The sequence below is a fragment of the Jaculus jaculus genome, chromosome 18 (assembly GCF_020740685.1).
Source record: "Jaculus jaculus isolate mJacJac1 chromosome 18, mJacJac1.mat.Y.cur, whole genome shotgun sequence".
NCBI lineage: Eukaryota > Metazoa > Chordata > Mammalia > Rodentia > Dipodidae > Jaculus > Jaculus jaculus.
In genome coordinates, this window is record NC_059119.1 from 38,357,231 (window position 1) to 38,429,319 (window position 72,089).

Below are 72,089 nucleotides of genomic sequence, written 5' to 3' on the forward strand. Positions count from 1 at the left end.
GAGGCACAGTAACTCTAAGAATTTATTATTCAATGATTAAAGTCCTACTTGATCTGAGTTCAGACTGGAGTAATCCAGGTCGGCTTCTTTTACTAACAATTTTTCCTGCCATGATGAAGCTTCCTAGCACTTTCAAGCCTATGAGTATAAGCCAAAAGTAGTATTTTCCTCCTGTTGCAGTCCAGTTTACATTGCTGGTAGAAATCACCCAACCAAAAGCAGCTTGTGGGAAAAAGAGATTTATTTTAGCTTACAGGCTCGAGGGGAAGCTCCACAATGGCAGGGGAAAATGATGGCATGAGCAGAGGGTGGACATCACCCCCTGGCCAACATAAGGTGGACCACAGGAGGGTGTGCCAAACACTGGCAAGGGGAAACTTGCTATAATACCCATAAGCCCGCCCCCAGCAATACTCTCCCTCCAGGAGGCATTAATTCCCACATCTCCATCATCTGAGAACCTAGAATTCAGATCACCTAAGTTTATGGGGGACTCCTGAATCAAACCACCACATTCTGCCCATGGCCCCCATAAACTGATAACCATACATGATGTAAAATGCAATGCATTCTTCTAACTTTAAAATTCCCCATAGTTTTTATCAATTCCAATGATGTTCATACATCTCCATAGTCCAAGATCTTTTAACTGAGCCATAATACCAAAAAATAATCTCAAAAAACCCATAATGGCACAGAATAAAAATTCACACTGCAAAAGATGGCATTGGGCATAGCAAAGAAACATTCAACCAATATAAGATTTAAAACAACCAGGGAAAATATCAAACTGTAGCTTCAAGTCCAGCAACTCTAGCCAGTGACAAATCTTCAAGTCTGATAATTCTAACCAGCAACAAGTCTCTGGCATTCCAATTCCACCCCTCCAACTAGGCTACTCACAGTCCTGAAAACTTCGTCAGGGCCAGCAGCTCCTTGGCAGCCATTTCATGGTCCTGGCATCTCCACTGGGTCTCCACTGCAAGCCACGGTTCATCCTCATGGCCCCATGGGGTCTCCATGCAGGCAACCAGCAAACCCACTTCACACTGCCCATGGCCATTTCCAAAACACAAGACCATGTTGCAAACTCAGTGACCCTCTTTCCAGCATTTCTTATACTCCACGATACCAGGTAGGGTGCCAATTTGTTAATCCAGGGGGAAATAAAGCAGACTTTGAAGAACAGGACACTCCTTGAGCACTCAGGCCCCTTTAAAAGAGTCTACATTCTTCTTGCCCCAGCGCAGGTCAGCTAGCCCAGTCTCAAAGGTTGTAATCTCTCAGTTGCAGCTGAACGGGCAACAGTTCACCCAAAGATTTTTCTTTCTGTGCCATATCCCTCTGCACACACCAGTTCATTTCTATGCAAAGCAACCCTGCACAACTTCTCAGGACATGGGTACAAGAGCAAGCTTCTCACACAAACTGCTAGCCCAGTCCAAGCAAAGCTCTTTCTCACTCTCATAAGCCAAACCTCACAGTCCATAGTTTTTATTGCATTCAGGTCTTGCAGCTCAGACTAGAATAGTCCATCAAGCTGTACTTATAGCATTGCAAGGCATCTCTAAGGCCAAGGTTTCAAATCCTCCCACATTCCTCTTGAAAATCAGCTTCAAAGGCCAAAGCCACACAGTCAGGTGTCTAGCAGCAATCCCACTCCTTGGTACCACTTTACTGTTGCAGTCTGGTTCGCATTGCTGGTAGAAATCACCCAACCAAGAGCAGCTTGTGGGAAAAAGAGATTTATTTTGGCTTACAGGCTCGAGGGGAAGCTCCACGATGGCAGGGGCAAAAGATGGCATGAGCAGAGGGTGGACATCACCCCCTGGCCAACATAAGGTGGACCACAGCAACAGGAGGGTGTGCCAAACACTGGCAAGGAGAAACTGGCTATAATACCCATAAGCCCGCCTCCAACAATACACTCCCTCCAGGAGGCATTAATTCCCAAATCTCCATCAGCTGGGAACCTAGAATTCAGAACACCTAAGTTTATGGGGGCACCTGAATCAAACCACCACACCTCCCATCAGCTGCTTGTGGTCAGGTGCTTTACCTGGCATTTACCTTTCCCCGAAGTTTTCCTAGTCTGCCTTCTCTTTGCCTCACTTCCCTTCCCCTGCCTAGGCTAGCCTTCTTCCTTGACTTCTCCCTGGCTTTCCCCCCTTCCCATGACTTCCTTCAATCCTGCCATCACTCTGTCTTGTTCCCTTTCACATGACTTTGACTTCTCTCTTAACTTCACACTTGCCCATATTCCCTGGCCATTCACCCTTTGTTTGTCTTGAGCTTGACAAGGTCTTGTCTTATCTTAGGCTTCAATAGTCATTGCCTCCTCCTTGGTCATATTCTACCATGCCTAGCCTTGCCATTTCCCAGGTCTTCCTTACCATTGACTGCCCTAACCTTCTACCTGGGCTTCCCCATGCTTTCCTCCATCTTACCTGGCTTTTCCTGCCTCAGGCCTAGACCTTTCTTGTTTCCCCACTTGCTTTGCATTCCACCTTGCTTGAAATTGCCTTTCTATCCTATCGACTGGCCTGCATTTCCTCTTGCTTATTGTTGCCCTTCCCTCTTGCCTGTCCCCAACCCCAGGGCTTGCTTGACAATGTCTCTCGCTGGCCTTCCTGACCTTTCCTTCCCTTAAGAAGTGTTGTCTCACTACTTCCCATCACTGGCCTTTTCCAGCCCCTTGCCTTCTTCCTGGTCTGACTTGGCATGACCTTCTTTTCCCCTGTCAGTGGCCTGCTCTTGCTTTCTCCTAGCCTGGCCTCAATTTGTCTTCCATTTTTTCTTGCCTGATCTTGAATTTGGCGTGTCTTCTGTCTCCTTCCCCCTTACTTGGCTTGCCTGTTGCCATGCCTTACCTTATACCTGGCCCAGCCTTATTTTCCACCTTGACTGGATTAGGCCTCCAGCTTGCCTTGCCTTCCTTTTCCAATTGCTTGATCTGGCCTCATTTCTCATTTTACTTTTTTTTTTCTGTTCATTTTTTATTTATTTATTTGAGAGTGACATAGAAAGACAGATAGAGGGAGAGAGAGAGAATGGGTGTGCCAAGGCTTCCAGCCACTGCAAACGAACTCCAGATGTGTGTGCCCCCTGGTGCATCTGGCTAACGTGGGACCTGGGGAACCGAGCCTTGAACCGGGGTCCTTAGGCTTCACAGGCAAGTGCTTAACTGCTAAGCCATCTCTCCAGCCCTCATTTTACTTTTCTAACCTGCCTTCAGCCATGACTGGTGTGTCTTCTCTTTTGCCTGGCTCTATCTTCTCTCTGACCTCGCACTCTTGTTCTTCCCATGCTTGCTATGGCCTTTGACTCCCATTATCTAGTTGTGCCTTCACACTTCTCTGCTCCTGTTCTGCCTTGTCTTCTTCTTTGCCTTCCCATATCTGTGTCCTGGTCTGGCCTTGCCGCTCTAGAAAAGCTTTACCTTATGCATCTTGCCTCCTTTCACCTGGCTTTGCCTTCTACCTGTTTTTGCCTGCCCTTGCTTTCCCATGGCCTTGACTTCTTACCCCTGTCTAATGATTTTGCATCTTACTACATGGTATAATTCTCTTAAGTATTTTTTGAGATAGGGTGTCACTATAGCCCAGGCTGTCCTAAAACTCACTCTATCACCCAGGATGGGCTCATTGATTCTCTTGCCTCAGCCTCCATAGTACTGAGTTTAAAGATGTGAGCCTACTTCCTGGCTAATAGCTGACACTATCCCCTTCTTTCTAGGGTATGAGTTACTGCAACTGTTTAAAGCTGCAGAACACTCTGCACCTGACATTTCAGAGGCTGTCTTTGCAAGTGGATGTAATGATTGGGAACAGAGAGGGGACTGGCTGAGGGTCATTTCCACATGAGATTTCTATGGGCACAGTGAAGAAAATAGGGGGCTCCTTACACTCTGCACTTCAGAAGATCCTGTCACCAGAAAAGGAAGCAGCATCTCTTATGCTTCATAACTCTTGAGGACATTGGACAGTCTGGGTAGGGAGACAACCCTTTCCTAGATAAGGAGGCTGAGATAGCCAGGGACCTAGCATCATCCCTCAAGAGAAGCTACACTTCAGAATGTGGTGTAAAGATAATTTAGTTGCATCTTACAGGTAACTTCTCTGGATGAATATGATGTCCTCTGCTGGTGAGGCCACCTTCCAACCCTATTATCTGTCTTCCAGCACCTTACCCCTGTATATAATGGTGAATATATGGGTTTTCTTTTGGGTTTTTGAGAGAGTGTTTTGAGATTTATCAGGCCATTGTTACCTTTATATTCTTGATCAAAGAATGGTCATACTCTCTTGGAGAAGGAAGGTCCTCCTGCAAGAGGAAGACCATACTGCAGCTTATGGCTTCAGGAAAGCTCATTTTCTTAGGCAAGAGGACAGTGAGACATCTGTTTATCCTGCCAGTTTAGCCAAAACACCTTGTCAATTAATGGGGTGATAAATGTCTCAGCTCATTTTATGTTGATATTTTGTTTTTATCAACCCAGCCTCATTGTGTCATTTTTCTTTATTGCTGTGTAGAATTCCATAGTGTAGATATATCATATCTTAGTTATCCATTCATGTAATGATTGACATCTGGGTTGATTCTAGCTCTTAGCTATTATGAATTGTGCAGCTATAAACATGCTTGAGCAAATGTCTCTGAGCTGAGGTTTGGAGCTTTTAGGGTAAATGTCCCATTACGGAATAACTGGGTCTTTTGGTACCTCTATAATCATCATTTTCAGGGGTCCCCATATTGCTTCCCATAGGGGTTGTACAAGTTTACATTCCCACCAACAGTGAATGAGGGTTACTATTTCTCCACAACCTCACCAGCATTTGTTGTCATTAGATTTTTAATGTCTTGCTATCCTTACTAGGCTAAGGTGGAATCTTATACTTGTTTTAATTTGCATCTCCCTGATGATTAGGGATGTTGAACTTTTTCTTAAATGTGTGGTTGCCATTTGTATTTCTTCCTCTGAGAACTCCCCATGTAGTTCTCTGCCCCGTTTTGTGAGTGGGTTGTTTGACTCTTTATTGTTTAGGTTTTTGAGTTCATTGTAGATTCTAGAAATTAGACCTCTGTTTGATGTGTATCCAACATAGATTTTCTCCCATTCTGTGTGAAATCTACTGGCTCTGCTTATTGTTTCTGTGTGTGCAAAAAAAGCTTTTCAGCTTCCTGAGATTCAAATGGTTTAGTGATTATATAATTTCCTGAGCTACTGGGGTTTTGTTAAGGAAGCCTTTTCCTATTCCTATATCATGGAAAGTTCCTCCTATTTTTTTCTTCGAGTATCAGCAGAATTTATGACCTTATATTGAGGTCTTTGATTCATGTGGACTTGAATTTTGTGCATGGTGAAATGTAAAGGTGAAGTTTCATTTTAGTACATATGGTTATCCAGTTTGCCCAACACCATTTGTTGAAGATGCTATCTTTTTTTCCAGTCTACACTGTTAGGGCCTTTGTCAAAAATCAAATAGCTATAGTTACTTGACCCAAAGTCTGCAACCTCAATTCTGTTCCATTGGTCTATGTTCCTGTTTTTATGCCAGTACCTCGTTGTTTTTATTACTATGGCTTGGTAGTATAGCTTTAGATCAGGTATGGTGATGCCTCCAGAAGTGTTTATTTTGCTGAGGATATGTTTGGACATCCAAGACCTTCTGCCTTTCCATATGAATTCTGAGATGTCTTTTTTCTATCTCTGTGAAGAAAGATGTTGGGATTTTAATTAGTATTACATTGAATCTATATATTCCTTTGGTAAGATTGCCATTTTCACAATGCTAATTCTGCCTATCTAGGAGTATGGGAGGTCCTTCCATTTTCTCAAGTCCTCCTCAATTTTGGTAGGTGGTATGTGTCCAGAAATTCATACATTTCATCATTATTATCCAATTTTGTGGAGTAAGGTTTTTAAGTAAGTTCAGATGACACTCCCAATTTCACGTATGACGTTGTGATCTCTCATTTTTCATTTCTAATTTTCTTAATTTGAAGCGTTGTTTTTTTGCTTGATCCAATTGTCGAGTTTATTAATCTTGTTTACTTTTTAAAGAACCAGCTCTTTGTTTCAAAAATTTTCTTAATTGTTTTCTTAGCTTCCAATTCATTAATGTCTGCTCTGATCTTAATTCTTTCTTTCCATCCGGAGCTTGTTGGGTTGGGTACTTCTTGTTTTTCCAGTGTATTTAGGAGGATGGTTAGGTTACAGATTTAGGATCTCTGTCTTTGTTACAAAGGCATTTAGCACATCAAATTTCTACTGAGGACTGCCTTCATTGTGTTGCATGAGATTTCATATATTGTGTTTTCATTGCATTCATTTCTATAAGTTTTGCAATTACATTTTTATTACTTCCACTACCCACTTATTGTTTAAGAGTGTGTGTTCAATTTCCAGGAGTTTGTTGGGTTCCTGATGAATCTTTTGTTGTTAGTTTCCAACAACACAGCATTGTTATTTGATATCAAGCAGGAAATCATGTTTTTCCTCCTAAATATATGGAGGTAGGCTTTATGACCCAGTATATGATCTATTTTAGAGAAAGTTCCACGGGCTGATAAGAAGAATGTGTAATCTTGTTGATTTGGGGTAGAATGTTCTGTACATGTGTGTTAGGTCAAATTGATCTATGGTGGTGGTGAGTTCCCTTACTTCCCTGTTAATTTTCTGTTTGGATAATCTTTCTATTGCTGATAGTGGAGTATTGAAATCCCCAACTATAATGGTGTTGGTGGTTATTTCTGTTTTATTGTCAAGTAGGTTTTGTTTTGTGAATTGTGGTGCACCTGTATTTGGTACATGGAGATGTGTGTGCTGTGTGTGTGCACCTTTCACTGGGCCAATCTTACAGCCACAAAATGGTTTAACAAAGGGTCTTAGCTTTTTGTCATCCTGAGAGAGCTGTGTTTAGTTCCTTGGGGGATGGGACTGCCTCATTCCTCCATTTATTTTTCTGACTCTTGCCTCACCAAAACAACTCAATCCAGAACAATTTGGACAGCCCCAGGAGAGTGTCACCTTGAGCCAAAAGGGTCAGAGGGCAGAGGCAGCTCTGATGCAGGAAACAGGAGTGGTGGATGCATGTGGCTGGGCTAGATGGGCAATGGGCCTAGATTTTCACATTGTGGGTGAGTGGGCATTTTCAAATGTTGTCTAATAAAGAGCATCTTTAAGTACTTGGACCTGAAATGCAGTCTGAAATTCTGGCAAGTTTATCTCATTTTTCCAACTTAGAGGCAAAGCAACAAATCAGAGCCACTGTCAGATGGAGTCTTGATGATGGAAGTCATGCTACTGGGTGGAGCTACAGATCCAGAACTACTCAGGACAATGTGAGTCCTGAACAATGAATGACAAATGTTAAGTGCACATTTGGGGACTGTATGGGAACTGTTGAAACACCTACCAGCCACAGGGATTTGGAAAGAATGCTTGTCATAAGGCCCTAGGAGAATCAAACTGTCCTTGAGAAGTGAGTTAGACATGTCACTACAGAGGGCAGACACTGGGCGATTAAGAGCTGACACGTAAGTAGTAAGCTGGTGGAAAGGGCTTGACATCTGTAGTTGAGAGGCATGGCTTCTGTTCTAGAAGGCATTGCTAATTAACATACTACAGAGCTACTTGTCCACCAATGTTCATGACAGCACTATTGCCAATGCTAAGTTATGGTGGCCAAAATTATAGGAGTGAATAAATGGAACAAAAATGAGTATACATACATACATAGATAAAATACAATATATAAGGGAATATTTTTTAGTCATAAAGAAGAACAAAATTAGGTCATTTCCAGAAAAATGGATGGAAGCGGAGATAATTAAATTCAGTGAATTAAGCCAGTCTGAGAAAGACAAATATTGTACTGGGGAGATGGTTCAATGATTAAAGACAGTTGCTCGCAATGTTTGCTGCCCAGAGGTTCAATTCCACACTACCCATGCAAAGCCAGATACACAAAGTGGCACACCTATTTGGAGTTCATTCGCAGCATCAAGAGGCCCTGACATGCTCATACTCTCTCCCAATTAAATAAAAATATTTAAAAAGGGAAAGACATGTATATCTTTTCTCTCATATGTGGTCCTAGAGTGTGTATAGAAACATAAAAAATCATGGATGTAGATATGACATGAAAAGTCAAAATGAAACTTCTACAGAAACACAGGGAGCTAACCTGAGGGGAGGAGGGAAGGCAGGGGTGCAAGGAGGAGCACACTTAGCATACGTGTACACTCACATCGAAAAGGCTTATGGAATGCAGCACTCTGCACAATAAACATATACAGTGAACAAAGTTCAAAAGTGTTGCTAATTGGCTATGTGACATTGGGCTGGCAGAGACCTTTTCCATATTAAAAAAAAAAAAATGTGGCAAAGTGGCTGGTTCTATAAGACACATTCCAAATCCAACACTGCTCTGTGTTCCCACCTACTATAAGGGATAGAAGGGTGAAGAAATTGTTCTAGTTGGGAAAAAATCCAGGATTCCTGGAGACCTTCCCCCTGTCAGTTCCATAATCTCTGTCAAGACATTTTCATGGAGGAAGCTGAGGCCCATAGATGTTCCTTGCCACTTCCTGTCATCAACCATTGTTACCTCAGAGAAGGCAGACAGGTGTTGTAGATTGGTTTGCTTCTGGGCTTCACATTTAATTTCATGAAACCAGAACCCCATTTCTAGAAGCCTAGTGTCCTGCACCTCCACAAATTATAAAGCTACTTGACAGGTCATTCAGATGAGGACCAGAGCTCTCTCCACTTGTGCTGGGTGATGTGGGGTCCAGTGACCATGACAGAAACTGGGATGGAGCTGAAGAAGGAATGTCTGACTGAAGTGGGTTTAGGGGAGCTAGGAGGAGAGAAATTGTCAACCATGGGAACAAGCAGGTCTTTCTTACAATTTTAGATAAGTTTTGCTGTGAAAGGAAAGAGGCAACCACAATGGAGTCAGGAGGGTTTTTCTTTTTTTAACCAATGGAACCCTAGCACATGCATATGTACTAAGAATTATCCAGTAGAGAAGGAACACTGACCATCAGACATAGCTGAAATTTGGCTAAGCCTTTGGTGTAGCGAAGCCAGTGGGAGAGAAAAGGGGGGTTGGAGATGGGCCAAGGTGACACTTCAGGAAATGGTTACAAAGACAGGACAAAAGATGCAAACGTGCTCTCTGAGCACTTGGGAACTTCCACCTGTGGGTGAGTTTTCCCTTTGGCTGGGTCTATCCCAGGCTCAGCAGGGTTGACCTGAGGAAAGGGACCCCCTAGTCCTTACTCTCCACATGGGTTCTTTATCCCCTCCAGTTCCTCATATGGCAAGAATTCCTTGAAATTTCTTTTTTCTCTTTTTTGCCTCCATGGTTCTCCTAAGACCTCCACGTGGGATCTCTAGCCACATGGGCGCCTTTCCCTGGATCTGTACTTTCCTCAATAAATATAATAATTTAATAGAGCTAGAAAGACAGCTTAGTAGTTAAGATGCTTCCCTGTGAAGCCCAACCACCCATGTTAAACACTATAGATCCCACAAGCCAGATGCACAAATGTTAGGAAAGCACAAGGTAGCATGTGCTCACTAGGAGGCACAAGTGTCTGGAGTTTGATTGTAGCAGCTAAAACCTGGGTGTACTAATTCCCTCTCTCTCTCTCTCTCCCTCTCTCTCTCTCTCTCTTGCTCCCTCTCTCTCTCTCTTTCTCTCCCTCCCTCCCTCCCTCCCTCCCTCTCTCTTTCTCTCTAAAAAAAATAATTTAATAATTAAAAACAAGATGTAAAGCTAGGCGTGGTAGCACACACCTTCAATCCCAGCACTCAGGAGGCAGAAGTAGGAGGATCATGTGAGTTCAAGGCCACCCTCAAAATACAGAGTGAATTCCAAGTAAGCTTGGGATAGAGTGAGACCCTACTTCAAAAAGCCAAAACAAAAAAAGATGTAAATCTGTAACCTATATAAAAATTTAAAATAGTGGCTACAGCCAGGCATGGTGGCACACACTTTTAATCCCAGCCCTCTGGAGGCAGAGGTAGGAGTATTACCATGAGTTCCAGGCCACCCTGAGACTAAATAGTGAATTCTAGGTCAGCCTAGGCTAGAGTGAGAACTTACCTTGAAAACACAAAAAAGGGGGGGGGGGGGTGGAGGGGAGGAGAGATAATCTGAATAAGACATATTAAACCCTACTTTTTTTGTATAATGGCACATCCAGAAGCCATAGATTGCTAGTAGAAAATTTTCAATGCCAGGGATGGGATACCTTCCAGTGATTTGTTGGCTAGGGAGGTCCCTATTACCTCAAAAACATTACAGGCTATTGCCAGGGGCCTTGGTTTCCCATGAGTAACAGAAGGCAAGGTCCTGTTTCTGAAGACTGCACATGCCTGAGCAGCAGTGTCACTGAGAAATCAGGCTTGTGCTGAACTGAAAACCTTCTTCCTATAGACCAGCTGGCAGAAAACTGGCAAAAGCTGCACTGTATGCAGACCTATGGGAGACAGAAGTCAACAGTGGTGAAAACAGTGGACACTGGAAGCCTCAAGTTTGGCCAGACAAGACAAATGACTAAATGGGTGAAATAGTGGCATATCTGATCTGGTGGAAACCAACTGCTCTCTAATTGAACTGAAGGCCTACACTATGATAGGGAATACATGCACAGTACTGAAAACCTAATCAAAGGCCTGTGGCAGGGAGGTCATGAGCTTTAGGGGTATAAAGCCTGCACTTGTCTGGCTAAACACATATAATATTCTCACTAAGCTGCCCTGAAAGAACTCCAGTTAATGTTCATATTCATATCTCAATGCTACTCTCACTTTTGGTTAGAGAAGCTTCTCTTTTCAGATGGTGGTAACCACTGGGATGACCCAAAAGGCAATATAGTGCTGAGAAGAGGCAGAGAAGTGTCCAGCACTGAAACATCTCTATAACACCCTCCAAGGCTCAGGATCGTTTGTGGAAGAGGTGACAGCAAGAATGTAAGAACCAAAGGAAAGGTAGGAATGCTTACAATGCAACTGTCCAGACATACTTTGGCCTTAATATCCATGACCTCACAGTGCCTAGTAATACCTTCACAAGAACCTTGTAATAAGAAAACAAAACAAAGAAAAAACCATGATGACATCAAAATAAAAGGAAGACTAACAGAGAAAGGGAGGGGATCTGATAGAGAGTAGAATTGTGAAGGGGAAAGTGGGGAATGGGAGGGACTTATCATGGTTTATTGTTTGTAAGTATATAAGTTGCCAATAAAAAAAATTAAAAAGGGATTAAGGGACTTCCAGGCCATGGTGTTGGACAGAATATCTGCTTATTAAAATTTTGAAATAACATATAATCATAGGACTAATTGTGAAGAAAGTGGTAACAAACTGCTCACTAAAATCTTTAGGAAGTGAGGGTTAGTGGCTGAAATTAGGGGTGGTAGCAATTGATTCTGTTTTGTGTGCATGCATGTTTGTGTGTGTAATGAGGCGTGTGCGTGTCCATGCACTGGGCCCAAACACTCGTCTGCAGCAGGGTCGCTCATCTTCGGTGGCTGCAATGCAATGTTGGGTTTCCTGAACCATCATTCTTCTGCCTGGTCTTGTTGGAACTGAAGTCTCTTGGTGCTAACTCTAGAGCTTGCTGACCTCCCACAATCTTCTGGGCTCTACTCCCTTGTGGGACTAGGGTACAGGCATGTCTACACCCAACTGTATTGTGTGGGAGCAGGAGATTTGAATGGGTCAGTCTCAGGTCCCCTCAGTCCCTCAGGCTTGCACAGGAAGTTCACTTAACCACTAAGCCATCTCTACAACCCTAGGCTGGGCTGTGTATGTGTGCATGAGTGTATGTGTGAGTTTACACATGTGGAGGCCAAGGGTCTGTGTCATTGTCTTCATGTATTTTCACCTTATTTTTTGGGGGGATAGGGTCTCTCATTGAACATCAAGTTTGCTGACTGGGCTAGATTAGCTAGCCTCAAAGCATTAGGGATCTTCTTGCCTCCTCCTCCCCAGCCCTGAGATTGCTGTCACTGTGTCTGTCTTTTATGTCAGTCTTGGTGATTCAAACTTAAGTCTACATGCTTTTGCTACAAGCAGTTCACCAACTGTGCCATTTCCACACCTCAGGGAGGGTTTTTTAGGAAGAAAAGAGTGTGGAGGAGCTTGGGCTGAATAACAATGCAGGAGATGGAGAACATCTATTCCACCTTTGGCTCCGAGTGCTAAAGAGAACCAGGTACCACACCACTAGTGAGGGGCACCAAATGGGGCATGCACAAACTAAGAATCATCTAATAGATAAGAAACAGACAACTAGCAGGCCCAGGTGGCATTTGTCCAAGGTTTTAATATTGCCAAGGCAGGACTGTCAAGTATGTATGCCAGGGAATGATTACAAAGAGAGGTTATCGGATTCAAAGGGGAAGGCATGCCTTTGGGGAAAAGTAGGTATTGATCAGAAAAACGTCAAAAGAATGCTTTCAGAAAAGGTTGAAACCATGGGGCAGGTATTGGCAAACTAATTTATGGATCTGTTTTTGTAAAGGGTTTTGTGGGCAGTAGCCATATTCATTAATTTTTGTTGTTGTTCACATATTTATTCATTTATCCCTTTTCTCACCAGTGCCTTCATCTCTCCTCCATTCTCATATCCACTTGGGCTGAGTGCCTCCTACAGCCTGGCCTGGTCCATAGTATGAGTTCTTCCAGGGACAGAAAGAGCAGGGAGCCTGAGAGATCTCTCAGGTAGAGATGCCACTTCCTAAGAAACTTGCCAGAGGACTAAAGGTGTGGAGGCAGCTGGCTTTAGCCCAAGAAGTAGTAGCTGCAATCAAGATCTCCAAAAGACTGGCCCCTCCACTTGACTTTTCACCTTTGTCTCTCACCCTACTCCCTGACTCCCACCTGCTGCCCAGGGACCAATGAATAGTCAGAGATCAGGTTTGAAGGTTCCAGGGGTCACCTCTCAGTGCCAGTTCAGGCATGTCCACTAATGTACTATCTGCAGCTTCTTTTGTGCTACTAGGACGAAAGGGATGGATTGCCACAGAGATCATATGTCTCTCAAAGCCTAAAATGTTGACTCTTTGGCCCATTACAGAAAATAATTTGAAAAATTTATGGTAGGTTTCTTAGATAATGACTGACTTTGTATTTCAGAGGTTGCTGGGAAAATGTTTTGGGAGACAAGGAGTGGTAATAGGAGGTGAGATAAACCAATATAAAACACTTTCTTGGACTGGAGAGGTGGTTTAGGGTCAAGGTGCTTGCTGATAAAGCCAAAGGGCCCAGGTTTGATCCTCCAGTACCCACGTAAAGCCAGGTGCACAAGGTGGCACATGCATCTGAAGTTTGTTTGCAATGGATGGGGGTTCTGGTGCACCTATTCTCTCTCTCTCTCATAATAATTAAAAATCACTGTCTGGATGCTACCTGCAATAGGAGATCTCTCCAACTTGAAATTCTTCTTAGGTTGATATGAGCAATAACTCTGAACCTGATGGGCCCCATATAGACCACAGTGAAGGAGCGAGAGGCTGGCACATGAGTTCTGCAGAGAAGTGTGGAGTCAAGGAAGTGGGGTTGTCATGATCCCTTTTTCAAGAAGTGAGATTGGGGACTCACTCTGAGGATACATGCTCTTCACCTGAACTCACAAGTATTCAGGTCAACAGAGAGGCTTGATCACCTTTGGTGAGAGTACATCATTACAGAAGGAAGCCTTAGTTAACATTGCATTCATTGCTCTTCCTGGCCTGAGAGTTGCTTATCACATTTTCTGAATACAAACTTATTTGTTCCAATTTAATACTGATGCTTCATTAAAGTGGGAGACTTTTAATCTGACCTTCAGTAAGATCAGCTTTATTCTAATTCATGACAAATGGTGCCAAACACTGTCCATGCACAATAACTTCAAAGGATTAAGTGAAATAGCCAAGGGCAGATATTCAGTAATGCAATTTATTTTATTATAAAAATATGCTTCCTGCATACCTAAAATCTGGTTCATCAGCAGAGACCCTTGTACATGTAATGTTCCTGACACCACCGACGTCCTTCGGGCAGGGACTCTTCATTATAACACAGGTTCCACCTTGACAGCTTTATGCACACCTTGCTCAGGAAGTCCATACAGGATACATGACCCTGCTAAGTATTGTCCTACCTCATTTGGCTCTCCCCCAGAACCTAGAGGTAAGCCTTTGTGGTTGGATTTCACATGCATATAAAATCACTACCCCATGACACCACACACTACTGCCAGCTTGACATGTCACCTGGTCTGCATGCATCGTAGTTACAGTGGTCTTTGCGTTCCTTGTCTCACATTACCTGGACTAGGAACATTACTTCCTTAGTTGGCTCTGTTACTTTCTTCATTCTGTTCAGACACACTCCTTTCAAATGCATTTACAATTCTGTGACCTGAACCTTCAAAAAAAAAAAAAAAGAACACCCATGTCACAAGGCAGAAAAGGCCAGATAACAAATTAAATGAAATGGGAGAAATTGACTTCTATAAAATATCCATTAGCACAAAAGGGACAGAAATGTGACTATATATCACACACAAGTTTAGCTCATTATATTTCAACAGATCATACTTGTCACCCCCTTCTTCCCTTTGCTCCTGGCCAATAGTTCATGGTAAAAATGAGTGCAGGGCTGGACAGGTGGCTCAGCAGTTAAAAGTACATGCCTGCAAAGCCTAATGACCCAGGTTAAATTCCCCAGCACCCACATATGCCAGGTGTACAATGTGGCACATGTATCTGGAGTTGATTTTTTTTCTCTATCTATGCTTGAAAATATTATAAATAAATAACCATTGTTTAATAAGTGGATTGCGGCTGAGGAGATGGCTTGAGGGACACAGTGCTGACCATACCAGAGTGAACACTTGAGTTGAGCTCCAGATCTCCTAAGTAAATATGCCTGTAATTCCAGCACTGGGGAAGAGGATACACGAGGAACCCCAGGGCAAGCTGGCTAACTGAACTAGCCCCATCAGTGAGCACTGGGTTCAAGTCAGAAACCATGTGTGACAATCAAGCAAGATGCTGAAGTTTAAGCCCTGCTCTACACACACACACACACACACACACACACACACACACACATATTGGCAAGTGTACACATGTTTGCACACACACACACATGCATACCACACATACATGCACTTGCAACTTTATGGAAAAAAAGTGGATTTTGTATATATCACTGGATACCTTGATCCTGATAAGTAACCTCTATAATGCACAGGTTGATTCTTGATAAAACAGTGTGGTAGGGACCTCCACTGCCAATTGTACTATAGTGGACACCTTACTCTAAAATTTCCATCATTTACTGTGAACAGCTTTTACTAGCCAGTGGTAACCAGGCAGAAGGAACTTTGCCTTACAAGGAACATCAGCCTGAAGGTACCTTGAGGTGTCTCAGTAGGAAGGCAGGAGTGTATATTAATGTCCAGCAATACAAGCATTCCAAAATGCGCACAAAGGAGAATTAATAATCCGCCTCCAAATTTCCATAGTACTAACACTGAGAAACCTGGGCCTCGATGTACAGTAGCTACTCAATCATTATCCATGTTGTCACTTTCTGTGGTTGCAGAGATAGACAACCTCGGGCTACAATGTGGAGAGCCCCTCGGGCCAAGCCCTAAAGATGGCGCCTGACAGAAGTTCTATGCTTGGGACAAACAAGTCTATATTTGGAGGAGCTCGCCCTCACCGCTGCTCATTGGTTTCTGATGCTTCCATATTTGGAGGAGCTCACCCTCACCACTGCTCATTGGCTTCTGATGCTTGCCTGGAGAGGTTGCGTAGCCTGGGGTGACTGGGCAGATTGAGTGCACTTATAAGGAAGCCCCGCCCGAGGCTCGGGGGAGATGAAGTTTGAAGTTGCCTAAATAAACTGCTGTAAGAAGAACTGGTGGTTGTGTCTTCCTTGCTGTTCGAGGCGGACGCGACAAGTGGTGGCCCGTACAGGGAACCCAACTCCCCCACCGAAGAGTTCAGAACTTACAACAGTCAGGGGTGCGCGCAGGGTAAGTCCCCAGTAAGTTGGGCTTACAACCCCAGGGTTTGGGGAAGGTCCTCAGGAAAATTAGAGGCTATTTAGGACGCCAGGAAGCAGGCGCTAGAAACAACCCCAGGGTTTGGGGAAGGTCCTCAGGAAAATTAAGAGGCTATTTAGGGTTGGAATTGAGTAGAGCCACTCTGCAACATTTCTTGAAGGAATGTGATAAGGAATGTGATACAGCAGCCCCCTGGTTTGCCATGTCGGGAAACTTGACAGTGACCAGTTGGGAAAAACTAGGAAGAGATTTAGATTTTGCTAGAGAACATGGAACATTAAAACCAGGAGTAAGAGCAGTCTGGAAAATGGTTAGGAGCTGTCTTGAGGATGATAGGTGCTATGGCGCTTTGGAGGCAGGAAGACAAGCCTTAGATCAGTTAAGAGAGGAAAGATCTTTACAGTCCGAGAGAAGCGTCTCTTCCTCTGGTAGTTCCAGTAAAGATTCAGAAGAGGAAGCAGAGGGACTCGTGCAACAGCTCGAAAGGACTAGCCTTTACCCCTCCTTGGTTCCATTCCAAGAAAATTGGAAGCCTAATAAAGAGGAAGTAAAACCCCGGAAACTCCCACCAAATACTAAGTTAGGATATAACAGCAATAGAAAGGGACAAGACATTGAAAGTATGTCTGCGGCACCCCCTGCTTATGGGGTGGAACGTTCGAGCTCTTTCACTCAGCAAATTTCATTTTGCCCAGATGTTTGGTGCGAGGTTAGGTTTTCACAAATTGGGTTCCCAGTGTTCCAAGACCAGGCAGGTAACAGATTCCATGAGCCGCTGGATTTTAAAGTCATTAAGTCTTTGGCAAAATCAGTGAAAACATATGGCATACAGCTGCCTTTACTGTGGCTCAGGTTGAAGCTTTGCAGAGACATTGCATTATGCCTGATGACTGGTCTAGGCTGGCCAAAGCTTGTCTTTCTCCCGGACAATATCTAGACTGGAGAGCATTCATGTTTGAGTTTGCAAATGCACAAGCAGCCACCAATCAGGCTGCAGGGCACGCCCCTTGGGACAGGGATATGTTAATGGGGCAAGGCAGATTCGCCAATGCACAAACAGGACATCCTGAGGAGGTTTATGGACAGATAAATGGCATGGCTATTAAGGCATGGAAGGCTTTGCCCAACAGGGGAGAAGTATCGGGTAATCTTACCAAGATTATGCAAGGATAAACCGAACCTTTCTCAGACTTTGTCGCGAGGATGGTTGAAGCTGCAGAGAGGATCTTTGGTGACCCTGATAGTGCAATGCCTCTTATCCAGCAATTAGTTTTTGAACAGTGCACCAAGGAATGTAGAACCGCCATCCCCCCCTATAAACACAAAGGTGTAGAAGCATAGATGAAGGTCTGCAGGAAATGGGTGGGCCCCTTACTAATGCAGGATTTGCTGCTGCAGTAATGCAATTGCAAAAAAGAAAGAAGACAGTTCCTCCCGGGGCCTGTTTTAGATGTGGGAAGCATGGACATTTGAAGAAAGATTGCGCAGCAAGAGGGGCTGAATCAGGAGGGGGTAGAACAAGACAGCCAGGACTATGTCCTAGATGTAGAAAAGGTAATCATTGGGCTAATGAATGTAAATCAATTAAAGATATTAATGGCCAGCCCCTTGTTTCTGGCTTTGGTGGAGCACAGCCAAAAAACGGGCAGCGGGGCCCTCGTCCTCAGGGCCCACAAATATATGGGACAATGGCCAATTCACAGCAGAAAGAGGAGACCTGGCCAACACTGAGACACCCTCGGAACTGAGGAGAGCCACTGAGGGCTCCACAGGATTGGACCTCCGCTCCACCACCAGACTTGTATTGACCCCTCAAATGGGAACACAATTAATTGAAACTGACTTTTCTGGCCCTTTACAAGAAAATACAGTGGGATTATTGATAGGGAGATCTTCATCGGCCTTACGAGGGCTGATAGTCCACCTGGGCATTATAGACCCTGACTATCAAGGGCTAGTTAAAATAATGGTTTCCTCCCCCAGGGGAATAATGTCCATATCACCCGGAGACCATGTGGCTCAATTAGTTCTTTTGCCCAGTCTACATGACCAATTTCCTGCTAGAAATAAACAACGGGGGAAACAGGGTTTGGATCTTCTGGTACAGAGTTAACTTTCCTGTCTTTACAACTAGATCAGCGCCCAGTGCTGGAACTTAAGGTAGATGAAAAAAGGATATTAGGATTGTTAGATACCGGGACTGATCGTAACATTATTACAAAAAAGGACTGACCATCAGGATGGCCAGTACAGTCTTCTAATCAGGTGTTACGAGGACTAGGCTTCGCAAAAACTCCTGATATCATTGAAATTGACTGATGCGGAGGGACATTCAGGTAAAATACAGCCTTATGTACTAGACTTGCCCATTTCTCTTTGGGGCAGGGACTTATTACAAAATTTAGGGATGAAACTTACTAATAAGTATTCTGCTCAACAAATGATACAAAATATGGGATATCATCCATCTTTTGGAATAGGTAAATATTTATAGGGTCGGCGATCCCCTGTTCAACCAAGTGAAAGAAAGGGTAGAGCTGGAGTGGGTTCTTCCTAGGGGCCACTGAGGAAGGAATTCCCATTACTTGGAAAACTGAGGATCCGGTGTGGGTTCCTCAGTGGCCCTTATCCTCGGAGAAATTGATGGCAGCCCATGAACTTGTCCAAGAGCAACTTTCTCTTGGACATATCCGACCTTCTGTTTCCCCCTGGAATACCCCAATATTTGTAATCAAAAAGAAATCTGGAAAGTGGAGGCTTTTACATGATCTAAGAGCTATCAATCAATAGATGCAAATTATGGGACCTATCCAAAGGGGCCTTCCCCTATTAACCACCTTGCCTCGAGGATGGTCGTTGATAATGATAGATATCAAAGACTGTTTCTTTTCCATCCCGTTGAATGAGAAAGATGCTAAACATTTTGCTTTCACCGTACCTTCCTGTAATCATAAACAACCCGACCAAAGATTCGATGGATAGTTTTGCCCCAAGGGATGGCTAATAGCCTGACTATGTGTCAACTTTATGTAGGAAGGGCTTTGGCTCCTATAAGAGAAAAATTTAAAGGCTTAAAATGCATCCATTACTTGGATGACATATTACTTGCTGCCAAAGAAAAACTTTATTTAAAAGAAGCCTATAGTAATCTAGTAAATAAATTAAAAGGTTGGGGTCTTTATATAGCCCCAAAAAAGGTACAACATGAATCAATCGTTTCTTACTTAGGGGCAAAGGTTTCACCTAACATGGTTTGGCCACAGAAAGTTAGTTTACGATTAAATAATTTACATACCCTCAATGATTTTCAAAAACTGTTGGGAGATATAAATTGGATTCGTCCATATTTAAAAATCCCTAATTATGTCTTAAAGCCACTATTCAAAATATTAGAGGGAGATACAGCTTTAAATTCACCTAAAATCCTGACAGAAGATGCCCAAAAAGCTATTAATGCTGTTAATAAAAAGATTTCTACTGCCCAATTACATAGAGTAATAGAAGAAACACCTGTAGATCTTTGCATCTTGCAAACAGTAGAACAGCCCACAGGTGTATTATGGCAGCAAGGTCCTCTGTTGTGGGTACATCCTAAAAGCTCTCCTGGAAAAACAGTGAAACATATCCCCACGGCTGTGGCTGTTCTTGCTATTGAAGGACTCCGCCAATGTCTACAACATTTTGGGTTCATGCCACAGACTCTTACTGTGCCTTATAACAGTTATCAAGTCACAGTCTTAACTGCAACTATAGATGCTTGGGCCATTTTAAGTTGTTGCTTTGATGGAAAAATAGATAATCATTATCCTAAACATCCTCTTATGACCTTTTTAAAATTGCATCCGGTTGTGTTCTATAAAGTGACAAAAACCCAGCCTATTGAGTGTTACAATTAAAGTTAAATATAATAACATCAAAAGCCAATGAGCAACGGTAAAGGCAAGCTCCTCCAAATATGGACTTGCTTGTCCCAAGCATAGAACTTCCACCAGACGCCATCTTTAGGGCTTGGCCCGAGGGGCTCTCCATACTACAATTACTAGTGTTTGCTGTGACAACTTCCAAGACACAGAAGAATACATGCATGTGTTTCTGATTAGATTAGATCCTCTGTGTGTTTGCTGAGCACATGTGGGGTATGGATGTATATGTGTATATGTATATGTATGTATGTGTGTGTGTGTGTATATATATATATATATATATATATGTATGTATGTATATATATATGTGTGTGTGTGTGTGTGTGTGAGTGTGTGAGTGTGCAGATGTTCATGCATTGTGTGTATGTATGTGGTGGGGGACCAGAGTGAATATTGAGTGCCTCCCCCCACCTTTTTGTTGACGTAGGGTTTCACTCTATCTTGGGCTGACCTAAAATTCACTATGTAGTCTCAGGGTGGCCTCAAAGTCATGGTGACCTTTCTACCTCTGCCTCCCACATGCTGGGATTAAGACACGCACCATCATGCCCGGCTACTTTTCCTATTTTAATATTTTATATTTTTATTTATTTGAGAGAGAGAAAATGGGTACACCAGGGCATCCAGTCACTGGAAATGATGTATGTGCCATCTTGTGCATCATGTTTTGTATGTGGGTACTGGGGAATAAAACCCAGGTCCTTTGGCCCTGCTGGCAAGTATCTTAACTGCTAAACCTTCTCTCCAGCCCACTTTCCCTGTTTCTTTGAGGAAGGCTCTCTCTCTGAACCTACAGCTCTCACCAACTCAGTGAGAGAAGTCATTGAAAGCCTTAGTGATCTGTCTTCTGTGATTCTCTTTTACTGAGATTACTGACATACACCAATGTGCCGGGCTTCTATGTGGATACTAGGGATCCAAACTCCGGTCCTCATGGTCAAGTGGAAAGCCTGTTACCTACCAAGCCATCTTCTTAACCCAATATTGTTCTTTACAGAGATAGAAAAAGTTATCTCAGGGGAATGAGGAAATGGTTAAGCAGTTATGGCATTTGCCTGCTAAAGCCTAAGGACCTGGGTTTGATTCCCCTGGACCCATGTAAGTCAAATGCACAAACGGAAAATGTGTCTGGAGTTCATATGCAGAGGCTAGAAGCCCTTGTGTGCCCATTCTGTCTTTTTCTCTATCTGTCTCTTTCTGTCTACCAAATATATAAATGAAATATTTTTAAAAAGAAAAAAAATGATCTCAAAATTCATATGGGAAGGCACATATCCGAGAATATCCTCAGCAGAAGAAAGACATCTGGAGGCATCACTATACCTGATTGTTGCAGTCCAGTTCACATTGCTGGTAGAAATCACCCAACCAAGAGCAGTTTCTGGGAAAAAGAAAATTATTTTGGCTTACAGGCTCGAGGGGAAGCTCCCCGATGGCAGGGGAAAACGATGTTATGAGCAGAGGGTGGACATCACCCCATGGCCAACATAAGGTGGACCACAGCAACAGGAGGGTGTGCCAAACTCTGGCAAGGGGAAACTGGCTATAACACCTATAACCCTGCCCCCAACAATACACTCCCTCCAGGAGGCATTAATTCCCAAATCTCCATCAGCTGGGAACCTAGCATTCAGAACACCTAAATTTATGGGGGACACCTGTATCAAACCACCACACTGATCTAAAGCTGTATTACAAAGACATAGTAATAAAAACAGCATGGTATTGGCATAAAAACAGGAGTATAGACCAATGGAACAGAATTGAGGGCCCAGACTTTGGGTCAAGTGACTACAGCTAGTTGATATTTGACAAAGGCCCTAACAATAGGATGAAAAAAAATAAGACATCATATTGAACAAATGGTGCTGTACAAACTGGATGTAGTAACTTGAAACTTGATCCACACATCTTGCTGTGCACAAAAATTGAGTCTAGATGGATCAAAGACCTCAATATAAGACTGGAAATGCATCTACTACTGGAAGAAAAACTAAGAGGATCTTTCCATGATATAGGAATGGGAAAATACTTACACAGTAGCTCAGGACCTTAAACGATCACTCTACCATTAGGATCTCATGAAGCTGAAAAGTTTCTTAATAAACAAACATACAATAAGCACAGCCAACTGATTATGCACAAAATGGAAGGAATTTTTTGCTGATTATCCAACATACAGAGGCCTAATATCTAGAATATAATAAGAATTCAAAAACATAAAAAAAATTAAAAAGTCAAACATCCTACTCACAAAATGGGGCAATGAACTGGACAAGCAGTTTTCAAAGGAAGAAATACAAATGACAAACACACACTTAAGAAAAGGCTAATCATCCCCAATCATCAGGGAAATGCAAATTAAAACAACTATGAGATTCCACCTTACCCCAGTTGTCACGAGCACTCTCAAAGATGATTGGTTGAGAGGATTCCGCCCACGAAGGTCAATAATACTCAGACACTGGTGTACTCGCAAAGGAGTTTACTGGGATGAAAGTCACACACAAGCAAGTCCAAACTATCACAACTAATATTATAGCTAATATAATATATAACCAAACTATATTATCACTACTAACACAAGAATATTTCTAACGAGTCTAACATGTATACAACCTGATAACGCGAGACTTGGGATGCAGTAACGCGAGACTCGGTCGCAACGCGAGACTCAGTCTGCAAGATTTCTGACGCTTTACAACCTGGTGGCGCGGGTCCGTGCTCCGACTTTTCTCTCGGTTCGCGGTGTTTCAAGGCGAGTCTCGGTCGTTTGGACAGCGTGTCGGGCAGATGAATTCAGATCGGTGATGCGTCTTGCGGAGGTCTCAGTCCGGACTGCTGAGCAGCCATTCAGTCAGTCATAGTGTCAGGAGGACTGGGACAACGGCTGCTGAGCAGCTGGGGTTTTTGTATTTTCCACTACTTATCTAGGGTTCCACACACACCTTCTGCTAATCTCTTACTATGTCATTGTACTCAGCTTACTCTTAGTTTTTGCTTACAAAGTTTGACTTTGCATTTTTACTCTCACACACAAAGAAAAAAAAACTTATTTATCTAAACTGTCCCTGGACCATATGCTGGTCCTTACATGCTCATAACACCCAGTAAAGATAGAAAACACCAAAAAATAAAATGAAAACAAATGCAGGCAAGGATGTGGAGAAATAGGAACCCTCATCCACTGTTGGTGGGAACGTAAGATGGTACAACCACTTTGGAAAGCAATACAGAGACTCATTAAAAAGTTGACTAGAGTTGCCAACAGACCCAGTTATTCCTTTACTGAGAATTTATCCAAAATTCCCCAGGCCTCAGATCAGAGAGATTTCCTCAACCATATTTATAGCTGCTCAATCTATAATAGCCAAGCACTGGAATCAACCCAGCTGTCCATCATCAGATGAATGGATAACCTAGATGTGGGGTATCTATATGATGTAATTCTACACAGTAGTAAGGAAAACTGACACAATGAAATTTGAAGAAAAATGGTTGAACCTGGTACAGATCATTCTCTGTGACCACACCAATCAAAGAAATATAACTGTGCATAGCATAGTCTCATCTGTGGCTCCTAACCTGAATCTACCTGACATGCGGACATCCCTAATAAGCATCTCGATGACTGGACAATAGGATGGTGGAGTGGGAAGGGAGGGTAAGAGTGGAGGTGGGAGACACAAACCTGGGTCCAAACGGCAATGGCAACATACAATTCTACACCCTGAAAGACAGACTAAATGGTTGAACCTTCATCAGATCCTTAGAGGGAACACCTGAATCACAAGGCCATGGAGAGGGTATAATGAAGCCTAACTTTAATATTTTCCTGTTTATATCTATCTCCCTCTCTTTTACTTTTCGCTATCATTTTTATATTACCTATCCTTTTTCTTCCTTATTTTCTTTGGCACTGCCCTGTATCCCTCAGTACCAGCATGTGGCTAACATCCACAATGAGCTGTTGATCAGAGAGACCTTCAAGGTTTCCCAAAAGATGACAGATTACTGCCAGAGTAATTGATGACCCACCAAAGGTTAGTGGTAAGATCCTACTGCTGAAGACATATGCTGTTGCTACAGAACATGCAGTGACCTTGCTGGAATCTGGAAGAGAGTCAGTCCCCAGACAGTTAGCTTGCCTAGGGCCAGAAAGTGCTATATGAGTGACTGGGAGAAATGATGGACATCTGTTCAAGCAACTCGTGGTCTAAGCTATTCAGCAGGAAACAACCTGATGTGAGGCTCACACAAGCGCAATAGTGGTGCACAACCATGGTGCGAAACCAACTGTTCTTGATTTGGCAAACTGATCTGTTTAGTGGGATGGAACCTATAGCTGTAGCTGGGAAAAAAGTCAGAACCATATCCAAAAATGACCCCCCTCTCCATTATAAAGCTCCCCCCAAGACAGCAACAGCTTATAGTGATCATCAGTTTCAAATGTATAAACACAAGAGACTGTGGGGAGATATTTCATACTGAAAGCTGAGCATCCCACCACTGCCTCCCATAGACTCATGGCCATCTCATAATGCAAACACATTCAATCCTTCTTCCAGATTTCCCATGATTTTAATAATCCCAGCACTGTTCAAAATCCCAAAGTTTCTTCCAGAATCAAGGCTAATTTTAACCATGAATCCCTATAAATTTATTTTTAAGTTATATACACCACATAAACATTCCCATTCCATGAGAGAGAGAGAGAGAGAGAGAGAGAGAGAGAGAGAGAGAGCAAGAAAAGATCCGACCTGGGCAGCCCTGACACAAGCAGGGAAAACATTTCTGTTACATGATACTCAGCATCTGATGGTGTCATGTGAGCTCAAGCCAGCTCGGGCAGCCCCATCCTGCTGCCTACGGTATAATAAGTTCTCTTTTGGGCCAGCTCCATTTGTGTCTGAAGTTTCCTTGAGCAATATTCCTGACATCACTAACATCCTAGGGGCAGGGATTTTTCATTATTACCCAGGTTTCACCTTCACAGCTTTATGTACACCTTGCTTAGGAAGGCCATACAGGATATCTGACCCTGCTAATCATTGTCCTACCACATTTGGCTCTCCCCCAGAACCTTGAGGTAAACCTTTATGGTTCCATAACTTGCATTTCATATGCCTACAAAACCACTACCCCATAGATGACACCATGCTCTGCTGCCAGCTTGACATGTTGCCTAGTCCCCATGCTTCATAGTTACAGTATAGAGTTCCTTGTCTCACATTACCTGAACTGGGAACATTACTTCCTTAGTTGGCTCTGTTGGAGTGGAGCATTTCTGTTACTTTCTTCATTCTGTTCAGACACACTACTTTCAAATGCATTTACAATTTTGTGACATGAACTTTATAAAAAAAAGTCCATGTCACAAGGCAGAAAAGGCCAGATAACCAAACTAATTGAAATAGGAGAAATTGATTTCTATAAAATATTCATTAGCACTAAAGGGAAATGTGACTACATATCACACACAAGTTTAACCCACTAGTGTTCAACAGATCATATGCTCTGTCACCACCCCCCTTCTTCCTTTTGGGACTCTTGGTGATGCCTGAAAATAGTTTTGGTTGTCACATCCAGTGAGTAGAGAGGTTTCTAATACCAAGACCTTTGTGCTATCCTCTCCTCTACCACAGGCTGGAGACCTATTTTCTCCTAGCCAATAGTTCATGGTAAAAATGAGTGCAGGGCTGGAGAGATGGCTCAGCAGTTAAAGTGCTTGCTTGCAAAGCCTAAGGACACAGGTTAAATTCCCCAGTATCCACATATGCCAGGTGCACAATGTGGCACATGTATCTGCAGTTTTCTCTCTGTCTCTCTATCTCTCTATTCTTGAAGATAAATAAATAAATAAAGTTTTTTTTTTTTGAGTGGACTGGGGCCAGGGAGATGGCTCGAGGGATACAGTGCTGACCATGCAAGTGTGAGGACTTGAGTTGAGCTCCAGATCTCCTATGTAAATATGCCTGTAATCCCAACACTGGGGATAAGGATATAGGAGAATCCCCAGGGCCAGCTGGCTAACAGAACTAGCAGCATCAGTGAGCACTGGGTTCAAGTCAGAAACCATGTGTGACAATCAAGCAAGACACTGAAGTTCAACTCTTGCTCTCCACACACACACACGTGTATTGGCACCTGTATACATGTGTGCACACACATATATGCATAAAACACATACTTGCACATGCAACTTAATGAAAAAAAAGTGGATTTTGTATATATCACTGGATACCTTGATCCTGGTAAGTAACCTCTAATGTAGAGGTTGATTCTTGATAAAACAGTGTGGTAGGGACCTCCACTGCCAACTGTACTATAGTGGACATCCTTACTTTAATATTTCCATCATTTACTGTGAACAGCTTTTTCTAGCCTGTGGTAACCAAGCATGAGGAACTTTGCCTTACAAGGAACATCAGCCTGAAGGCATTTTGAGGAGTCCCAGTAGGAAGGCAGTTGTGTATATTAACGTTCAGCAATGCAAACATTCCAAAATGCGCACAAAGGAGAATTAATAAACCACCTCCAAATTTCCATAGTACTAACACTGAGAAACCTGGGCCTCGATGTACTGCTCAATCATTATCCATGTTGCCACTTTCTGTGGTTGCAGAGATAGACAATCTTAGGCTACAATTACCAGTGTTTGTTTTAACAACTTCCAAGATACAGAAACAATACATCCATGTGTTTCTGATTAGACTACATCCTTTGTGTGTGTGAACATGTGGGGGTATGGATATGTATATGTGTTCATGTGCATGTGCAAATGTTCATGTATTATGTGTATGTATGTGGTGGGGGACCAGACTGAATGTTGAGTGCCTTCCCTTTCTTGTTGCTTTTGGTTTTTTGAAGTAGGGTTTCACTCTAGCTCAGGCTAACTGAAATTCATTTTGTAGTCTCAGGGTGGCCTCAAACTCATGGTGATCATTCTACCTCTGCCTCCTGAGTGCTTGGATTAAGGCATGCAACACCATTCCTGGCTCCTTTTCCTTTTTAAATATTTAATTTAATTTATTTATTTGACAGAGACAGAATAGTTGCACCAGGGCCTCTAGTCACTGCAAATGAACTCCAGATGCACGTGCCATCTTTTGCATCATGGTTTATGTGGGTACTAGGGAGTCAAACCCAGGTCCTTTGACTTTTCTGCCAAGTGCCTCTTAACTGCTAAACTGTCTCTCCAGACCAACTTCCCTGTTTCTTTGAGGCAGGGTCTCTCTCTGAATCTACAGCTCACCAACTCAGCAAAAGAAGCCAATGAAAGCCTTAGGGATCTGTCTTGCTGGGATTACTTGTGCACACCAATGTGCTTGGCTTCTATGTGGATACTAGGGATCCAAACTCAGGTCCTCAAGGTCAAGTGGCAAGCCTGTTACCTATCAAGCCATCTACTTAACCCTATTGTTTTTTTTTACAGAGAGAGAAAAAATTATCTCAGGGGACTGGGGAAATGTCTTAGCAGTTACACCATTTGCCTGCAAAGTCTAAGGACCTGGGTTCGATTCCCCAGGACCCATGTAAGCCAGATGCATAAAGTGGCAAATGTGTCTGGAGTTCATATGCAGAGGCTAGCAGCCCTGGTGTGCCCATTCTATCTCTTTCTCTGTATTAAATATATAAATGATTTTTTAAAAATATAAAATGATCTCACAATTCAGATGGTAAGGCAGAAAGCCTTCAATATCCAAGCATATCATCAGCAGAAGAAACACCTCTGGAGGCATCACCATACCTGATCTAAAGCTATATTACAAAGACACAGTAATAAAAATAGCATAGTGCTAGCCTAAAAACAGGAGTACAGACCAATGGGAAAGAATCAAGGGCCCAGACTTTGGGTCAAGTAACTACAGCTACTTGATATTTGACAAAGGTCCTAACAATATAGGATGGAAAAAAAGACATCATCATGAACAAATGGCACTGCACAAACTGGATGTAGGAATTTGACACTTGATCCACACATCTTTCCATGAAGAAAATTGAGTACAAATGGATAAAATACCTCAATATAAGAATGGAAACCCAGTTACTACTAGAAGAAAAAATAGGAGGAACTTTCCATGATACAGGAATGGGAAAAGACCTCCTGAATAAAACTCCAGTCGCTCAGGATCTTAAACAACCACTCAACCATTGGGATCTCACGAAGCTGCAAAGTTTCTTCATAGACAAATATACAACAATCAGAGCCAACAGATTACCCACATAATAGGAGAAAAATTTTTCTGGTTATCCAACTGACAGAGGCCTAATTTCTAGAATCTACAAAATATTCAAAAACATAAAAAATTAAAAAAAAAACCCACTCACAAAAAGGGGCAAAGAACTGGACAAGAAGCTCTCAAAGGAAGACATACAAATGGCAAGCACACACTTCAGAAAATGCTAGTCATCCCTAACCATTAGGGAAATGCAAATTAAAACAACTATGAGATTCTACCTTACCCCAGTAAGGATAGCAAACATTAAAAATAAGATGAAAACAAATGCTGGCAAGGATGTGCAGAAATAGTAACCCTCATCCACAGTTGTTGGGAATGTAAGATGCTCCAATCACTTTGAAAAGCAATACAGTGACTCCTAAAATTAAAAAAAAATAAATGGCTATAGAATTGCCAACAGACCCAGTTATTCCTTTACTGTGCATTTGTCCTAAATGCTCCATGCCTCAGTTCAGAGAGATTTGCTCAACCATGTTTACAGCTGCTCAATTCACAATAGCTAAGAGCTAAAATCAACCCAGATGTGCATCACTAGACGAGTGGATAACCTATATGGGGTATATCTACATGATGGAATTCTACACAGTAGTAAGGAAAAATGAAATGACACAATGAAATTAGAACAAAAATGTCCGAACCTGGTACAGATCAATCTCTGTGAACCCATCCAGTCACAGCAACATAATTGTAACATAGTCTCATCTGCAGTTCCTAACCTGAATCTACCTGAGATGCGGACATCCCTAATAAACATCTCGATGGCTGGACAATAGGATGGTGGAGTGGGAAGGGAGGGTTAGAGTGGTGGTGGGAGACACAAACCTGGATCCAAATGGCAGGGGTAACATACAATTCTACATCCTGTGAGACAGACTAAGTGTTTGAACGTTCATAAGGTCCTTAGAATGAACACCTGAATCACAATACCCTGGAGAGGATATGATGAACACTAACCTTAAAGGTCCTCCAGCCAAGATGGTGAGTGCGTAACCACACTGCAGATCCCGGGGAAAGAAGGGTGACACATTAAGAGTTCACTGGGACTTTTAGTGGAGAGCAACCTCCAACAGATTGCCAGTGGAAGGGCACAGAAGGGGGAAACACTGGGAATCGCTGATTCCCTTGTGGTCAGGTGGTCCACCCATCCCCCCAAGTAGCCGCCATATCCATGACACCACCGCCCACCAATCGATCCCTGCATGTGGAAGCTTAGACTTCTCCTCCCACTCGCCCACTTACTGCTCTTGATGCTGAAGGTTCAGCGGGTCCAGGCATAAACAGTGAATCACTGATTCCTTCGTGGGCGGGTAGCCCACCTCTTCCCCAAGTAGTCGTCGTATCCACTTGCCAATCGATCCCTGCTTGTGGAAGCTTAGACTGCTCCTCCCACTCGCCCACTTACTGCTCTGGCCACTGGAGGTTCAGTGGGTCCAGGCATAAATAGGAAATCGTTGAATCCTTCATGGGTCGGTAGCCCACCCCTGCCCCCAAGTAGCTGTTGTATCCACGGCAGTGCCCCACTTGCTGATTAATCCCTGCTTGTGGAAGCTTAAACAGCTCTGCCCACTCACGCACTTACTGCTCCTGCCACTGCACCTTCAGTGTGTCTAGGCCAACAGCAACTGCCACAAAAGCTCAGACTGTGTCTGTTGCTTGCACCAACTCAGGTGCCATCCCCTACCAATCTGAAATGTCATCCGTCCACCATTGTCCTGTGGGGGGAGAGGGCAGACTGCTCCTGGGTCCCACTATCCCCACTCCTGAGTTTGGGCTGCTTCAGTGCTTGGTGCCTCAGTGTTCTTCCTATCTTGAACACAGGCAGCTTTGGTGCATAAACACTTGAGAGATCGGGCAACTTTGGCACGCCGGCCATGCAGTAGATCAGGTGGCTTTGGGAAGTGAGAGCCAAAGCTTAGGCTGCTTAGCAACTGTCTCAGGCTGCCTAAGATTCCCATTGTGCTTGCGCCCACGCTGATCCATCCACATAAGTACCCATACACTGTGATGGGCAGACCACAGTGCAAAAGAAATAACATGAAAAATCAAACGCAAGAAAATCCAGTTAGAGTACGCAGCCCTACAATGAACATCTCTAATCAAAACATAGAACAGTCATTAGGATCTGAACACCAAAATGAAGCTGTGAGCAATGCAACCTTGCCCTAGAAGCAACAAAGGACCGATAGTCATGTGGATGCTGCCATCACGAAACTGGAACTAATAGATAAGAAAATTGAAGGAGCTCAAAGAGAGCTAAGAGATGTGAGGGAGAGTGAAAAAAAAAAGATCGCAAAAATCAGTTGGCCATGCTAAATGAAGACAAAAAGAAATACAAGGATGAATTCTAGGAATCATTAAGAAAATCAGAAAATGATGTGAAAAGGGAGCGCTTGACATAGGGATGGAAATTATACATAGAAAGTAGTAGAAAATGCACTTGAACAAGTCCAAAACTCTCAAGAGGCTCTCAAGAATACAGTCAGCTATGTGGAGGATAGAAACTCTCATCTGGAAGACAAGATGGAAGAAGCAGTTCAAGACTTCAAAAATTTCAATAGGTTCAAAAGTTTCTGTGAACAGAACATGAGGGAATTGCAGGATACACTTAAATGTTCTAATGTCAGGATCATTGGAATATCAGAAGAAGAAATTCAAACCAAAGTCATGGAGAACTTATTTAAGAAAATAATTGAAGAAAACTTCCCCAGTCTCTTAAAAGAAATGCCCATCAAGATACAAGAAGCCAACGGAATGCCAAACATTCTGGACTAAAGGAGAAACTCTCCAAGACATATTATCATTAAGACTCTAAACATTGACACCAAAGAGAAAATCCTAAAAGCAACAAGGAAAACACAACACACCACTTTAAAAGGTAGCCCCATCAGAATTACTTCAGAATTCTCAATGGAAACCGTGAAAGCTAGAAGGGCCTGGAATGAAACAATGCAAAGTCTAAGAAGCTATGGCTTCCAACCCAAACTAATCTACCCAGAAAAATTATACCTCATTATAGATGGTGAAAGAAAAACATTCTATTATAAAACTCAGGTTTACAATTATATGAACACAAAACCAAACCTATAGAGCATATTTCAGGAAACTCTCCACAGAGAAGAAACCAATAATCAATCTCAAATGCCTACAAGAAGCAGATCATAATAACCAAACTCATAGTAGGCACAAAAACTTCAAAGTCCATGGAAACTCCAACCCACATATGCCATCACAATATGGCAGGGAACAAACCAAATCTCACACTCCTTACCCTAAATATTAATCGCCTTAATTCACCCATCAAGCTAAAATGATGGATCAAAAGATCAGACCTATCAATCTGTAGTCTTCAAGAAACCCACCTCACCACTAAGGACAGGGTGAAAGGGTGGAAAACAATATTACAAGCAAATGGGAATAAGAAACAAGCAGACATACCTATATTAATATCAGATAAAATAGACTTCAAACCAAAAATAATCAAAAAAGACAAAGGAGGCAACTTTGTACTTGTTAAGGGACGAATATATCAAGAAGATATTACAATCATAAATCTGTATGCACCAAACACAGGGTCACCACAGTTCATAAAGCAAAACCTACTTGACAATAAAACAGAAATAACCACCAGCACCATCATAGCTAGGGACTTCAATATACCATTATCAGTAATAGACAGATCATCCAAACAGAAGCTCAACAGGGAAATAAGAGAGCTCAACAAAACCATAGATCACTTAGACCTAATGGACATCTACAGAACTTTCCATCCCAAGTCCACAGACTACACATTCTTCTCAGCAGACCATGGAACATTCTCTAAAATAGACCATATACTGGGTCACAAAGACTGCCTCCACATATTTAGGATATAATTCCCTGCATGATATCAGATCACAATACTATATTGCTGGAAATCAACAACAAAAGACCCACCAAGAATCCCAACAGCACCTGGAAAATGAACAGCACACTTTGAAACAATAAGTGGATAGTGGATGGAATAAAAAATGAAATTGCAAAATTTCTACAATTGAATGATGAAGAGAACACAGCGTACCAAAAATTATGGGACAAAATGAAGGTGGTCCTCAGGCAAAAATCATAGCACTCAATGACTTCATTAAAAAGACAGAGATTCCAAATCAATAACCTAACCATTTACCTAAAGGCACTGGAAAAACAAGAAATATCAAACCCAAAGATCTCCATAAGGAAAGAAATAATTAAAATCAGAGCACAAATTAATGAGTTGGAAACCAAGGAAATAATTAAGACAATTTACAAAACAAAGAGATGGTTCTTTGAAAAAATAAACAAGATTGACAAACCCATGGCCAATTTGATCAAGCAAAAAATCGAAAAGCTTCAACTTAACAAAATTCAAAAGGAAAAATGAGAGATCACAACAGTCATAAGTTAAATTGGAAGAATCATAAGGACTTATTTCAAAAACCTCTACTCCACAAAACTGGATAAGGTGGATGAGATGGATAAATTCCTGGATGCATACCATCTATCAAAGCTAAACTCAGAGCAGATTAATCACCTCAATAAACCTATCACAGCCATGGAGATTGAAAAAATAATACACCCCACCCACAAAAGAAGAGTCCAGGAACCAATGGCTTCTCAGCTGAATTCTATCAAACCTTCGTTGAAGAAATCAAACCAATCTTCCTCAAACTGCGCCACAGAATTGGAGAACAGGGAAGGTTACCCAACTCCTTTTATGAAGCTAGTATCACCCTAATTCAAAATCCAGGCCGAGATGCCACAAGAAAAGAAAACTACTGGCCTATTGTCCTGATGAACTTAGATACAAAGATCCTGAACAATACCCTCGCAAACTGAATCCAATAATACATCAAAAGTATTATCCACCTTGACCAAGTGGGATTCTTCCCAGGAACACAGGGGTGGTTCATCATATGGAAATCTGTCAATGTAATACACCACATAAACAAGGTTAAACATAAAAACCACATGATCATTTTGATTGATGCATAAAAGGCATTTGACAAATACAACATCACTTGATGATCAAAACATTAGAGAGAATTGGCATGGGTGGTTCATATCTTAACATAATAAAGGCAATATACAAAGCTCCTAAGGCCCAAATAATACTTAATGGAGAGAGACTGGAGGAATTCCAGTTAAGGTCAGGAACAAGACAGTGTTGACCTCTCTCACCTTTGCTTTTCAATATAGTACTGGAAGTCCTAGTTCAAGCAATAAGACAGGAGAAGGAAATAAAAGGTATACAAATTGGAAAGGAAGAAGTAAAGTTAGCTCTTTTCGCCGATGACATGTTTGTATATGTAAGAGACCCGAGAGCATCCATCCCAAAACTGCTGAAGGTGACTAACTCCTATAGCAAAGTAGCAGGAGACAAAATAAATGCACAAAACTCAGTAGCCATTCTATAGGCAAATGACAAAGATACAGAGAAATAAATAAGGGACATGGTCCCAGTTTTCAATAGCAACAACTAAAATAAAATACCTTGGAATAACGTTAACCAAGGAAGTGAAAGAAAAGGAAAAATGAAAACAAGGAAAAAATGAAAACACTCAAAAAAGAAATTGAGAAGGATTTGAGAAAATGGAAACGCCTCCCATACTCCTGGATTGGCAGAATTAACATTGTGAAAATGCATTCCTACCAAAGGCAATATATAGATTTATTGTAATTCCAATTAAAATCCCTATAGTGTTCTTCACCTAGATAGAAAAAAAAGATCTCAAATTTCATATGGAAAGGCGGAAGGCCTCACATATCCAAACATATCCTCAGCAAAAGAAATACCTCTGGAGGCATCACCATACCTGATCTAAAGCTATATTACAAAGCCATAGTAAAAAAAAAAAAAAAAACCAGCATGGTACTGGCATAAAAACAGGAGGATAGACCAATGGAATAGAATTGAGGACCCGGAACCCAGTAGCTCACGATCTTAAACAGTCACTCAACCAATGGGATCACATGAAGCTGAAGAGTTTCTTTACAGGGAAGCATACAATAAGCAAAGCCAGTAGATTGCCAATAGAATGGGAGAAAATATTTGCGGGTTCTCCAGAGGCCTAATCTCTAGAATCTACAAAGAACTCAAAAATTGAAACAGAAAAAGTCAAACACCCCACTCACAAAATGGGGCAAGGAGCTGAATAGGCAGTTCACAGAGGAAGAACTACAATTGGCAAACAAACACATAAGAAAATGTTCATCATCCCTAATCATCAGAGAAATGCAAATTAAAACAACTATGAGATTCCACCTTACCCCAATAAGGATAGCAAACATCAAAAAATCAAACAAAAATAAATGCAGGTGAGGATATGGAGAATAGGAACACTCATCCACTGTTGGATGGAATGTAAGATGGAACAACCACTTTGGAAAGCAATATGGAGACTCCTGAAAAAGCTGACTGTAGAGACACCAACAGATCCAGTTATTTCCTTTTCGGGCATCTACCCTAAAACCTTCAACCCATAGGCCAGAGAGATTTGCTTAGCCATGTTTGTAGCGGCCCAATTTGTAATAGCTAAGAGCTGGAATCAACCCAGTTGTCCATCACTAGAAGAATGGATAACTAAGATGTGGTATATCTACTAATGGAAGTCTATAGAGCAATAAGAAAAAAAAAAAATGACACCAAGAAATTTGAAGAAAAATGGTTAAGCCTGGAACAGATCATTCTCAATAACTTCCCCAATCATTGGAAAACAATCACCACATAGTCTCATTCATCTACACCACCTAACTTTAATCTACCCAAGAGGCTTTACATACCCTGCAAGCATCTCATGGACTAGATAATAGGATGAATGGGGAGTGAGGTGAGGGGTGGGAAACAGAAAGATAGACCCAAATGGCAATGGTACCATAAAATTCTACTCCCTAGAAGGCACCAAATGGCTGAACCTTCACCAGGCCCTTAGAGGGAACAACTGAGCCACAAGACTCTGGAGAGTGTATGATGAAGACCAACCTTAATCTCCTACATCTTCCCTCTACCCCCCTCTCTCTTTCTGTCTCTCTCTCTCTTCTCTATAATTCTTGTATATTAGTTATCTTTTTCTTCCTTTTCTTAGTGGGCACTGACCTGCAACTCCCAGTACCAGAATGGGTCTATCATCCACAATGAGCTTTTGATCAGAGAGACATGCAAGCTTTCCTAAAAGAAAGACAGATTTCTGTCCGAGTGCTTGATGACCCACCAAAGGTTAGTGGTAAGACCCTACTGCTGAAGACACTGTGTGTGGTTATCACATAAAATGGAATGGCATGGCTGGAAGCTGAGTCAGTCCCCAGACAGTCAGTGTGTCTAGTGCCAGAAGGTGCTACATGGGCGACTGAGGGAAAATGACCAATATTTGTTCAAGCATCTAACCTACTTAGTAGCAAATAACCTGTTGTGATGGCCACACAAGTGCAACAGTGGCACACAGCCATGGTGGGGAACCAACTGCCTTGATTTGGCTAACTGATCCTCTAAGTGGTACGAGACCCATAGCTGGAGCTGGGAAACAAATCAGAACTATATCCAAACAAGCCCACTCTCCCTTATCAAGCTACCATCAATCATGGGCTACAAGAGGGCCTACACATATTAAATTCTCTATAAAAAAAAGTAAGGGTTATCTCATTTGCCCTGGTGCTAACTTACTCTCCATTGGAGAATCTGCTTCTCTTTTTCAGATAGATGTAAATCCTAAGGAGAGAGCCACCTCATCATACCTCAAAAGGGCCCTGGCTGAAACTACGAAAAATTGGCCAAACAAACAAGGATGCTGTTTTCCTGGTGAACCAGATAACAGCACAAGAGTGAAGGAGATCAACACAGAGAAAAATCAACTCCTACCAAATCAGAGAGCCAGAGACCCAGAGGACCCCATCACTTGATTACTGAAGCAGACCAAAAATGAACCCAACATGACTCAGGGAAATGGATAAGCCTAATAATGGTACCAAAGTGACTGTATTTGCCGAATACAAAACTAATCGGTGAAAAAAAAAATTACAATATAAAAGACTAACCTTAATCGTTTTCTGCTTCTCTTTCTCTCTCTCTGTCTCTCTATCTCCATCTTATTTCTCTTCTTTCTTTCACTTTTATATTACCTATCTTTTTCTTCCTTATTTTCTGTGGCACACTCCCATAACTCCTAGTACCAGCATGTTGCTGACATCAACAGTGAGCTGTTGATCAGAGAGACCTACAAAGTTTCCCAAAAGAAGACAGATTTCTGCAAGTGTACTTGATGACCCAACAGAGGTTAGAGGTAAGACCCTGCTCCTGAAGATATATGCTGTCACTATGGAATACACAGTGACCTGGCTGGAATCTGGATGAGAGTCATTCCCCAGACTGTTAGCTTATCTAGTGCCAGAAGGTGCTATATGAGTGATTGGGGGAAAACAACCAACATCTGTTCAAGCAACTCATAGTCTAAGCTATTAGCAGGAAACAACATGATATGAGGCTCACACAAGTGCAATAGTGGTGCACAGCCATGGTGGGAAACCAACTGCTCTTGATTTGGCTAACTGATTTCTCAGTGGGATGGAACCCATAGCTGGATCTGGGAAACAAGTCAGAACCATATCCAAAAATGACCCTGCTCTCCATTATAATGCTCCCACCAATAGTGGGCTGCAAGAGGACCTACACGTATTAAATTCTCTCTAAAATACCTAAGGTTATATCATTTATCTGGTGTTATATTCATTCTCCGTGGGGGAATTTTCTTCTCTTTTTTCAGAGGGCCACCAATCCTAAGGAAAGAACCAGCCCATCACACCTCCACAGGGCCCCAACTGAAACTAAGAGTAATTGGGGAAATGAGCAAGAGTGCTGCTTTCTTAGTAAGCCTGGTACCAGCACAAGGGTAAAGGAAATAGACACAGAGAACACTCAACTCCTATCAAACCAGATATCCAGAGTCACAGAGGCTCCCAAGACCTCATCACTGAAGCAGAACTAAGATGAACCCAACGTGGATTAGGAGCATTTGCAAAAGAGGGGGTAGAAAGGACGTTAGTGCCACACATTGGGTCATCATGCACAGAGACATTGTGTCATACCCATACCTGATGGCTAACCCACAATGCATGACCCATATTCCCCACCCAAGAGTGTGCCTGCAGAGGGGAGGGTGGGAGGAGGGTAGCGATGGTATCAACTTTACTGTATACACACTGGGTGCATAACTAATAAAAAGTGAACCAGTAAAAATTAAGCTGATAGCTCAAGCCAGATAAGTAATATGAAGTTGTCTCCCATCACCTGAATACAGTCTCATATTGAAATCTATTTTATGCAATGCAGAAATATCAAATTATTTAAGCTTTTCAATGACTGCTTTCACTATGGACATAAAAATATGCACTGAGTAAGTCTACATTAAAATGCTTTATATTTTAAAACATACACAACAAAATAATATAGCCTATAAATTTAATCAACTACACATCATCACTACCTAGATTTAAACAAACTGTTAAGGCAGACTTTTTGGCTTCATATCTAGTTGTTGTTATTTTTCATAATCACATCCTGCAGTAATTCTTTGCTGGTTACAATGTATTTTCCATTTCAAAAGTAGTCAATTATTAGTATTAAATACTTAAAAGGTAAATAGATAAATTCTCTTTTGATAATGTAATTTGTATGGTACTAAATACACAGTATTTCTTTATTTGATAAACTATTACATATGCTTTTTAAAGTATTAAAGTATTTAGCTTGTATTGACAAGCCTATGTTGTTCTGTTTTCAGCTAAGTAATCTACAAACATTTGATTTTAGGCAAAAACAGATTTGTAGATGCAGGAAATTTTTTCAAAATTATGAGAAAAACAAAACCATACAAATATTACCTTATTTCATGACAAAGTAGCATATGTCCCCTTGCATTTCTATAGCAGATTTGTTACTTTATAATCCAGTGATGACAGGTCATTTGTTTTACCTAGAAGAGAAACAAACGTAACTTTTAACCATGCTTTTGAATTCAATAAAAATTGAACATGAGCCAGGCATGGTGACACATGCCTTTAATTCCAGCAATCAGGAGGTTGAAGGAGGAGGATCACTGTGAGTTCAAGACCACCGTGAGAGTACATAATGAATTCCAGGTCACCCCAGGTGAGAGTAAAACCCTTCTTTGAAAAAAATTAAAACAAACAAACAAAAAAGGTTAACATGAAGCTAAATTTTGATGTTTTTCTGAGTATATTGTAATTCAACATGGAAAAAAATCTAAATAAAATTAATGTAATAAAAATGTACCTATGCAATTATACAAAAATAGTTAAAATCAGTAATAAGTGTGTATCAAATCTTTGATGTTTTGACTTATATTTAAGGAGTCAAATTAACTTCTCATAGAAAGTCATTAAGATAAATTAATGAGCTTTTTTCAGAAATAAGTTATTTGCCATATACATACTTTAACAAATTTTTTGTTACATATATCAGTGCTGGATCCAATTGTAGAAGAGTTTTATATATTACAAAACTTTTACCTTAATTTTAGTGTAAAATTTTCAAAATATAAATGTAACTAATGTGTTATAACTTTTTAAATAAAAATTAATAACTTCAAATACCAACAAAAAATTCAAAGGGCTTTTACTCATTACATTATGAGCAGTTTATAATACACACATGACATGACTACACCCTTAGCATTTGTTATATTACTATTAGGTGCTCTAATGTTTTCACCAAATTTCATAGCAACTTTATCATGCTTAGAAGAAATGATATAAAAATTTCCTAATGAGGGTGATAAATGTTCTTATCTTTCATATCACCTATCACTTATGGTTTCCATTGTTTAAGAAATTTTCCATATGTGAAGCATCTGTTGGATTGACTTTATTATCTTCTGCAATGTTAGAATATATTATTCTCACTATCATACTTCTTCCATTAACATGACGTGCTAGCTCATCACTGTAATGCATCCATACCACACAGTCTGTTAACTAGCTAGGTTACTTTAGAAATCCGGAATGATCATGATTAAGCTTCCTTGATCTTTTCCCACACATTTTACAGACGCCTTGTTATTTCTCTTACAACTGGTAACTTCTTGACTTCTTCCACTAATTCGCCACTTCAAACCAAAACCACATGTCAGGAAAATGGATCAAGAGAAAAAAGTTTTTAGCCCCACTCCCATTCTACTACAATATTTATAGTTGTGATATTCTCAGCAAATAAAGTAATTGACTTACATGTTACTCAATGCTTCTCTCATTGCTACCCTGCCTTTTATTTCTCAATGAGGAATTCACTTTTAAATCTAAGACTTACTGCATCCTTACCTTCTAGTAACTCTAATTGTTACACAAAACAAAACCTACTTCTATTGATATATAAACACATACAACAGTAAACTCTACCAAAGAGCTTAATATGACTGGCCTGAATGAAAGCATTTATATTTAGAACACTTCTATACAGACTACACCTATGACTTCCAACAGCCCATGTAAAAGTCCCAATTTCTGGGTCTATACTACTAGGAGCAATTCTATTAAAATTAAGTGCTTATGGGATAATACACAGCACATTTTTTTCTCAAGCTTCTTCCAATAAGTGTAGCATATCCGATTATTCTATTATCTACGTGATACGGTTACGACTAGCTAAATTGCTTGCATGAGACACTACACTGACCTCGGCGCTAGTTACTGCACGGTTACAGTGCAAACACGTAAAGCTCTGTAGGACACAGCACGGACATCATCAGCTCTAGTGATGACGCACCAGTGGCGTTCACATCCATCCTGCGCTCCGCTTCTGGAAGCCTCTCCCCGTCCTCACGTCCCAGGACGCTGGCCAAGGAAGTGCCGGGCCTGGGCTGGGCTGACTCCCGGTCTGCCGGGAACCCGGGTCTCCGCAGGAGCCGCCGACGAGGCTGCCGAGGGCCCTGAAGGCCGTCTGCCCGGACAGGACGCTGCCGCCCGACCGGTCCTAGCCCCGGATGCTGCGCGGAGATGATGGGAAGGAGCGGAGGGCTCCCGGGGCTCACCTGCGAGAAACCAGGAGTCCGCCGAGTCCCAGCGTCTGTCCATCTGTGCGTCTGTCTGAGGTCTCCTGAGCCTTGGATGCAGACACCGCGCGGTTCCACTGCTCGGCCTCCTTCTCCTGCTCGGCGCGGCTCAGGTCCCGGGTCCTCGGGCGCCAGACCTGCCCTGGGCGGTGCCTCGGTCTCCACCGCGACGGACACACCCGGAGCCTGGAGCCTCCCGCGTGCGCTCATCCTCATAGTGACCTCATAGTGCACGCAGTACGCTGTGAGCATGTGCGGCCCTTCTATGCCCAGGCCTCCAAACCCTGCCCAACAGACTCACCCCTGCTCCAAGCATGCACAAGATGTTGTTTTCACTTGTTTTTCCTTGAGGGTGTTGGGGCTGGATAGAAGGCTCAGCGGCTAAGACACTTGCCTACAAAGCTCAACCACCTGGGTTTCATTTCCCAGAACACATATAAACCCAGATGCACAAAGTGGTGCATGCAGCTGCAGCTCCTTTGCATTGGCTAGAAGACCTGGCATGCTCCTTCTCACTCTCTCTCTCCTTCCCTATCTCCCTCTCCCGTCTGTCTCTTCTTGTAAATAAACACATGAATAAATATTTTTAAAAGTAAATTGAAAATGTTATTCTGTGAACACATTGCATACTGATCATGTCCCCTCAGCTGATACCCTCTTATGTTCCCTTTGCACCACTCCCTTTCCACTGAGGACCCTCCTAGGGGAAGTCGAGGTATTCACTGTGGGGTCACGACTGCACCAGACTCTGTGAGGGAAACAAGGCCGTAGGATACTCCTCCCAGTCCCAGTCTTTCCACAATGTTCCCTGACTTCAGAGCACGTGTGATGTCTCTTAGTGGTGAGTTCTCATCAGCCTCAGCGTTGATGAGTATAAATCTCCTCAATGTCCACCAGCATCTCCCTGGAGGAGATGCTCACACCTGCCATGAGAGAAGCACTTATATTTCACCTGCCACTTCCTTTGTATATTTTTTTTGGGGGGGGGGTGAGGTTGAGGTAGGGTCTTTCTCAGTCCAGGCTGACCTGGAAATCACTAGGTAGTCTCAGAGTGGTCTTGAACTCATGGCACTCCTCCTACCTCTCTCTCCAAGTACTGGAATTAAACGTGTGTCCCAACATGCCCCACCTGCTTGGTTGGGTTTTTTTTTTTTTTTTTTTTTTTGGTTCCGTTGTAATGTTCACTTGGCCCTGGCAGTTCTGGCAGAGATGACTCATCCCAGACACTTGGATTTCTTTTCTTGCCCTACTGATGGGAATTAGTTCTGTCTGATATTTGCTACCATCTCTATGATAAAGCAAATTCATTAATTAGAAATGGGTGCAGCATGGATCAATGGGGATAAGTATAGACACTTCAAGTACTTTTTGATATGTGTGCCCTTTCCTTTTAGACAAATACCAGTGGGAGCGTCCCTCTAGGAGCGTCCCTACCTTCCAAGCTAAAGACGTCTGACTTAGTTCTCAGTACCCAGTGAGCAGATCTCTTCAGTTAGCTGTACCTGTAGCCACTCTTGCACAGGTGTGTACTTCCAGCCAGGCTGGTTGTTTGGAGCTTGCAGAATTCCTTGCCTGTTCACACTGTTGAACTGCTCAGGACCAGCATCCCCCAAAGTGGGTATTGCTCCTTCAAGCACTATGAGGGCTAGCCAGCTTACAGCTAGTTTCCATCTCAGTTCCAGCTTGATGTCTCAGTGTCCTTCAACCACATCTTGTGGTGTCTTCAGCAAACGGGTCTTACCATTTAGAGATGGGGCTAATCAAGTGCTTTGGATAAGTCCTGCATTGTTTAGGGGGCCTCATGGACCTCCCTAACCAACAAATAAGTCACTGTGGCAGTGAGTTCAGCACTGGGATTTACCAGCCTATGGTTTTAGGATGAAGCTTTCTTCTCTATCTACAGGATACTTATACCCAAAGGATACATCCTCTCTTATAAAAAGTTGCAGATTGGGCTGGAGGGATGGCTTAGCAGTTAAGGTGCCTGTCTGCAAAGCCAAAGGACCCAGGTTAGATTCCTCAGGATCCATGTAAGCTAAATGCACCAGGTAATGCATGCATCTGAAGTTTGTTTTCAGTGGCTTTAGACGCTGGCACATCCATTCTCTCCCTCTCTCCCTCTCTCTTTCTCTTTCCCTCTTCTTCTCTATCAAATAAGTAATTTTTTTTTGAAAGTTCAATCATTTGGGGTTGGAGAGATGGGTCAGCAGTTAAGACACTTGCCTGCAGAACCTAACACCTGGAGTTCAATTCCCCAGCACCCCTATAAAGCCAGATGCCCAAAATGGCCCCTGAATCTGTAGTCCATTTGCAGTGGATGGTGCACATATTCTATCTGTCTATCTCTGTATCTCTCTCCTTTGACATCAGATAAAATAAAGTAAAATTGAAAAACTGTTACATCTTTTAGTTAGTTAACCAAGAGAAAGGTTTCTATGGTGCTGATTCTTGCTGTCATTTGTTTTGTGTATTTCACCCTATCACTCCTTTATCTCACACCCCACCCAAGTCCCTTTCACCCACTCTAATTTTGTGTCCATTTACTTATAAGTTTCCCTCCTCTCATCTCTTCCTGCGTCCCCTCCCTCAGCTCTCATTCTAGCTTCCTTGCCAATATGATTAATGCTAACTATAACTAACAAACAAATCAAACTACTCCATGTTAGGAAGCATTTGTCTCTCTGAGCTTGTGTAGCCTAGCTTAGTATGACTTCATCCATGTGCAAATTTCATTATTCCATTCTTCCTTAACATTAAGTAGAATCCTATTGTGTATATGTAACACATTTTACTATCCATCCATCAATCGGTGGACATCTGGGCTGACTTTGTTTCCTAGGTATTGTGAATACAGCAGAAATAAACATGACTGAGCAAGTATCTAAAGAGTAGAATCTTCAGGGAATATGTCTGGGAGACTAAATTACATCTGCAATCCTAGCCATGATATAGCCTGTGAAGTTCAGTGTTTAGATTTTCCAGCATCTCCTTTGTATCACACAACAAGTGAAAACAAAGCCAGGTGTGGTGGTGCATGCCTTTAATCCCAGTACTTGGGAGGCAGAGGTAGGAGGATTGCCATGAGTTCAAGGCCACCCTGAGACTATGTAGTGAATTCGAGGTCTGCCTGGGCTAGAGCGAGACCCTACCTCGAAAAAAAAAAAACCAGAAAATAGATATGAGTTAACTAATTACAGAGATAACACAAATCAGATACCCTTTCTGCCCACCTTGTAGCTCTCACCTGTTTACAATTACTATACTTATTGGGAAACTTGTCCATGGGCTCCCTTAGCAATTCCTATCTTCTTTTATAGTCATGACCTAACTAATTCCTCTTTTTTTTGACAGGATGGCGGTGATAAGTTAGAAATAAAAAAAAAATTCTTTGATATTCCTCCATCCAAAAGACGTGTCTCCTCCTCTTTAAATGTGAACTATTCCATGTTGTTTTGACCCATGAAGTCTAATTGCAGTATTATTTCTTGGTCTCTGAGAACCTGGAACTGACACATATGACTAATGTTCTAGTGGGAATACCGGGGAAGTGTGAGATTCTGTGAAGGGAACAAAAAGCCCAGCTCAGCCAGGTATCACGAACTAGGCACAAGATACATGGGGAAGATTACTGTGAGTTCTCCATGACTGATGTGCCAAGTTATTGACACGTGTTGCAGAGGGACAACTCTACTCAATCCTCTCTAATTTTTTAACCCACAGTATAATGAACTATAACAAATCAGTTGTTGTTTTAAGTCATTAAAATTTGGACAGTTTGTTATGCAGCACTGAACAAGTAGACAATCTCTTTGCCTTTATCTTATTACCATGAAATGAGAACGATGCTGGATGCACTGTGTCAGATGGGGGAGTGGTGTTCCAGTATGAAGTCATCTTACTTTGTGCACCTACCTCAGCTGGTGCTAAAGGAATGTCCATGAACAGAGACAGAGCCTGGGGTGTCATATCCTCAGCAGGTGGCACAAGTGCTAGGTGGCTGTGGTTAAGGCCACAGTCCAGTGGCTAAGTCAAATGGCTGTAGGTTTTCTTCCCTGTGGGCTGGACACCTCCATTGCTTCAAGTGCAATGTGACTCCCTGAAGCAGGTGCAGAAATAGGATGAGGTGTGGTCCCAGTGTGGCCAGAAGAAGCCACAGAGGCTTCAGGAATAGGTAGAGGAACAGATGTCCTGGAGCTCCTAGGGACTAGGCAGAACCTGGGCCAGCATCTCACTCATCCAAGACAATGATCAGAATGCTGGTTTTAATATCATTTCCTCAAGTGGCTGTGCACATGTAAGTAATGGAACTGAGGGGCCTTGGCGGTAAGACCCATGGGTGCTGTGAGATTGGCAGCTGAGAATGGTGGGCATGCAGGGCAGCTGTGAAGAAATGCTAATGCAACAGGTTCTGAGGTGATGAACAAGGGGCAAGAAAAGGCAGTTCAGTGACCACTGGCCCTCAGCCTCCTTCCATTGACTCAGTGACTACGTGCCCACATGTCTGGACCAGTTTTCTAGAGGCTCAGGACATGTCAGAAAATAAAAGTACCAAGCTCTGCCTTGTCAACAGAAGTAGGGATAAAAAACAGATAAAGACAAAATACACAGCATTTCTGGAAACAAGGACTACTATGTAAGCAGGCTGAGGAACAGGTTAATTGGCCAGGATTGAGGATCATGCTCCCCAAAGATGGTCTGGGCATGAGAGGAAGGATTATGGGAGGGAGGGATGACAACAGAAAGGGAACAGGACAAGACAAATCCAGGTGAGATGGTGGCAGCCCTCAAGGCAGAAGCACCTGTGGGCTATGACAAAAATCCCACTCTTCCTCTGAATGAGATCCAAAGGAGGGCCCTGAGAAAGGGTAAGTGACCTGATCTACTTGGACAAAATCCTCCTGTCATCTAGGTTCAAATGTTATTATATAGAATGAGATTCTGGGAAGTGATGAAGTAGAGAAGCAGTCCACCATGCCACTAGGGTACATTATTAGGAACCCAGGGCATAATCCACCACAGGAGCCACTGGCTGTGGGACCGAGGTTGGGCACCAACAGGGCTCGCTGATACTAAACAGGAGAGGGGTAGTGGATACCAGCTTAGAGTTGTAGGCCACCTGCGGATGAGCCCATGCTCCTGTGTCCTCACACCTTTCCTTGCCTGCAAGCAGCTCAAGGGCTCTGGACATCTCCTCTGGCCCACTGCTCACTACTCCTCCTCTTTGGCAAACAATTCCTCTGGCCAGAGGTGCTAAAGCCTGCCCCACACTGGGAGTGTTCCCTCCACACCCAGTCTCAGCAGCTGCCTCACCATGCAGGCATGCCCTGGATTCAGGTCTGTATCTGTTTGTGTTGGGGACCAGGGCAATGCCTGGAACAGGACCCATGATGAGTGTGTGCTGTTGATGGGATGTCACTAAACTCTTGTGTCTTCACACAGACTGCACTCTCCTTGCTTTCTTGAAACCCCCTAAGAGACAAATGAAAATGCCCAGTGGAATCTGCTCATAAATAGTATACCCACTACAGATTTTGAAGACTAGTGGCTTGACAGGGTCCTGCAAATACTGAGTGCAAGTATTTGTTGGAAGGGATGCTCATGAAAACACATAGCCTCTTACCCCAACTGGGATTGCTATGACACCCTGACATGGAGGGTAAAAGACCTGGCCCAACAGGAGCAAGACCTGGGCCAAGGCACTGAGCAGTGCCTCCTCCAGGGATGTGATGGCTGCTCCTTAAAGGAGATCTTGTACTCAGCTCTATCATCTCCCGAGGAAGACCCTGGAAAAGGAAGGGGCCCTGATGGCAGGTTCGGCTTTGTTGCTCTTCACCCCAGATCTGAGTCCCTCACATTTCTAAGCTTACACTTTGTCCAGACACAGGCCTCATTATAATTCATATCACATTCTCACTCTTTTCTTCACCACTCAGCCCCTCAGAGGCATTCTCCATGGCCAGCTTGCTGAAATGTTGTAGTGGGGACAGGCAGATGACAAGACACAGCTCCTATGTACAGCCAAGATTGAGGAAGCCAGTGTTGGTTGAAGACAATGGCCCTTGCTGATCAAGGTCTGGAACACCCAGAGAAGGTACAAAGGAGGGCAATGCTACTTCCTGACATGGAATGGAGCAAACTTGTCCTCCATTCCACATGGAGTTGCTTCAAACTAGGCAGACTTGAGAGCTGGGGTTGCCCAAGATGTGAAGCACACAGCAAAGCAGTTAGTTCTTTCTGAAGCAAAGAGGAGCCTCATCAATAATTCCCCAGTTATGCAACCCAAGATCCTGATGATATGGTCTAAGTGGTTGAAATCTCACCAGTGGGATGTCAGTCTAGTGGAGGTGGCACATGCAGTTGGAGTTTAGTAGTAGTGACAAGAGTCCCTGGCAAGCCCATTATTTCTATCTGCTTCTCTCTCACCTGTGCTTGCTCTCTCTCTCTCTCTCTCTCTCTCTCTCTCTCTCTCTCAAATAAAGAAATGAATTATATTTTTAAAACACTCAACATGACTATTCACGGTGATAAATGAAAAGCATTTTTTTTAAGTGTAGTGAATGATAAGTTTCAAATCAACCCTATCTGGCACTGGAATAAAATCAGAGTTTTATGTATGGCTATAGATACAGATACACACCACATACACATTTTAATTCACATTTCCTATCATTTTCCCTCAGTATGCAGTGGTCCAAAGGTCTGTATGTGTGATCTGTCTCATCTGAAGCAACTTGGGGGGGGGGGGAAACATGTGTAGTGCAATATATCTGTATATCTGAGAACATTATTGCATTTTGTTTGCATAGTTTTGTATTCCTTGAATACATAAAAAGTGCCAGTATTTTGTAATAGGATGAAGAGCAATTGAAACAAGCATTATATCTAATTGTCTAGGTCTGTCCTTAAAGCAGTCCTGTTACTGGAGTTTGTTAAATACTTTCTAATTCTGTCTATAGTCAATTCTTCACTATGTCTGCTGATCAAAGTGTAGAAGTAATGGGAGAAATCTAAATTGATATTTCTATTTGAATTTGGAATACATTCTCTTTCATTTGCACAAGAGTATATGTGTTCAATAACTTTACAGTAGTTCAAATGAATTTTACCCTGATCTTCTAGTCAGTGGGACATTTAGGATTCAGGTTTAGAAGACTTTTCCTGATCTAAGAAAAGTTGGAATGTCCAGATCTGGAAAGAGTGAGATAAAAGAAATTCTAATGGAGATAGATTTCAAGTATAGGTGGAAACAAATCTTTATGCCAATTTTATTAGTAAGTTAGAACATCAAATGATGTAATCCTCATTTCCAAAGTCTTCATCTCTAATCTGTTGTCATAGTAAAACTATGAGTGAGTCCTTAAATTCTGATTCCCATATCATCTTCCCCAGTTATATTCATATCAGTATACACAAGCAATGATTTTTGAACAAATCTTCTAGGAGAAGATTAAGTACTTTTTTCATTGAAAATTCATTCTTTCAAAGTTATAAACATGACATATAACCAAGTCAAGTTATTATTATCATCACCATTATTATCATTATTTTGGTTTTTTGAGGTAGGGTCTTACTCTAGCCCAAGCTGACATGGTATTCACTATGGAGTCTCAGGGTGGCCTTGAATCATGGTGATCCTTCTATCTCTGCCTCCCCAGTGCTGGGATTAAAGGTATGATACTGGCTTTCAAATTATTATTTTTGGTAGTAGGAAATAAAAAGTATTTGATAAGCAAAGTAAAACTCTCCTTGGCTGTCTCCAGCTGTGAACCTGAACATTCTTCTCTTACTATTTTGGTCAGGGGAATGGATACTGGTCCACTTTTAGAAGTGGGGTTAAGAAGATGGACAGTGGTCCACTGTAAGAAGTGTGATCAGGAGGGTGGACACTAGTCCAGTGTAAGAAGTGTGGTCAGAGGATGCACACTGATCCACTACAAGAAGTGTGTCAAGAGAATGGGCAGTGATCCACTGTAACTAGTAGTTCTTCAGTTGTGTGGTCTGTGACAGTGTCTTTTAGCCAACATGGACAGTTTATTAGAAACAAAACAGTTGTTTAATATCCCTAACCATTAGTGAAATAAATATTAAAACTTCTATGAGATTCCACCTTACACTAGTAAGGATAGAAAACATTAAAAAATCGAATGAAAACAAATGTTGGTGAGGATGTGGATAAATAGGAACACTTATTCACTGTTGGTGGGAATGTCAGTTGGTATAACCACTATGGAAACCAATATGCAGACTCCTGAAAAGGATGAATATAGAGTTAACAACAGACCCTGTTATTCCCTTACTTGGCGTTTACCCTAAAAGCTCCACATCTCAGTTTAGAGATATTTGCTTGAACATATTTATAGCTGTTCAATTCATACTAGCTAAAAACTGGAATCAACCAATGTGTCCATGATGGAATAAATGGATAATCAAGATGTGGCATATCTACATGATGGAATTATACTTATAAGTAAGAATAAATGACACAGTGAAATTTGTAGAAAAATGGTCTATTTACCTTGGAACAGTTCACTCTCAGTAAACTCACAGAAAGACAAGAGTCACATGGTCTCACTGATCTGTAGTTCCTAACTGAGATCAATTCAAGTTGCTGACATACTTGAGTAGCATCTCGAGGCTTGGGCAATAACAAGAGATAAATGGAAGGAGGGAACCAAAAACTGAACCTAAATTGAACTGGTCTCATAGAATCCGATATCCTGGAAGTTAGACTAAAAGGTGAAACATTCCAGAGGACCTTAGGTGTAGTACCTGTATCAAAATAGGGTCCTGGAGAATGTGAGATGAAACCTAACCTTAAATTTCTCCCATTTTTTCTTTCTTCTATGTCTTTTTCTTTTTTCTTTTCCCTTGGCACTAGCCTGTAATTCCATGTACCTGGATGTGGATTACATTCACAATGAGCTGTTGATCAGAGACACTTATCAGATCTCCCAAAACAAACAAGAGAGACTTCTGTCAGAGCACTTGATTACCCACCAGAAGTCAGTGGTAAGGCCATGGTACTGAAGACACCATACACTGTCTGCACAGACCTTGAAGAGACCTGATTGGAATCCAGAAGAGAGCCAGTCCCCAGACAGCCTGTCTTGTGCTTGAGGGCACTACATGAGGTACCGGGGAAAGTGGACAACACCTGTCCAAGCAACTCAAAGTCCAGGTGACTCAGGAGCAAGCAACATGGCATGATGCTCACACACGTACAGCAGTGGCACACAGCCATGGTGGGTAACCAACTGCTCTTGAATTGGCTAACAGGTCTGCTCATATCTGGAACTGGGAAACAAGTCAGAATTATATCCAAATAATGATTCTGCTTTCCATTGTCAAACACCTGCTAATCTTGGGTTATAAGAGGGTCTATGCCCTCTATAAATTAAAATTAAATTTTCTGTAAATTAACAGTGGTTATCCCATGTAATTGCTACTGACTCTACTGTTGGAGCATCTGCTTCTGTTTTACAGATGTAAGTGGGATCTGAGGAGATAAATGACCTAGTGCACGCCACCTCAGCCCAAACTAAAACCACAGAGGAACTGGGGAAATGAGCAAGAGTGCTGCATTCTTAGTGGATCTAATATCAGCAGAAGGGTGAAAGAGATTTACATTGAGGACACTCAACACCTACCAATAAGAGATCCAGAGGCTCTTAAGTACCCATCAATGAAGTAGACTTACAATGCTCCCAGCACGGCTCAGGGAATTTTGCAGAAGAGGGAGTGGAAAGTCGTCTAGAGCCACAAGTTGGGACATTTTGCACAGAGATATTGTCCCTCCCCCATAACTGACTGCTGCTCACATAATGTATAACCCACAATCCCTATGGGGTTGACCTGCATCCCCAGTGCAGAAGGCCTTTTAAGAAAAGGAGCAGAGAGGAAGGAAAAGATGGTGCCAACATGTGTTGCTTACATACAAAATATGTCCCTACCTAATAATAATTAAAATAAGCATTAAAAGAGAGACTTCCAGGTAAGATGGCATCATAGGAGCCACACCAAACCAGCCTAGGGAGGGATTTAATTAAGCTAAACCCCAGCAAAACACACTCTTCTTCTGAAAAGTGAAGGAGTATAGATTATTCTTACACACAGCAGAGAAGCTAGTGAGACCAAGACCCACCAGGAAGGACGCACACAGCTAGAGTCCCACTGGAGCACCAGCAGCCACATTCCACTCTGCCAGGAGTGCCAGCCGCCAGGCGTGCCAGGCGGCAGAAGCAGCAGAGACCAAGCAACAGATTTTTCAACTTCATCAGCCTTCTGGCAAAGTTAAGAAAACTGTAGGAAATACAGCTGAGATCAACTAAAGAGCTACTGAAAACGCAAGCATCTGCAGAAGTCTGAACTCTCCCATCCCCACCATCAGAACCAGGAACCTCCAGCACTCAGCCCCGGTGGCAGCGCAGCCCCAGAGCTGGTCAGAAGCACAGCTGCACAGAACAACACGGAGGGATCGAGGTGGGCACTCAGCATTGGTGAGGTCAGAAGCCACCCCAAAGGAAACAAGGCTGACTGACAAAAACATTAAATAAATAGAAATGGTACAGTCCTGCAAGAGCTAATCTCTCTTTTCTTGTCAGGGCAAGTTATGGGGTATATACATACATCTATCTATCTATCTATCTATCTATCTATCTATCTATCTATCTATCTATCTTGCCATCCATCCATCTATTAGATAGAGCCTCACACTACACAGACTGCCCTGAAACTAACTGTGTAGATCCAGTGTAGCCTCAAACTGATAGCAATCCTCCTACCTCTGCCTCCTTATTGCTGGGATTGAAGGCTTGCACCACTATGCACAACTGTATATATATATATTTTTTTTTTCAAGGAGATAGAGAGAGAGAGAGGACGTGCACCAAGTCTTCTAGCTGCTATAAACAAACTCTGGATACATATCACTCTGTGCATCTAACTTTTCATGGGCACTGGGGAATCCAAACCAGGTCGTTAGACTTTGTAGGCAAGCACATTAACCACTGAGCAATCTCTCCAGCCCACCATATATACATGCAAGAGGCCATAACCACATGGGAGCTGAAAGTCACACATTGGCAGTAAGACCACACAGAACAAGTGTTTTGTCACTGATATGGGCAAATACCCAGTAAACTTTCAGTAGTCATTTTCTTATCAACTGCTGCTTGACCTCTAAAGTACTAAGCTGTCCCAGAATTTATGGCATGCATGATACCTGAAATCTGAAGCTCTGGTGTTATTTGTAGGAAATAGATAGCTTGAAAAGTTTACAATAGAAAAGGAGAAAATTTTCAAATCAATGATCTGAGCAATACGCTGTTAATGTATAAAAGAATTAACACATTTAACCCAGAACAAGCATAAAGAAAGAAAAAAGGTCAGAGTAAAAGTTGATGATGGAGAAAACAAAAAAAAAGAGAAAAAAATTAATGAGCACTAAACTTTTCTTTTAATTGTATTTTACTTTTTGAGAGAGAGAAGGGTAGGGAGACAGAAGAGAATATTCCAATATTAGAAGAAATATAGGCCATGACTTAGAGCCTAAAATATTAAAAAGACATATAAGAAATAATTATGAACACCTTCATACCTCAAACACACTAATTCATCTAAGCTAGCCTGGAATTCATGATAAACCTCATGCCTCGGGCTTCTAAGCACTGGGATTACAGACACAGGCTGCTAACAGCCAGTGATTCACTGGCATCTTTAAAATATATAAGGGAGAAGGTAGAGCGATGGCTTACCATTAAGGCACTTGTAGACAAAGTCAAAAGACCCAGGTTTGGTTTCCCAGTACTCATGTAAAGCCAGATGCACAAGGTGGTGCATGTGTCTGGAGCTCATTTGCAGTAGCTGGAAACTCTAGAGCATATATTCTCTCAATATTTCTCTTTCCCCTCCATCCCCTCTCAAATAAATACTTAAAAATATTTAAGGGACTGATGTTAGCAAACTTATACAGAAACTTATTCAGAAATTAGAGGATGGAAGGCTTTTCAATTTGTCTTATAATGCTAGAGTTATACTGTATCCAAGAGCAGACAGACCATAAGAGTGCTTTAGACCAACACCTCATCATGAACACAAACATAAATTTAAAAAAAAAAAAAAAACTTCTAAGGTCTGGTGTAGTTGTGCCCACTTTTAATACCAGCATCTGAGAGGCAGAAGTAGAGAAGATTGCTGTGAGTTCAAGGGCAGTATGAGACTACATAGTGAATTTTAGATAAGCCTAGGCTAGAAGCATACCCTACCTCAAAAAAAAAAAAAAAAAAAAAAACTTCCAAAGATCTTACCAAATTGAGCCAAACATATATATATAACTCAAGGTCATGGCCACATAAGAAAAGTACGTGGAGGGAGAGGTATATGGCCTGAATGGTCATATAAATGAAATTTATGATATTCCATCTTTCTGTCAGACATGGTAGCTCATTCATGTAATCCCAGCACTTGGAAGAATAAGGTGAGAGGTTGTCCATAATTTCAAGTCCAGCCTCAGCTCCATATGAATTTCCAATACCCCTGGGCTAGCTTGACACCTTGTCTCAAAAAATTCTCTTTTCTTTTCTTTTCTTTTCTTTTCTTTTCTTTTCTTTTCTTTTCTTTTCTTTTCTTTTCTTTTCTTTTCTTTTCTTTTCTTTTCCTTTCTTTTCCTTTCTTTTCCTTTTTCTTGTCCGGTCCTCCAAAAATATCTTCCTCCCTTCTCCCATTTTCTTGAAAGAGGAAGGTCGACCAGTTGTCTATTTACATTAACGCCCCCGCTAGGGAGCACCCTGGTTATGTTTGCTTTTTGTTCCTTTTCTTTAATAGTTCCTTCTGTCTGTTTTTGTGTGTGGGGGGGGGTGTTTTTTTTTTTTTTTTTTTTTTGGAAGGTCGACCAGTTGTCTGTGTCGGTGGGCGGGGTGGATCAACTTGTTCTGTGGTTGGTTGGTTGTTTTTGTTTTGTTTTTTTTATTTTTTAAATTTCAACAATCGGCTTAAATCCCTAACTCGTTTGTGTTTTTTTTTTTTTAAAGGATTTCGTTTGTATTTTGTCTTCTATTTTTTTTATTTATTTCTTTATTCATTCATTTATTATCTGCTTGTTTGTCTACGCGTACATGCCGGCGTAAGCACGCACGGATGCACGCCTCTGCCGCCGCCGCCACCACGCATGTGCACACGTGTCCGCGGCGGAGACCCTTGGTAACTTGTTTCTGCCTGCCTGCCTAGCTTGCGGCTAAACACTCACACCCCATCCGCCTTAACTAACTCTGCCTCTGGAGACTAAAAGCGTGAGCCAAAATCACCATGCCTGGACCTTTACTTTGTTTTTTTTTTTTTGTTTTTTTTTCCTTTTAAATGCCTGCCTTTGAACGTTCGTTCGTTCGTTCGTTCGTTCATTTATTCATTAGAAGTTAGCTTTCCCAGTAAATGCCTTAACCCTAACCCTCCCTAAGCCATCTCTCCATTTTGTATGTATTTCTTCTTAGCTAGCTACCTCCCTCCCCTCCAAATGTAAGACAGGTGCTTTGGACACGTGTGTATACAAGCTTTGTTTGTGAGCCTCCGTTTGCTTACTCTGTTTCTTTCCTTTGTAGTTCCTGCCTTGCTCTCCCCTTCAACTCATGATGTGGATAATCACTGGAAGAAGGGCCCTGCTTTGGGAGCTGACCATTTCTCACAAGCCAGCGGGTCGTTGTGCCTTGGAATGCTTCGCAACCTGACACCGCAGTGCTACGATCCCTCCCCCACCCATGCTGCCCAAGCCTTTGAACAGGCAGAACTGACGGAACAATGGCACACACACACCTGCCACTAGAAACTGCTGCCAGATGAACCTTTCTGACTTAAGTGGCTGGCTGCTGTTTGCTTTGCTTATTTGTTTGGGGATGGGGCGTGAAGACGATTCTAAACCTCCAGGAACTACCTCATGCCACCTGGGCTCTGTACCTCACTGAAATAAACTCATGGCTGTTTTACAAAAGTGGAATTTTTTTTTAATGAAATACTTTGAAAATATGTTTATTGTGTAACTAATGAATATAAAATCTGACAGATGAGTTTAAACATTTTTCAAAAAAGGGTAAATCCACCTTGTCCCAATTTCCCATGAGATAGTAAGTAACTTGGACAGAGGAGCAAACACCCACATGAAAATTTTCATTCATCAGTTGGTCGTAACAAAAGTGGAATTTTGACTGGTCTGCTTTTCTCGGGAGGGAGGGAGGGAGGGAGGGAGGGAGGGAGGGAGGGAGGGAGGGAGGGAGGGAGGGAGGGAGGGAGGGAGTACACAGAAGAAGACACATCATCGTGCCAGACTTCACATGCAATTTGATAAAACAATGAGAGGGAGGAGAGAGAGAGAGAGAGAGAGAGGGAGTGAGGGAGGGAGAGAGGCAGGGAGTGAGGGAGGGAGGGAGGGATGGTTTGGCTGGCCTGCAGTGGCCAGAGTGGCACAAAACACGTTGGAAATCGTGCCACATCCATCCGTTTACATTTTACTTTTATGAGGGGGGGGGGAGGACTACTGAGAATGGGTATAGCAGGGCCTACAGGCACTGCAAGTGCACAATTTTATACACGTGGCTGTATGGTGGGTCCCGAGGAATCACCTAGCTTTGCAAGCAAGTACCTTTATCCCCGGAGTCTTCCCTTCAGATTTTTGTTTTGTTTTGGTTCGTTTTGTTTCGTTTCGTTTCGTTTTGATTTGATTTTGTCACTCTAGGCTCAGGCTGAACTGGAATTCACTATGTAGTCTCAGGGTGGGCGATCTCAAAGTGCTGGGATTAAAAGTTTTTTCTTTTCTTTTTATTTACATGTGTACATACGGGCACCCTAGGATCTCCTGTCCCCAGACACATACACTCACTCCTTTTCCTTTTAAATTTTATTTTTATTTATTTGCGAGAGGGAGGAAGGAAGGGAGAACGGGCACAACAGGGTCTCCAGGCTCTGCAAATGCACTCCAGAAGCATGCGCTATTTTGTGCACATGGCCATAAGTGGGTACTGGAAATCGAACCTAGCTTTTCAAGTCTGATCCTTTCTTTATCCAAGGAGTCCTTTCTCAAGCCTTCCTTCAGTTTTTGGTTTTCTTTTGTCTCTTTTCTTTGCATGTGCATGTCTAGACACTCTAGGATCTCTTGTCTGCAAATGAACCATCTTGTACATACAGGTGGCGGCTGCACCTTTCACCAAGGAGCCATCATCTCTCCAGCCCTCCAGTTTCTTTTAAAGATCAATATGACAGTTTCCACAGTGAAAGATTCGTCATTCAAGAGAACTTGAATATGTGTTACTGGGCCAAAGCTATTGACAGCTGGCTCGGAATCAGCTGTCTCTTCTTTTGGATACAAGAAAGCTTTGAGCCTGTTTTTTGTTTGTTTCTTTGTTGGGTTGGCTGGTTTTGTTTTTTTTTCTAGAAAGGGGTGGGCAGAGATCAAAGAATGCCTGTGAGGAAGAGTTAGATGGCACCCACCCTGATAGTGGATTCCAAGTGACCCTGACCTGGATCAAGACCCTCCCTTCCTCCTTCCTTGGTGGTGGTGGAGGGGGAGGTGTAACTTGCCTAAGGTAGAGGTTTTTGATATTCAATGATGGTCTATACTGGACAGATTTCTGCGACAGAATCTTCAAGTATGGTCGCCTTAGTGCTTCTCCATCCATTCTGTCCCATCTCCCCCCCCCCCCAACCTCCCACCCAATTCATCTAACTCCATTTTGGTGCAATTCCACATGTAAACGGTACCGCCATCTTTCCAGCAGGTGGCAGTCACCACCCATCCATTCTTGGGTTTTATGCGTTTCCTTGTTTTTTTTCTTTTTTGAGGTAGGGTCTCGCTCTAGCCTAGGCTGACCTGGAATTCACTATGGAGTCTCAGGGTGGCCTCGAACTCTCGGCGATCCTCCTACCTCTGCCTCTCAGGTGCTGGGATTAAAGGCGTGCGCCACCACGGCCGGCTGTGTTTCTTTTTGTACAAGCACCATGTGTTTATTTTTTATTTGTAAATGAAGTGGTGGGTGGGTGGGTGGGGAGGAATGGGTACACCTCCAGCTAGCTCAGGATAGCCTCACCCACCTCAAATTTTCTTGTTGGTGTTGTCATCGTTTCCAAGGCCGAATATCGATCTCTCTAGCTTAGGCTGGCCTGGAATTCACGGGGATCCTCCTATGTCCTGGCGTCCCTCTTGAGTGCCGCCATTAAAGGCGCGTGCCACCACACCCAGCTCTGAGCTCTTGGAGTTCCAGACCAGCTTCGGGCTACAGAGTGAGTTTGAAGTTAACAACTGGCAGATAGTTCAAAAAAAGAAAAATCAAACTCACACAACTTTTTAAAATGTTCTTTTTAGAACAAGACAGACCAACTCAAATTCCAAAAGCTCACGTAAGGATGTAGGCGGTTTTGAACCTAGCTTTACAAGCAAGCACCTTTATCATCTACGGAGTCCTTTCTCAAGCCTTCCATCAGTTTTTGTTTGTTTGTATGGTCTCACTCTAGCCCAGGGAATTCATTCTGCATTCTCAGGGTGGGCTCGATTTACTGTGATCCTCCTACCTCTGCCTCCCGAGTGCTGGAATTGAAGGCGTGCGACCACGACCAGCTTGCCTGTCTCTCTTTCTTTCTTTGGAAATCCTGTCACATACATTTGTCCATCTTTCTCCTGGTATGCCTATTTCTGACTTTATATGGTGTGTGTGTGTGTGTGTGTGTGTCCCCTGCTGGGCAATCGAACCTGGGCCTATAAGCTTTGCAAGCAAGCACCTTTCACTACGCCATCTCTCCAGCTAGACTTCCTTTTGTTTCTTTGCCTTCTGCTTTTTTATTTACTAGGCACAACAGGACCTCCAGGCACTGCAAATGCACTCCAGATGGCATTTGGGTTTATTTTCTTTTAAAGCATCTCATTTTACTTATTTCATTTGCTTACTTCTTTGGTGTTTTCAAGGCAGAATATCTATCTATCTGTCTCTCTCTCTCCCTCCCTCCCTCCCTCCCTCCCTCCCTCTAGACCAGGCTGGCCTTGAACTCACAGGGATCCTCTTATGTCCCTCCACCACTCACTCCTGAGTGCTGTGATTAAAGGCCTGTGCCACTACACCAGGCTCTGGGGTCCATTTATTTTTTTAATTATTTATTTTATTGAGAGCGACAGACACAGAGAGAAAGACAGATAGAGGGAGAAAGAGAGAATTGTCAAAAGTAAACTAAGAGTGATTTCAAAGTTCCATCAGAGGTTAAATGCTGTGAATATTTCCCGCTGCAAACTGTGTTGAATAAAGTATGAATTTGAAAAGTAAGAGCGACTTCAACGATCTATGCTCGTATGCAGTAAGACGGTCATTTCCCGTCATAAACTAAGGGTAATTGAGAGGTACGTTCACCGGTTATCCGGTACGAACAGTGGCTATTGAAGAAATCCCAGGGAATTCAGAGTAGGACAGCTTGGATTCTTACGTTTCTCAATAAAAACTCATCGTGAATGTCATGTGTTTCTGTCCTGTTTTCTACTGTAAACAAATCCGCCTTCCTAACTAAGCCTGTATTCAATGTTGCATAGTCCTGTATTCTAAGGGAATATTTCCAGATGAATAGTCATGTCCAATTGAACGTTCCGCAAACCTGTTTTCTAGGGAGAACTTATACCCTGGAAAACGAAGAGCGAATGCAACGTTCTATTTAGCCGGTTATGTCCTAGAAAACTTTACTAATGAAAAGTAACCGTGTACTGAAGAGATTAGATGCTGCTTCAATACCAACATAGGTTGTGCAAGAAAACCAACAGAGAAGGTCGGGTTCTGTAATTGAATTGTGTATAATATTCAATTGCCCTGTGAAATCTACCCCTGAATTCAAAGTTCTGGCGTCCCGCTGTTTGAAATGAACGTTTTTCACTGAAGACTAACAACGAATACAATATTCGGTAACTTCCTTACGAAGAAATTTCAATGGTGAAGTAAGATTGATGTCAAAGTTCTATCAGAGGGTACATACTAGGAACATTTCCTGTTGAAATCGAACATGAATTCAAAGGGCCGGAACTGTGTGAGTACTGAGAATGTTTCCCGTTGAAAAGTGTGTACAATAAACAATCCTTCCTGAGTAGTAAGGGGGAATTCTTGGATCTATGATCCTATGAAGGAGGAATCTCATTTCCCATCACAAACTGAGGGTAATTGACAGTTACATTCACAGGTTATCTGGTGGGATCAGTTGCTATTGAAAAATAGCATTGAATTCCAAGAGGAGGACAGCTTGGATCCTTCCGTTTCTCATTGAGAACTCATCAGAAAGGTCATGTTTTTGTGTAGTTTTCTACACAGTAAGCTTCTCCCCCTGCTAACTAAGCATGTATACCATGTTGCATAGTCCTGTTTTCCTAAGTGAAGATTTCCCAATGAATAGTAAAGTTCAATTCAATATTCTCTGCAGCTGTTGTCCTGGAAGAACGGATCCCCTGGAAAACTAAGAGTTAATTCAATGTGCTATTAGCCGGTTATGTACTAGGACCATTTGCGAATGAAAACCTAACCAGGAAATGAAAAGATTAGAAGGTGCTTGAGTACCAACTAGGTTGCCTTCGAAAAGTAACGGTGAATTTGGATGTGTGTAATTCTAACCTGAATTCAGTGTTACGTAGTTCCGCTGTTTGAATGGAAGGTTTCTCACGGAATACCAACAGTGAATCGAATGTTCTGTAATTTCATTAAGAAGAACATTGGCAAAGGTAAACTAAGAGTGATTTCAAAGTTCCATCAGAGGTTATATGCTGTGAATATTTCCCGCTGCAAACTGTGTTGAATAAAGTATGAATTTGAAAAGTAAGAGCGAATTCAACGATCTATGGTCTTATGCAGTAAGACGGTCATTTCCCGTCATAAACTAAGGGTAATTGAGAGGTACGTTCACTGGTTATCCGGTACGAACAGTTGCTATTGAAGAAATCTCAGAGAATTCAGAGTAGGACAGCTTGGATCCTTCCGTTTCTCATTGAGAACTCCATCAGAAAGGTCATGGTTTTGTGTAGATTTCTACACAGTAAGCTTTCCCCCCTGGTAACTAAGCATGTACACCATGTTGCATAGTCCTGTTTTCTACGTGAACATTTCCCAATGAATAGTAAAGTTCAATTCAATATTCTCTGCAGCTGTTGTCCTGGAAGAACGGATACCCTGGAAAACTAAGAGTTAATTCAATGTGCTATTAGCCGGTTATGTACTAGGACCATTTGCGAATGAAAACTAACCATGAAATGAAAAGATTAGAAGGTGCTTGAGTACCAACTAGGTTGGCCTTTGAAAAGTAACGGTGAATTTGGATGTGTGTAATTCTAACCTGAATTCAGTGTTACGTAGTTCCGCTGTTTGAAAGAAGGTTTCTCACGGAATACCAACAGTGAATCAAATGTTCTGTAATTTCATTAAGAAGAACATTGGCAAAGGTAAACTAAGAGTGATTTCAAAGATCCATCAGAGGTTATATGCTCGGAACATTTCTTGTTGAAAATCAACAGTATTTCAAAAGGCTAGAACTGTGTGACTAGTGTGAATATTTCCCGTTGAAAATTGTGCACAATAAACAATCTCTTTGAATAGTAAGAGCGAATTCAACGATCCTATGGAGTAGCAAGGTCATTTCCCGTCATAAACTAGGGGTAAGTGAGAGGTACGTTCACCGGTTATCTGGTACGAACAGTTGCTATTGAAAATCCCAGGGAATTCAGAGTAGGACAGCTTGGATTCTTACGTTTCTCATTACAAACTCATCGTGAATGTCATGTGTTTCTGTCCTGTTTTCTACTATAAACAAATCCGCATTCCTAACTAAGCCTGTATTCAATGTTGCCTTGTCCTGTTTTCTAAGGAATATATCCCGATGAATAGTCATGTCCAATTGAACATTCCGTAAACCTGTTTTCTAGGGAGAACTTATCCCCTGGAAAACGAAGAGCGAATGCAACGTTCTTTTAGCCGGTTATGTCTCAGGAACCTTTACTAATGAAAAGTAACCATGTACTGTAGATTAGAAGCTGCTTCAATACCAACATATGTTGTGCAAGAAAACCAAGAGAGAAGGTCGAGTTCTGTAATTGAATTGTGTATAATATTCAATTGCCCTGTGAAATCTATCCCTGAATTCAAAGTTCTGGCGTCCCGCTGTTTGAAATGAACGTTTTTCACTGAAGACTAACAGCGAATACAATGTTCGGTAACTTCCTTACGAAGAAATTTCAATGGTAAAGTAAGATTGATGTCAAAGTTCTATCAGAGGGGACATACTAGGAACATTTCCTGTTGAAATCGAACATGAATTCAAATTGCCGGAACTGTGTGAGTACTGAGAATGTTTCCCGTTGAAAAGTGTGTACAATAAACAATCCTTCCTGAATAGTGAGGGGGAATTCTTGGATCTATGATCCTATGGAGGAGGAATCTCATTTCCCATCACAAACTGAGGGTAATTGACAGTTACATTCACAGGTTATCTGGTGGGATCAGTTGCTATTGAAAAATAGCATTGAATTCCAAGAGGAGGACAGCTTGGATCCTTCCGTTTCTCCTTGAGCACTCCTCAGAAAAGTCATGTTTTTGTGTAGTTTTCTACACAGTAAGCTTTCCCCCTGCTAACTAAGCATGTATACCATGTTGCATAGTCCAGTTTCCTAAGTGAAGATTTCCCAATGAATAGTAAAGTTCAATTCAATATTCTCTGCAGCTGTTGTCCTGGAAGAACGGATCCCCTGGAAAACTAAGAGTTAATTCAATGTGCTATTAGCCGGTTATGTAGGAGGACCATTTGCGAATTAAAACTAACCAGGAAATGAAAAGATTAGAAGGTGCTTGAGTACCAACTAGGTTGGCCTTCGAAAAGTAACGGTGAATTTGGATGTGTGTAATTCTAACCTGAATTCAGTGTTACGTAGTTCCGCTGTTTGAATGGAAGGTTTCTCACGGAATACCAACAGTGAATCGAATGTTCTGTAATTTCATTAAGAAGAACATTGGCAAAGGGAAACTTAGAGTGATTTCAAAGTTCCATCAGAGGTTATATGCTGTGAATATTTCCCGCTGCATACTGTGTTGAATAAAGTATGAATTTGAAAAGTAAGAGCGAATTCAACGATCTATGGTCATATGCAGTAAGACGGTCATTTTCCGTCATAAACTAAGGGTAATTGAGAGGTACGTTCACTGGTTATCCGGTACGAACAGTTGCTATTGAAGAAATCTCAGAGAATTCAGAGTAGGACAGCTTGGATCCTTCCGTTTCTCATTGAGAACTCATCAGAAAGGTCATGGTTTTGTGTAGATTTCTACACAGTAAGCTTTACCCCTGGTAACTAAGCATGTACACCATGTTGCGTAGTCCTTTTTCCACGTGAACATTTCCCAATGAATAGTAAAGGTCAATTCAATATTCTCTGCAGTTGTTGTCCTGGAAGAACCGATCCCCTGGAAAACTAAGAGTTAATTCAATGTGCTATTAGCCGGTTATGTAGTAGGACCATTTGCGAATGAAAACTAACCAGGAAATGAAAAGATTAGGAGGTGCTTGAGTACCAACTAGGTTGGCCTTCGAAAAGTAACGGTGAATTTGGATGTGTGTAATTCTAACCTGAATTCAGTGTTACGTAGTTCCGCTGTTTGAAAGGACGGTTTCTCACGGAATACCAACAGTGAATCGAATGTTCTGTAATTTCATTAAGAAGAACATTGTCAAAGGGAAACTAAGAGTGATTTCAAAGATCCATCAGAGGTTATATGCTCGGAACATTTCTTGTTGAAAATCAACAGTATTTCAAAAGGCTAGAACTGTGTGACTAGTGTGAATATTTCCCGTTGAAAATTGTGCACAATAAACAATCTCTTTGAATAGTAAGAGCGAATTCAACGATCCTATGGAGTAGCAAGGTCATTTCCCGTCATAAACTAGGGGTAAGTGAGAGGTACGTTCACCGGTTATCTGGTACGAACAGTTGCTATTGAAAATCCCAGGGAATTCAGAGTAGGACAGCTTGGATTCTTACGTTTCTCATTACAAACTCATCGTGAATGTCATGTGTTTCTGTCCTGTTTTCTACTATAAACAAATCCGCATTCCTAACTAAGCCTGTATTCAATGTTGCCTTGTCCTGTTTTCTAAGGAATATATCCCGATGAATAGTCATGTCCAAATGAACATTCCGTAAACCTGTTTTCTGGGGAGAAATAATCCCCTGAAAAACGAAGAGCGAATGCAACGTTCTTTTAGCCGGTTATGTCTCAGGAACCTTTACTAATGAAAAGTAACCATGTACTGTAGATTAGAAGCTGCTTCAATACCAACATATGTTGTGCAAGAAAACCAAGAGAGAAGGTCGAGTTCTGTATTGAATTGTGTATAATATTCAATTGCCCTGTGAAATCTATCCCTGAATTCAAAGTTCTGGCGTCCCGCTGTTTGAAATGAACGTTTTTCACTGAAGACTAACAGCGAATACAATGTTCGGTAACTTCTTACGAAGAAATTTCAATGGTAAAGTAAGATTGATGTCAAAGTTCTATCAGAGGGGACATACTAGGAACATTTCCTGTTGAAATCGAACATGAATTCAAATTGCCGGAACTGTGTGAGTACTGAGAATGTTTCCCGTTGAAAAGTGTGTACAATAAACAATCCTTCCTGAATAGTGAGGGGGAATTCTTGGATCTATGATCCTATGGAGGAGGAATGTCATTTCCCATCACAAACTGAGGGTAATTGACAGTTACATTCACAGGTTATCTGGTGGGATCAGTTGCTATTGAAAAATAGCATTGAATTCCAAGAGGAGGACAGCTTGGATCCTTCCGTTTCTCATTGAGAACTCCTCAGAAAGGTCATGTTTTTGTGTAGTTTTCTACACAGTAAGCTTTCCCCCTGCTAACTAAGCATGCATACCATGTTGCATAGTCCAGTTTCCTAAGTGAAGATTTCCCAATGAATAGTAAAGTTCAATTCAATATTCTCTGCATCTGTTGTCCTGGAAGAACGGATCCCCTGGAAAACTAAGAGTTAATTCAATGTGCTATTAGCCGGTTATGTAGGAAGACCATTTGCGAATTAAAACCAAACAGGAAATGAAAAGATTAGAAGGTGCTTGAGTACCAACTAGGTTGGCCTTCGAAAAGTAACGGTGAATTTGGATGTGTGTAATTCTAACCTGAATTCAGTGTTACGTAGTTCCGCTGTTTGAATGGAAGGTTTCTCACGGAATACCAACAGTGAATCGAATGTTCTGTAATTTCATTAAGAAGAACATTGGCAAAGGGAAACTTAGAGTGATTTCAAAGTTCCATCAGAGGTTATATGCTGTGAATATTTCCCGCTGCATACTGTGTTGAATAAAGTATGAATTTGAAAAGTAAGAGCGAATTCAACGATCTATGGTCATATGCAGTAAGACGGTCATTTCCCGTCATAAACTAAGGGTAATTGAGAGGTACGTTCACTGGTTATCCGGTACGAACAGTTGCTATTGAAGAAATCTCAGAGAATTCAGAGTAGGACAGCTTGGATCCTTCCGTTTCTCATTGAGAACTCATCAGAAAGGTCATGGTTTTGTGTAGATTTCTACACAGTAAGCTTTACCCCTGGTAACTAAGCATGTACACCATGTTGCGTATTCCTTTTTCAACGTGAACATTTCCCAATGAATAGTAAAGGTCAATTCAATATTCTCTGCAGTTGTTGTCCTGGAAGAACCGATCCCCTGGAAAACTAAGAGTTAATTCAATGTGCTATTAGCCGGTTATGTAGTAGGACCATTTGCGAATGAAAACTAACCAGGAAATGAAAAGATTAGGAGGTGCTTGAGTACCAACTAGGTTGGCCTTCGAAAAGTAACGGTGAATTTGGATGTGTGTAATTCTAACCTGAATTCAGTGTTACGTAGTTCCGCTGTTTGAAAGGACGGTTTCTCACGGAATACCAACAGTGAATCGAATGTTCTGTAATTTCATTAAGAAGAACATTGGCAAAGGGAAACTAAGAGTGATTTCAAAGATCCATCAGAGGTTATATGCTCGGAACATTTCTTGTTGAAAATCAACAGTATTTCAAAAGGCTAGAACTGTGTGACTAGTGTGAATATTTCCCGTTGAAAATTGTGCACAATAAACAATCTCTTTGAATAGTAAGAGCGAATTCAACGATCCTATGGAGTAGCAAGGTCATTTCCCGTCATAAACTAGGGGTAAGTGAGAGGTACGTTCACCGGTTATCTGGTACGAACAGTTGCTATTGAAAATCCCAGGGAATTCAGAGTAGGACAGCTTGGATTCTTACGTTTCTCATTACAAACTCATCGTGAATGTCATGTGTTTCTGTCCTGTTTTCTACTATTAAACAAATCCGCATTCCTAACTAAGCCTGTATTCAATGTTGCCTTGTCCTGTTTTCTAAGGAATATATCCCGATGAATAGTCATGTCCAATTGAACATTCCGTAAACCTGTTTTCTAGGGAGAACTTATCCCCTGGAAAAACGAAGAGCGAATGCAACGTTCTTTTAGCCGGTTATGTCTCAGGAACCTTTACTAATGAAAAGTAACCATGTACTGTAGATTAGAAGCTGCTTCAATACCAACATATGTTGTGCAAGAAAACCAAGAGAGAAGGTCGAGTTCTGTATTTGAATTGTGTATAATATTCAATTGCCCTGTGAAATCTATCCCTGAATTCAAAGTTCTGGCGTCCCGCTGTTTGAAATGAACGTTTTTCACTGAAGACTAACAGCGAATACAATGTTCGGTAAACTTCCTTACGAAGAAATTTCAATGGTAAAGTAAGATTGATGTCAAAGTTCTATCAGAGGGGACATACTAGGAACATTTCCTGTTGAAATCGAACATGAATTCAAATTGCCGGAACTGTGTGAGTACTGAGAATGTTTCCCGTTGAAAAGTGTGTACAATAAACAATCCTTCCTGAATAGTGAGGGGGAATTCTTGGATCTATGATCCTATGGGAGGAGGAATGTCATTTCCCATCACAAACTGAGGGTAATTGACAGTTACATTCACAGGTTATCTGGTGGGATCAGTTGCTATTGAAAAATAGCATTGAATTCCAAGAGGAGGACAGCTTGGATCCTTCCGTTTCTCATTGAGAACTCCTCAGAAAGGTCATGTTTTTGTGTAGTTTTCTGCACAGTAAGCTTTCCCCCTGCTAACTAAGCATGCATACCATGTTGCATAGTCCAGTTTCCTAAGTGAAGATTTCCCAATGAATAGTAAAGTTCAATTCAATATTCTCTGCATCTGTTGTCCTGGAAGAACGGATCCCCTGGAAAACTAAGAGTTAATTCAATGTGCTATTAGCCGGTTATGTAGGAAGACCATTTGCGAATTAAAACCAAACAGGAAATGAAAAGATTAGAAGGTGCTTGAGTACCAACTAGGTTGGCCTTCGAAAAGTAACGGTGAATTTGGATGTGTGTAATTCTAACCTGAATTCAGTGTTACGTTGTTCCGCTGTTTGAATGGAAGGTTTCTCACGGAATACCAACAGTGAATCGAATGTTCTGTAATTTCATTAAGAAGAACATTGGCAAAGGGAAACTTAGAGTGATTTCAAAGTTCCATCAGAGGTTATATGCTGTGAATATTTCCCGCTGCATACTGTGTTGAATAAAGTATGAATTTGAAAAAGTAAGAGCGAATTCAACGATCTATGGTCATATGCAGTAAGACGGTCATTTCCCGTCATAAACTAAGGGTAATTGAGAGGTACGTTCACTGGTTATCCGGTACGAACAGTTGCTATTGAAGAAATCTCAGAGAATTCAGAGTAGGACAGCTTGGATCCTTCCGTTTCTCATTGAGAACTCATCAGAAAGGTCATGGTTTTGTGTAGATTTCTACACAGTAAGCTTTACCCCTGGTAACTAAGCATGTACACCATGTTGCGTATTCCTTTTTTCAACGTGAACATTTCCCAATGAATAGTAAAGGTCAATTCAATATTCTCTGCAGTTGTTGTCCTGGAAGAACCGGATCCCCTGGAAAACTAAGAGTTAATTCAATGTGCTATTAGCCGGTTATGTAGTAGGACCATTTGCGAATGAAAACTAACCAGGAAATGAAAAGATTAGGAGGTGCTTGAGTACCAACTAGGTTGGCCTTCGAAAAGTAACGGTGAATTTGGATGTGTGTAATTCTAACCTGAATTCAGTGTTACGTAGTTCCGCTGTTTGAAAGGACGGTTTCTCACGGAATACCAACAGTGAATCGAATGTTCTGTAATTTTCATTAAGAAGAACATTGGCAAAGGGAAACTAAGAGTGATTTCAAAGATCCATCAGAGGATATATGCTCGGAACATTTCTTGTTGAAAATCAACAGTATTTCAAAAGGCTAGAACTGTGTGACTAGTGTGAATATTTCCCGTTGAAAATTGTGCACAATAAACAATCTCTTTGAATAGTAAGAGCGAATTCAACGATCCTATGGAGTAGCAAGGTCATTTCCCGTCATAAACTAGGGGTAAGTGAGAGGTACGTTCACCGGTTATCTGGTACGAACAGTTGCTATTGAAAATCCCAGGGAATTCAGAGTAGGACAGCTTGGATTCTTACGTTTCTCATTACAAACTCATCGTGAATGTCATGTGTTTCTGTCCTGTTTTCTACTATAAACAAATCCGCATTCCTAACTAAGCCTGTATTCAATGTTGCCTTGTCCTGTTTTCTAAGGAATATATCCCGATGAATAGTCATGTCCAATTGAACATTCCGTAAACCTGTTTTCTAGGGAGAACTTATCCCCTGAAAACGAAGAGCGAATGCAACGTTCTTTTAGCCGGTTATGTCTCAGGAACCTTTACTAATGAAATGTAACCATGTACTGTAGATTAGAAGCTGCTTCAATACCAACATATGTTGTGCAAGAAAACCAAGAGAGAAGGTCGAGTTCTGTAATTGAATTGTGTATAATATTCAATTGCCCTGTGAAATCTATCCCTGAATTCAAAGTTCTGGCGTCCCGCTGTTTGAAATGAACGTTTTTCACTGAAGACTAACAGCGAATACAATGTTCGGTAACTTCCTTACGAAGAAATTTCAATGGTAAAGTAAGATTGATGTCAAAGTTCTATCAGAGGGTACATACTAGGAACATTTCCTGTTGAAATCGAACATGAATTCAAATTGCCGGAACTGTGTGAGTACTGAGAATGTTTCCCGTTGAAAAGTGTGTACAATAAACAATCCTTCCTGAATAGTGAGGGGGAATTCTTGGATCTATGATCCTATGGAGGAGGAATGCTCATTTCCCATCACAAACTGAGGGTAATTGACAGTTACATTCACAGGTTATCTGGTGGGATCAGTTGCTATTGAAAAATAGCATTGAATTCCAAGAGGAGGACAGCTTGGATCCTTCCGTTTCTCATTGAGAACTCCTCAGAAAGGTCATGTTTTTGTGTAGTTTTCTACACAGTAAGCTTTCCCCCTGCTAACTAAGCATGTCATACCATGTTGCATAGTCCAGTTTCCTAAGTGAAGATTTCCCAATGAATAGTAAAGTTCAATTCAATATTCTCTGCATCTGTTGTCCTGGAAGAACGGATCCCCTGGAAAACTAAGAGTTAATTCAATGTGCTATTAGCCGGTTATGTAGGAAGGACCATTTGCGAATTAAAACCAAACAGGAAATGAAAAGATTAGAAGGTGCTTGAGTACCAACTAGGTTGGCCTTCGAAAAGTAACGGTGAATTTGGATGTGTGTAATTCTAACCTGAATTCAGGTGTTACGTAGTTCCGCTGTTTGAATGGAAGGTTTCTCACGGAATCCCAACAGTGAATCGAATGTTCTGTAATTTCATTAAGAAGAACATTGGCAAAGGTAAACTAAGAGTGATTTCAAAGTTCCATCAGAGGTTATATGCTGTGAATATTTCCCGCTGCAAACTGTGTTGAATAAAGTATGACTTTGAAAAGCTAAGAGCGAATTCAACGATCTATGGTCATATGCAGTAAGACGGTTCATTTCCCGTCATAAACTAAGGGTAATTGAGAGGTACGTTCCACTGGTTATCCGGTACGAACAGTTGCTATTGAAGAAATCTCAGAGAATTTCAGAGTAGGACAGCTTGGATCCTTCCGTTTTCTCATTGAGAACTCATCAGAAAGGTCATGGTTTTGTGTAGATTTCTACACAGTAAGCTTTCCCCCTGGTAACTAAGCATGTACACCATGTTGCATAGTCCTGTTTTCTACGTGAACATTTCCCCAATGAATAGTAAAGGTCAATTCAATATTCTCTGCAGCTGTTGTCCTGGAAGAACGGATCCCCTGGAAAACTAAGAGTTAATTCAATGTGCTATTAGCCGGTTATGTAGTAGGACCATTTGCGAATGAAAACTAACCAGGAAAATGAAAAGATTAGGAGGTGCTTGAGTACCAACTAGGTTGGCCTTCGAAAAGTAACGGTGAATTTGGATGTGTGTAATTCTAACCTGAATTCAGTGTTACGTAGTTCCGCTGTTTGAAAGGAGGGTTTCTCACGGAATACCAACAGTGAATCGAATGTTCTGTAATTTCATTAAGAAGAACATTGGCAAAGGGAAACTAAGAGTGATTTCAAAGATCCATCAGAGGTTATATGCTCGGAACATTTCTTGTTGAAAATCAACAGTATTTCAAAAGGCTAGAACTGTGTGACTAGTGTGAATATTTCCCGTTGAAAATTGTGCACAATAAACAATCTCTTTGAATAGTAAGAGCGAATTCAACGATCCTATGGAGTAGCAAGGTCATTTCCCGTCATAAACTAGGGGTAAGTGAGAGGTACGTTCACCGGTTATCTGGTACGAACAGTTGCTATTGAAAATCCCAGGGAATTCAGAGTAGGACAGCTTGGATTCTTACGTTTCTCATTACAAACTCATCGTGAATGTCATGTGTTTCTGTCCTGTTTTCTACTATAAACAAATCCGCATTCCTAACTAAGCCTGTATTCAATGTTGCCTTGTCCTGTTTTCTAAGGAATATATCCCGATGAATAGTCATGTCCAATTGAACATTCCGTAAACCTGTTTTCTAGGGAGAACTTATCCCCTGGAAAACGAAGAGCGAATGCAACGTTCTTTTAGCCGGTTATGTCTCAGGAACCTTTACTAATGAAAAGTAACCATGTACTGTAGATTAGAAGCTGCTTCAATACCAACATATGTTGTGCAAGAAAACCAAGAGAGAAGGTCGAGTTCTGTAATTGAATTGTGTATAATATTCAATTGCCCTGTGAAATCTATCCCTGAATTCAAAGTTCTGGCGTCCCGCTGTTTGAAATGAACGTTTTTCACTGAAGACTAACAGCGAATACAATGTTCGGTAACTTCCTTACGAAGAAATTTCAATGGTAAAGTAAGATTGATGTCAAAGTTCTATCAGAGGGTACATACTAGGAACATTTCCTGTTGAAATCGAACATGAATTCAAATTGCCGGAACTGTGTGAGTACTGAGAATGTTTCCCGTTGAAAAGTGTGTACAATAAACAATCCTTCCTGAATAGTGAGGGGGAATTCTTGGATCTATGATCCTATGGAGGAGGAATCTCATTTCCCATCACAAACTGAGGGTAATTGACAGTTACATTCACAGGTTATCTGGTGGGATCAGTTGCTATTGAAAAATAGCATTGAATTCCAAGAGGAGGACAGCTTGGATCCTTCCGTTTCTCATTGAGAACTCCTCAGAAAGGTCATGTTTTTGTGTAGTTTTCTACACAGTAAGCTTTCCCCCTGCTAACTAAGCATGTATACCATGTTGCATAGTCCTGTTTCCTAAGTGAAGATTTCCCAATGAATAGTAAAGTTCAATTCAATATTCTCTGCATCTGTTGTCCTGGAAGAACGGATCCCCTGGAAAACTAAGAGTTAATTCAATGTGCTATTAGCCGGTTATGTAGTAGGACCATTTGCGAATGAAAACTAACCAGGAAATGAAAAGATTAGAAGGTGCTTGAGTACCAACTAGGTTGGCCTTCGAAAAGTAACGGTGAATTTGGATGTGTGTAATTCTAACCTGAATTCAGTGTTACGTAGTTCCGCTGTTTGAATGGAAGGTTTCTCACGGAATACCAACAGTGATCGAATGTTCTGTAATTTCATTAAGAAGAACATTGGCAAGGTAAACTAAGAGTGATTTCAAAGTTCCATCAGAGGTTATATGCTGTGAATGTTTCCCGCTGCAAACTGTGTTGAATAAAGTATGAATTTGAAAAGTAAGAGCGAATTCAACGATCTATGGTCATATGCAGTAAGACCGGTCATTTCCCGTCATAAACTAAGGGTAATTGAGAGGTACGTTCACTGGTTATCCGGTACGAACAGTTGCTATTGAAGAAATCTCAGAGAATTCAGAGTAGGACAGCTTGGATCCTTCCGTTTCTCATTGAGAACTCATCAGAAAGGCTCATGGTTTTGTGTAGATTTCTACACAGTAAGCTTTCCCCCTGGTAAACTAAGCATGTACACCATGTTGCATAGTCCTGTGTTTCTACGTGAACATTTCCCAATGAATAGTAAAGGTCAATTCAATATTCTCTGCAGCTGTTGTCCTGGAAGAAACGGATCCCCTGAAAACTAAGAGTTAATCAATGTGCTATTAGCCAGGTTATGTAGTACGGACCATTTGCGAATGAAAACTAACCAGGGAAATGAAAAGATTAGGAAGGTGCATGAGTACCAACTAGGTTGGCCTTCGAAAAGTAACGGTGAATTTGGATGTGTGTAATTCTAACCTGAATTCAGTGTTACGTAGTTCCGCTGTTTGAAAGGAAGGTTTCTCACGGAATACCAACAGTGAATCCGAATGTTCTGTAATTTCATTAAGAAGAACATTGGCAAAGGGAAACTAAGAGTGATTTCAAAGATCCTTCAGAGGTTATATGCTCGGAACATTTCCCGCTGAAAAGTGTGGTCAATAAAATATGAATTTGAAATGTAAGATCGAATTCAACGATCTATGCTCGTATGGAGTAAGGCGGTCATTTCCCGTCATAAACTAAGGGTAATTGACAGGTTACATTCACTGGTTACCTGGTGGGATCAGTTGCTATTGAAACATAGCATTGAATTCCAAGATTAGGACAGCTTGGATCCTTATGTTTCTCATTGAGAACTCATCAGAAAGGTTATGTTTTGTGTAGTTTTCACACATTAAGCTTTCCCACTTCTAATTAAGCATGTATACCATGTTGCATAGTCATGTTTTCTTCTGTGAACATTTCCCAATGAATAGTAAAGTTCAATTCAATATTCTCTGCCGCTTTTGTCCTGGAAGAACGGATCCCCTGAAAAAATAAGAGTTAATTCAATGTGCTATTAGCCGGTTATGTACTAGGACCATTTGCGAACAAAAACTAACCATGAAATAAAAAGATTAGAAGTTCTTGAGTACCAACTAGGTTTGCCCTTGAAAACTAACGGTGAATTTCCAGTTGTGTAATTCTAAACATGATTTTAGTGTTATGTGCTTCCGCTGTTTGAAAGGAGCTTTCTCACTGAATATCAACAGGGAATCGAATGTTCTGTAATTTCATTAAGAAGAACTTTGGCAATGGTAAACTAACAGTTATTTCTAAGTTACATCACAGGGTATATGCTTCAAAATTTCTTGTTGAAAATCAACAGTGATTCAAAAAGTGCTAGAACTGTGTGACTAGTGTGAATATTTCCAGGTGGAAAAATTGTATGCACAATTAAACAATCTTTTGAATCGTAGAGCGAATTCAAAGATCCTAGAGTAGGAAGGT